Source organism: Phycodurus eques, chromosome 14, assembly GCF_024500275.1.
Source record: "Phycodurus eques isolate BA_2022a chromosome 14, UOR_Pequ_1.1, whole genome shotgun sequence".
Lineage (NCBI taxonomy): Eukaryota > Metazoa > Chordata > Actinopteri > Syngnathiformes > Syngnathidae > Phycodurus > Phycodurus eques.
Window position 1 is genome coordinate 1,457,363 of NC_084538.1, and position 71,056 is coordinate 1,528,418.

General features: G+C 44.8%; 3 protein-coding genes across 5 annotated transcripts; 2 read left to right on the forward strand and 1 right to left on the reverse strand.

The window, feature by feature from the left end:
* Positions 1-12,671: 12,671 nt before the first annotated feature.
* cfd (complement factor D (adipsin)) lies at positions 12,672-16,430 on the forward strand. The gene is made up of 5 exons (XM_061697001.1): positions 12,672-12,805; positions 12,884-13,040; positions 13,869-14,010; positions 14,073-14,363; positions 15,875-16,430. The coding sequence occupies exons 1-5, from the start codon at positions 12,745-12,747 to the stop codon at positions 16,034-16,036; spliced, it is 813 nt and encodes a 270-aa protein (XP_061552985.1). The 5' UTR covers positions 12,672-12,744; the 3' UTR covers positions 16,037-16,430.
* LOC133413084 (uncharacterized) lies at positions 15,969-20,537 on the reverse strand. 2 transcript variants are annotated; one of them, XM_061697000.1, is made up of 4 exons: positions 20,407-20,537; positions 20,096-20,314; positions 19,192-20,007; positions 15,969-18,263 (listed from the first exon to the last, which is right to left on the reverse strand). In XM_061697000.1, the coding sequence occupies exons 2-4, from the start codon at positions 20,262-20,264 to the stop codon at positions 17,548-17,550; spliced, it is 1,701 nt and encodes a 566-aa protein (XP_061552984.1). In that variant the 5' UTR covers positions 20,265-20,314; positions 20,407-20,537; the 3' UTR covers positions 15,969-17,547. The 2 variants fall into 2 exon arrangements, with proteins under 2 accessions (XP_061552984.1, XP_061552983.1); XM_061696999.1 differs by lacking the exon at positions 20,407-20,537 and having other exon boundaries at positions 20,096-20,403.
* A 1,896-nt stretch (positions 20,538-22,433) lies between these two features.
* On the forward strand, positions 22,434-47,238 carry dnaaf9 (dynein axonemal assembly factor 9). 2 transcript variants are annotated; one of them, XM_061696091.1, is made up of 37 exons: positions 22,434-22,615; positions 23,844-23,923; positions 24,008-24,133; positions 24,207-24,331; positions 26,609-26,705; positions 26,781-26,887; positions 26,968-27,045; positions 27,230-27,331; positions 27,419-27,474; positions 27,539-27,674; positions 27,903-27,987; positions 28,588-28,624; positions 28,694-28,778; positions 28,847-28,923; positions 28,996-29,040; positions 29,130-29,175; positions 29,241-29,352; positions 30,800-30,870; positions 30,951-30,998; positions 32,116-32,206; positions 32,288-32,391; positions 32,460-32,603; positions 32,675-32,760; positions 33,821-33,922; positions 34,013-34,130; positions 34,214-34,302; positions 35,611-35,751; positions 35,841-35,966; positions 39,645-39,682; positions 40,041-40,176; positions 40,532-40,618; positions 42,221-42,327; positions 43,140-43,214; positions 43,815-43,984; positions 44,738-44,803; positions 45,585-45,678; positions 46,537-47,238. In XM_061696091.1, exons 1-37 carry the CDS (start codon positions 22,560-22,562, stop codon positions 46,635-46,637), a joined length of 3,444 nt encoding a protein of 1,147 aa, XP_061552075.1. In that variant the 5' UTR covers positions 22,434-22,559; the 3' UTR covers positions 46,638-47,238. The 2 variants fall into 2 exon arrangements, with proteins under 2 accessions (XP_061552075.1, XP_061552076.1); XM_061696092.1 differs by having other exon boundaries at positions 29,002-29,040.
* Positions 47,239-71,056: the final 23,818 nt, after the last annotated feature.

A 71,056-nucleotide genomic window follows, 5' to 3' on the forward strand; every position in this document is an offset into this window, starting at 1 on the left:
GCGGGGGGGAAAACAACAACAACAACACTTACGACCAGTGATAACTCACGGTGTGCGAGCTCCCTGCAACTTCATATTTTGCATGAAGGCGGCAGCGTGAGCTTTGAAGTGCTTCGCAACGTCAAAATATAGAATATAGAAAAACAAATATTGAAATATAATTTTAAAAATATTTAAATACTAACATATTTTTATGAGAAAGAAATTTGTTAAAAAATATTTTTTAATTAAATACATTTCTAAAAAATAATCACGCAATGAAGGGGATTACATTTTAAAAAACAGAACTATAATTGTGGCGGCACGGTGTACGACTGGTTAGAGCGTCAGCCTCACAGTTCTGAGGACCCGGGTTCAATCCCCGGCCCCGCCTGTGTGGAGTTTGCGTGTTCTCCCCGTGCCTGCGTGGCTTTTCTCCGGGCACTCCGGTTTCCTCCCACATCCCAAAAACATGCATTCATTGGAGTCTCTAAATTGCCCCTAGGCGTGACTGTGAGTGCGAATGGTTGTTTGTTTGTATGTGCCCCGCGATTGGCTGGCAACCGGTTCAGGGTGTACCCCGCCTCCTGCCCGATGACAGCTGGGATAGGCTCCAGCACGCCCGCGACCCTAGTGAGGAGAAACGGCTCAGAAAATAGATGGATAGAAATATCAACAAATATTTAAATATAATTGTAATATTTAAATATTAAAAAATATATTTTATTGAGAAGAACAAATATTTTTAAATATTTTAAACATATGAATATAAATTACATACATTCAAAAAAGAAAAATTGGGATTACATTTTTAAAAACTGTAAAGAAAGAAAAGAATAACAAAAATATGAACATATTTTATATCACTTTAAAAGTACTGCAATATTTAAAAAATCAAATACATTTTTAAGAACACATTTTAAAATGTTTGAAATATATGAATATAAATTAAATAAATGAACAAATAAAGAAACAAATACAACAAACTACAAATAAAAAATACTTAAAAATACTATAATTACATAAAAACTAAATTTACTTCAAGAAATAAGATATTTAATAAAAATTTTATTTGTATTATTTAGTTATAAATTAAAAATAATACAGAAATGAAAAGAAAAGCATGGGTTCCGTTTCTCCGGGTACGCCTGTCGGGAAACATGCAAACCTTTTAATTTTGGCCGAACAAGCCTCCATAGTTGAAGTCCCAGACCTCGATATAATATTTATTAACGAACCAAAGGAGGGAGGAAGCTGGAAAAAGCCCCCCTCCCCATGGTAACGTTTAACCCCCCTCCAGAGTGCAGGTGCAATCCGAGGCCAACGGCGACGCTCCGTCAGCTTCGCGGCAGGCCCAGCGAGGGGGCATCAGATGAGGCGGCGGGGGTATATAGAGGGAGGGGGTGCGCTTCCTCTGCTGGTCATTTGGACAGAAAACTGGAAGGCTGCCGAGCGAGCCCGCCCGCCGGAGGCCGCGAGGGCGGCCAAGCGGGGCAAGGTCGGGGCACCGGCGGGGGAGGGGGGTGGGGGTGCGGCCCTGAACTCGAGATGACCAATACGCAACCACTCCCCCCACCACTCCGCCTGCTCACACCCCCTTCAATATCCCCAAGAGTTGCTGCGCACCCTCTTGGACCTTTTAAGCCAGCCTGTGTCAACATCACCACAGAGTTGGCACACCCCCGCTCACACCCTCCCCAAAAAGTACAAATGTTCCAAACTTTTTACGTGATGCACCCCCTTTCCCCGGCACCAACTCTTAAAGAAATGTGACTTCACTAACTTTTAAAGCCGCGCACCCCTTTCAACATCTCAAAATTCAGACAGAGTTGGCACACACTCTGCCCCTCTCACACACCCCCCAAAAAAGTGCCAATTTGCCAAGGTTTTGTAGCCACACCCCCTTCAATATCCTAGAAGTTGGCGCACCCCCTCTCCCGTGCACACACTTTCAAAAAGTCTTGTTTTTCTGATGCCTGCACCTCTTCAACATACTGACAGGGTTGGCGTGCCCCCTCCCTGCGAAAAATGCCCAAAACATTTAAGCCACAGACCCACCTTCAATGGTATGAATAATTTGGCGCGCGTGCGCCCACACACACACACACACACACACACACACACACACACACGAATTCAGAAACATTTTAAGTGACACACCCCCTGTCCCCCGTACACACTCTTAAAAAAGTCATTATTTCCCAACTGTTTTAAGCCACGTGCTCATTAAATATCACAACAGTTGGCGCATCAACTAGCCCATGCACACACCCACTCAAAAAAGTATAATTTTCCCAAATCCCTTCACCCATTTAACATCCGGACAAGTTGCCGCACTACCGCTCACAGCCTCTAAGAAGAGTCAAAATGTTTGCAAAATAAAAATGCTCAACTTTTTAAGTGACACATTCCTGGCACACACTCTTGAAAAACCTAATGATTTCCCAAAACCTTTAATATCCCAAATGTTGCCGCACCCCTCCTCCCATGCACACCCCCTCAAATGAAATTTTGCTGAACTTCATCTCGTCAACATCCTGTTAGTTAGCGCACCTCTCCCCCCCAAAAAAATTGACAAACATTTTAAGCCGCGCGCCGACCTTCAACATTGTAGCACATCTCGCCCCCCAGCACACACACTCCCAAAACAAATCCAAATTTCTCAAACTTTTCATGCCACAAACCCCCTGCACCAACCTGACACAATTGGCGCGCACCCCTTCCCACCGCAAAATGGCCCCAAATGTTGAATATTCTACTCGTATTGAGTGTCTTTTGCCACGGTGCTTCACCTGCTAGCGTGTTAGCTAGCCAGGATGCGGTGCGTCTGACACGCCAGGGAATCACGAAACCCGTAATAGAGCGACGGCCTGCTGCGTAATTACAGCGAGGGGGAGTCTTTGGGTGTCCTGTTTGCGGTGATTCATGCGGTAGCAGAGTATCATTTGCCTGTCAGCACGTCGCTAACACACGAAACAAGCGTCCTCCGTGTTCACGCTCTCTGCCAGTGCGACATACAGAGCGAGCCCATTTTCTCTCGGGGTGGGCTACATTTAGAACGTGTGGCCAATAAAATCTTGCACCTCATGCCCAGCCACAAGTGACACTGCTGCTACTAATTAGCCAGTGTAGTCTACTTTGTCATTACAATTTGCTTAAATACTAGTGCTGATGAGTGTCATGTGAAGGTGGTTTGTTTGTGTTGAATAATTTCACTACCGAATACAGTTGTTTATGTAACATGGGTTCATGATTGTGTACATGCTAGAAGCATGGTGTTGATGCTTTATGATCCTCTCCGTTTTAAGTGCTTTGCTGCCCTCTTCTGACCCTATTAAAAAAAATAAAAAAATAAAAATAAAACTTTAAGTGGGGAGCTTCAATTATTTGCCTACTATCTCCCGCCAAGAGGGCACAAGCATAACCAACTTGTTCAGTCAGCAAAACAGGTCAAAGCATTTCCTCCTCCTGAAACGGGCAAATGGCGGAATGGGACTGGGACAAAGCAGCCATAGGAAGTTTAAACATCCAAAATGTCTTTTGTTTAATTAAAAATGGCACCACCAAAAATGACAACAGCCAATGTTTTGGCTTCATTCATTTTTAACCCCAAAAACTCTTGAATAAGCAAGGTAATACCACCGATAAGTGTTTTCCACGAAAAATGGGGGGTGCTTCCAAAGTAAACAAATAAAAATTGCAAAACATCCGTGACGAGGGGAATCCACGAGTGCCAAACTGTAAATATGGGGGGCTCCATCGGACATGTATTTAACCTTTGTCCAAATATACAATTCATCAAGAAAACAAGGTTTTAGCAGGTAGTGTGTGTTACGTGTGTGTTAGCGCAGCAGACACAGGAAGTCCGCTAAATCAGTGGTCTCCATCCTTTTTCAAGCATAGAGATAAACTCCAACCACTAGCGGGAGCTCCGGCGGGATAAGCCGCATGCAGACCTAGCCGTCATCTTTAGCGGCGATTTCTTCCATTCACTTGTATTGAGCTACATTTGTTTGGTTCCAATAAATGAATTTGAACTGTTTGAATTCTTTATCGTTTTGTTAGAAACATCAGACATGCAGTTATGATACAAGACCTGCAGGAAATTTTACAACCGGGCCTTTCATAAGATATTACTTTGTTTACAGTCAAGCAGCACCTGAGGTAAAAGAAGATGCCAAGTGTTCCTCGTTGTCTCGTCAGTTAGTTTGTATTTAGTTCCCTGCTTTCTTGCAGTCTGTCGGGTCATAGTTGTTGTCGTCGTGTCGGGTTTCTTATCTTCCCCGTGTTTATTTCTTACTTTGAGTCTTTGGGGTTTTTGGGGGGGACTTTGTTAATTACTTGAATTACTCCATGTGCCTTGTTTGATTTTTTTGAAACTAAATCCTCTTTTTTGAGAGGACGCCTGCTCCCCTGCCTCGCTTGTGCTTTTACTGCGTTCGGGACGCCACGAAAACCCAAAACCCTTGACACTTGCTTTGCATCTCACGCAGACTCCAGCGACGAAACCCTCCGAGCGTGCACCTCCTCACCCCCTTCCCACCCCTTTTAATAAGTCGGCCGCGTAGCTCCGAGACGTCTTGCGTGGCGGGCTGGAAGTGACTGGCGGCATAGCGCACACACACGAAGCAGACATCAAAAGGCAGGTGGAGTGAAACCATGAAATTACAGTAAGGGTGTCAATTACGCTTTGAAAGTCAGGCAAGATGGGGCCCGTCGCTGGAATCAGAACAAAAATAAAAGAGGAACTGAAGGGGTGGCGACACTCCTAATTCCTCCTTTAAATCAGAGCCCCTGAACGCCTCGTGGGGCAGATTCCAGGACAGCGACACCACTTGTGAGGATTTTTTCTCCTCCAGGCTTCTTCGGAGGAGGAACACGTCCACTTTTCTTCTTCTCCTCCGCCTCCTCCCTCACTCACACGCCCTTTTTTTACGACTTCTGACTAATGTACGTGTGTAATGAAGTTTAAACGCTGCTCAACAACTTGTTTAGTGGAGCATCAAAGCGCCAACAAGTGCACTCAGTGCAATTTGGAATCCAATTTTTGCCCATATAGGAAATAAGGGATCTCAAAGTAATATGCTCCAGGGTTAAACTATGGCCATCGTAAACGTGTTATTAACTATACAGGCCATGGTTCATGTCACTTAACTCATTCACTGCCAGCCTTGCCTTCCCAGTTAATGTTATGGATATTTGACTTCTAAAGCCGTCAATGGCAGTGAATGTGTTAAATGCCGTACAAGTGTAAAATGAAGTGAAACAATGCTAAAATGTAGACTCAATAAAATACTGCCGTTGTAATTTCATGAAGGTAGATGATATTAATCAATGATAACAGCAAGGCGTAAAAACAATAAAACACTCATCTTAGCTTTATTTATTCATGCAGAATCAAATTTCACATTCCTAACTTTCAAACAAGTGGAAAAAGAAGCTAACCGCTGAAATAAAATAAAATAAAAATGAAATAGTAAAAGGAAAATATTTCAAAACGTGTATTTATATTTAGATGAACAGGATAAATATGAATGAGTAAAGTTGTTTTGAATGTTCATGAAGGTGATGATTGGTTGCACATGCGCCTTTTGTTTGTTTTATGTGTCATACAAGCGCAAAAAGAAAAGAATCACAGGTAGTAATAGAACATGCAAACAATAAAACAATTTAGATTGACAAATGCAAATGGCGCATTTTGAGTTAGTTTAACCATCTTACTGTAAAAATTGGTTTCCCCCTGTTAATATTTAAACGTGCCGGCCGAAAAGCAATATGCTGCTAGATCTTGCCTAATCTCAGAAGCTAAGCAGGGTCAGTCCTGGTTAGTACTTGGATGGGAGACCAACTTGGAACAGCTGGGGTTGGGCAGTAGGTCAATCACCTGCTCCTGTAAAAAATTACAGAAACCACAATTGCGGCCTAATGTGCCTCATGGCATTGAGAGCACTAACTAATATTTAAATATAAAACACTTCACCTTAACTTTAGTGATGGCTTCTGAAGTCGCTAATATTTTTTGAACTGTCATGCAAGTGTAAAAGTAATGTTACCACTGTTAATAGTGAACCCAATTTTTAAAAATCAACTTAAAACACTTAACTTTTTTGACAAATGATGACACAGATGGCAGGTTTTAACATTCATAGTTTAAATGCAAATTTAAAAAGCCAACCACTGTGTTAAATTAATTTTAATGGCAAAAAGTATTTTCTTTTTTGTCTCTTATTTTATTTTATTTTTGTTGTTGTTGAAGTGATGTAACGTCCAGACGGAGCAAGTCAAAGACGACGTCTGACATTTGTCAACAGGTGAGGTGGGGAAAAAAAAAAGCCCCATACTTTTTCTGTCGACGCTTATGTGTGTGTGAATTCCCACACACACACGAACGCAATGAGCTGAGTGTGTACGTGAGGTAATGTAATTGTCACACAAGTGTATAAAGACGTTAACTAAAGATTAGTCTGTGTGTGTGCGTGTGTGTGTATGCTGTCACTGTTCCATCAGAGAAGAAGGATTAAACGTGAACAAGTTTAATCTCAACTGTTTCCTCCTTCACGCCAAGAACATCTGATGGGAGCCAGTATGTGTGCGCGTCTGAGTATTTGTGTGTGTGTGTGTGTGTGCTGTTTTCCTCCAAGTGCTGTCCTTCTTATGATTACATGAAATGAAATTGCATTGATTGGAACTCAATTAAATGAACGTACGGTACATTCGAATGACCCCAAGGGTTATTGTCGGCCGAAGCGACCGAACTGCGGCGCAGTGTGGGGACTCTTGCAACTAGTTTTTAAGAGAGGCTGACCACTGGCGACTAGTTTTGTTGCGGTTCCAGATTTGAATCGCAGCTGAACGGCGCCGCAACTTGGCGGCTGTAACGGCCAAGTGCATTTGCCATGTCGTGTAACTTCAGCTTTTCACAACAAAAATGATTTTTCAGGCACAACAAGATCCATCTGACCGCCGACATGCTGTACCAATACAGTATATACGGTATATCCATCCATCCATCCATCCATTTTCTGAGCCGCTTCTCCTCACGCTGGTCGCGGGCATGCTGGAGCCTATCCCAGCTATCATCTGGCGGAAGGCGGGTTACACCCTGAACTGGTTGCCAGCCAATCGCAGGGCACATACAAACAAACAACCATTCGCACTCACATTCAAACCTACGGGCAATTTAGAGTTGTCAATTAACTTCGCATGCATGTTTTTGGGATGTGGGAGGAAACCGGAGTGCCCGGAGAAAAGCCACGCAGGCACGGGGAGAACATGCAAACTCCACAAAGGCAGGGTCGGGGATTAAACCCCGGTCCTCAGAACCAGTCTTCCACAGTGCCGCCTATATACAGTATATATAAAGTATATTTTGTTTTACAGTAATGCTTATATAGGACTACTTCATATGTACCTGTGGCTAAAAAGAGAAGTGTGACGCGTCTCTGTCGCCAAGATTTGTTTTTATTTTTCCCTGATAAGCACACCAAAGGTCGCAGTTTTTACATGGCAGTGAGTTGGTTACATGTGCAAAGGTCAGTCGTCAGGTGTGAGTTGTCAACTGTATTTAGTTTTTTCCACAACGTCGTGTTTTGGCAGGCCTTAAGCGCCGTTTGTGAGTTGTTCTTATCGTCATTATACAAAGAAATATACACATTTTTGTTAAAGTGTTTTGATTTCCAGTGCATTGTTGTATCATCGAATTTTATTTTCGATCTAGCTGCATCGTTTTGTGTTGTTTGTGTGTGTTTGCTCAACTGTTCTAATTCTCTATTGAATACGTATATAACACACTATATACAGGGTGGGTCAACGTAGATTTAGTCATACCGGTTCAGAATTATGGTTTGGATAATTATTGTACCTTGGCCTCCCAACATCCATCCATCCATTTTCTGAGCCGCTTCTCCTCACGCGGGTCGCGGGCGTGCCGGAGCCTATCCCAGCTGTCATCGGGCAGGAGGCGGGGTACACCCTGAACTGGTTGCCAGCCAATCACAGGGCACATACAAACAGACAACCATTCGCACTCACAGTCACACCTACGGGCAATTTAGAGTCTCCAATTTATGCATGTTTTTTTGGGATGTGGGAGGAAACCGGAGTGCCCGGAGAAAACCCACGCAGGCACGGGGAGAACATGCAAACTCCACACAGTCGGGGCCGGGGATTGAACCCGGGTCCTCAGAACTGTGAGGCTGACGCTCTAACCAGTCGTCCACCGTGCCGCCTGGTCTCCCAACAGCTGATTGTAATTTGATTTTTTTTTTTTTTTTTTTTTTTAAAACACGCTTAACGCATTTGCTGCCAACCCTCCCGGTTACGAGACATATTTGGCATTCGTAGCTGAAACAAAACACGCAGCTCTAAAATGGGAAACAACTATGTGTACTTTTTTTAGTTTGCCATTTTTCCCATCTTCTCTCCTTTTAATTTACAAAATGTCATGTAAACACGAGGCCTGTCCATTTTGAATTTGATGTAGAAATTTGGAAATGTATGCGATAACACCAAATGTAACACTCCCTAATCTGCTCCCCATTCACACTTGAGGCACACTGAGGAAGAACAATACCTAACTGGGACTTTTTCATTTAGGGCGTCTACTCACTTTTGTTGTCAGCTGTTTCGACATGAAAGCGTGTTGAGTTATTATGAGGGTACAGTAAATGTGCGTGCGTGTGACACACTTGTCGCGTCTTTTCCCATGGAGAAGGTTGAGTCCTGTAAAGCTGAGCTTCTTCCTGCCTCCTGACGGCGGTCCCACGAGCAACGCCACGCGGGGAGGTTCCCACGTTCGCACCACGTTCCCACACGTTCCTCCGTTCCCACTTACATCCCGACAAACCTTCGCTGCGTTTGGTGGGAATGTGGCAGAAATCCACGTTTCCTTCGAGAAATCCTCAGCAAGCTCCTGACTAAAATTGTCAGTCAACAATACAAATCTTATTTCTTTTTTATTATATTTTTGCAGTCGCACCCGACTGGACTCTCCCGCAGTGCGCGGAGCTCGGCAACTAGTTTTCACGAGTGGCCGAGGAACTATATTTATAATTTCATACGTACTTGCAGATAAAATACAGGTAGAGAAGCAGAGGCGGTGGAACCGGGTGTGCCCCCCCACCACCACTTTTTACCCCATGTGCTCCTATATGTGCGGCAAAAGTGCCCCTGAGAATCTTCGATCGCTATGTGTGCGTGTGTGATGGCGACGTGAACCCAGTGCAAACGAGACGACCACGATACGGGGCGTCACGTGACGCCTCTGACCCCTCAGACATTTTCAAACTGGTGGACTAACTCACACGAGTCCACAAACACAACAAGTCCAACTCACACACAAATACAACACACACCTACAGGAGAATGGAAAGTTCAGCAAAACCTTTAAGGACTTTTGAAGCAGTTATTTTTTGAGGCAGCACCAGACTAGATTAGATTAGATTAATAGATAGAGAGCTAGATACTGTAGATAGATAGATAGACTGACTCATTGTCTGAACATGAGAGGTAAGGTGAGACAGAGAGAGAGAGAGAGAGAGAGAGAGAGAGAGAGAGAGCAATAAAACAATCAGCCGTTAAGCACCTCTAATAGCTACTTCAAGTCAGACCACACACGTTGAACACGCACACACAAGCACGCAAGCGCACGCACACAGAGCAAAAAAAAAAAAAACAACATTGCTCAACGTTCTGGTGACTCAGTTTGACTGGATTCTGTTTTGCTTTGAGAAGGTTGACATGTTTCAGCCTGTAGAGGGCAGTGTGGTGTAAGATTTGCCTGACTTCCAAGAGCAACCTGCTCATTTGAAATTGGATTTTATCTCGGCAGTGGCGTCCGGCAAGAGTGCGGTCAATTTCGGGCCTTTGCTGGACTTCAGTGGGGGCTTAAGTGCTTAATACAACCACTATCACGTCGCAGAATAATGTACAAAAAACGCAAGATAACTACGTGTGGCATTACGCAAAAACAGAGAGGTGTTTAATCGTATTTGACAAATTATACCATAAAACAAAAAACAATTAATCCTTTATTTTCCAATAAATTACCCCCCCCCCCCCCCCCAAAAAAAAATGACAAAACCTCTACACTACAATATAGTAGTTCTAGTAACACGACAAAAGCATAAAAAACTGAAATAAAATGCATGGTACTCACCAGAGAAGCGAATTATTTATAGACAAACGCCATCATCCTCTGTGATGGCTAGTCAGATAGCTCGCCAGCTAGCTCGCAGGCACAACTAGCAAGTTGTTGCTGCTCTCGAAGTGACGCGAATAATCCCTTTTCCAGGTTCAAACAAGCCAGCTGCCCTGTCCTCACAATGTCCAGTTTTTTCTAGAAAAGCCCGCTTTGAAAATTACTTTTTCATTTTTAAATTTTTTTATGTCCGATATTCATCCGACTTTTGGCCACCTGTTCAATCGCAATGAATCCGATTGTTCTGATCAACCAATCAGAGGATGGGGAAATGCAACCAATCGGAGGACAGGAAAATGGAGCGTGAGTCTGCACCACAGCGAAAGTCGCGAATCTGACATCTGATTCGTTAATTATGAAAGACAGCCATTGTTGATAGCGAATAAAGACAATCAGCCTGTTTATCCTTTAAGATTGGGCTTTTAGGTCTGATGTGTGCTAAGAGTGGATTCCTCCTGATTTTAGGGCCCGAAAGATCAATCTTAAATAATGGACGTGTTCAATATTCACGAGCAAAACTCTTCATGCGTGTGGGGAAACCCAACTTCTGCCGAGTCGTGACACCGTGAATTGTGACTCGGAACCGAATATAGCCAATCGAGACGCGCCCCAACACAGCAAAAAGAAAAGACCGTAAATAAAAACAAACATGTCTTACCCGATGTCGTTTTTTTTTTTGTATATAAAGTAGGTTCCCCAGATGGCAAGACGTATTTTCCAAAGAAAGTTGTTTTTTAGGACATCGCCATTTGACAAGGCTCCCAGCTGCGGCAACTTTCAACTTTAACGTTCAGGAAACATCGGCGCATACTAAGAAGTGTTTTTTCTTCTTCAATTTTGTGAGATCACATATGATCGCGTGTGATTTCGAGATCAGCGGTGCAACAGAATCTTTGCACGTGTGGTGTTGTGTGTGGACATTATTGGAGCACAATACGAGCAAAACTGTTAAAGGCTTCATTTTTTATTTTTTTATTTTCATGTGTGGGCTCTGTCACAGATATATATATATATTAAAAAAACGTCATGATTTAAAGAATCCTTATGTGGTTAACAGGCCTAGCCAGCGATCAGGATTCTGAAGGCCCTGGGCAGATTACGTTGACATGGCAACACACAGAAACTGAAATCTGATTGGACAAAAATAAAATTTCATTCAACTGGAAGCTGGGCAGACACACGTTATGAAATGAAGACATAACTGTTGGGGTGGGGGGAAATCATATATGTTATTATACATATTATTACATATCTTGCATTATATTATACATATCTTATAAAAAAAATATGAATGAGGATTAATTCATAATTTCTTTAAATTGTAAATGTAGGTCAATGCTTCGGATAGTGTATAGGCTGAGAAGGACTATTTGTGTTTGCATGTACAGTATCTCCCAAAAGTGAGTACACAATTCACATTTTTTGTAAATGTTTTACTATATCTGTATAACACTTAGAGGTAAATTGAAGTCTCTAAATTACCCCTATGTGTGAATGTGAGTGCGAATGGTTGTTTGTTTCTATGTGCCCTGCGATTGGCTGGCGACCAGTTCAGGGTGTACCCCGCCTCCTCCCTGCTGATAGCTGGGATAGGCTCCAGCACGCCCGCGACCCTAGTGAGGAGAAGCGGCTCAGAAAATGGATGGATGGATGGATAACACTTACGTCACTGATGGTGTAGTGGTACACTCGGCTGACTCAGTGACGGTGTGAATCTGGTTGTCCGTGTCTATGCATGCACTGCGACTGACTGGTGACCAGTTCAGGGTGGAATCTGCCTTTCGCCCGAAGTCAGCTGGGACAGGCTCCAGCGCCCCGCGACCCCGACCAGGATAAGCGGTGTTGAGAATGGATGGATGTGTAACACTTTGCTGCAATGAGAAGTAGTCAATGTACAGCTTGTATACCAGACTGGTGCACATTTAATGTCCACTCCAAATAACTCAACTCACAGCCATGAATGTCTAAACTACTGGCAACAAAAGTGAGTACACCCCTAAGTTAACCTCTCCAAACTGGGACCAAACCAAAGCGTCCATATTTTATGTGGCCACCATTATTTTCCAGCACGGTCTGAAATCGTCCGTTTGAGGATGCCCCACGGATGCTCAATAGGGTTTAGGCCTGGAGACATGCTCGGCAGGTTTGTCAACTTTACCCTCAACAAGGCACTCTACTTCCTGGACACATCTTGTACCCTTCAGTGAGTGGAAATTTAGTTTTGCTGTGTTCCGTGACTTCCTGTCCAGGAAAACGGAAAAACAAAAGTCCCGTTTCTGAGCATTGGAATGTTTAAGTGGTTAATTGTTGCTTTATATGAACTTCAAATGTCTTTCTGGTTCAAGGGATGTGAAAGTTCTGCAGAAACTTGCTAGTAGACCCTCGGGAAATCATTTCTGATGATTCTTTTGTTTCCGTGCCTCTGGAGTTGAGTTATAGCTTGTGCTTTCCTGTTTTTCTCTTGGTATTCCCAGAAAGGGACAAGAGGAGGAGGATGAACTCCCACTTCCTCACTGGAACGCTTTATAATTTCCCAGCCGCATGACTTTTTAAGCTAAAGCTCCGCCATGCTGTCCGAGAAGACGCTCGTGTCTGTGGGGCTCTTTGTTGCGGGGTTCTTCTCGCTTGGTGAGTTGGCTAAAAATAAACGCAGACGTGTCTTTATTTCACCATTCAGTCCACATGTAACAGGTTTATTGTGTTCAGGGGAGGGCATCATCGGTGGCAGGGAGGCGGCGGCCCACTCTCGGCCCTACATGGCATCCATCCAGGTGGCCGAGGGAGACCGCGTGAAGCACGAGTGCGGAGGCTTCGTGGTCGCCGACCAGTGGGTGATGACGGCCGTGCACTGTCTGCCCACAGGGTAAAACAGCAACTCTACATCTTTTGAAAAAGAAAAAACATCCACAATATTCTCTGGATATTCTTCCTACCATATCAATGGTACTATAATAAAGAGATTGAGAGATAATAATTCAACATAAAAGAAGAAAAACATGTATGACATTCAAAATAGCAATAGGGAGACGATCAGAACATTGGCTAAAACGTCATACCCACTCACACCCATTTTTCGGCCAGGCCGTGGCTGGCTATTTGGCCATTGGCCGTGAACGGAACCCACGGTATCTACATGAAAGGCAGCGGCACGTACCACTAAGCTACTGATGATAATGATTGCATAGTGGTAATGATATATGGTTTTCTTCTAATAAGACAGTGATCACAATTGTTATAGCTGAAAAGAGTGTTGTTAAATCGTTGGAAAAATATCATGTGAACATTGCAAATGATTTTTTTCCAATATGATAATTATAATAATTATTATTACTAGTGTACTGCGATATGAGCAATATTGATGGAGAAGCCTCGTTGAATCACTGTATCTATCACTGTAAAAATATTATGACAATATTCCACATGATTTTCTTCCGTTATGTCAATTATGGCACAATCACTATATCACAAAACTATCGATATCACTGGAAAAATACTGTGAGAATATTGTACATGATTGACTTCCAATATGACAATGATCACACAATCATTGTATTGTGATTCTGGTGGTATTGCTGAAAAAAGATAGTGTTGAATCGCCGTATCTATCACTGGATTAATATCATGAGAACATTGCACATTCTTTAGGTTTTTGATTGTTGGGTGAAGTTCTCCCTCTGGCGCCGTCTAACAGGGCCAACGGCAGGAAGGTTGTCCTGGGCGTTCACTCTCTGAGTCTAGGTGAGGACACCAAGCAGACGTTTGACATCCTGGAGCTCCACAATCACCCTGAGTTCAACCCCGACAATTACGACAACGACATCGCTCTGATTAAAGTAAGCCCACGCTGTTTGAAAGTTCTTTTGACGAGCATCCAAACGACTTTTTGCGACCGTAGCTGGACCGCCCATTCAACGCCTCCGAGGCCGTCAAGGTGGTGGCGTTCCTGCGAGCCGGCGGCGTCAACCCAGACACTGACGCCGAGGTGGAGACGGCCGGCTGGGGCTCCCTGGACAACCTGGGCTCCAGGCCCGACACGCTGAAGGAGGCGGTCATCCAGGTGGTGAGGTCCACCCGGTGCCAACGTAGCGACTACTTTGGCAAGAAGTTCACCGACAACATGATCTGCGCCCACAAGCTGTGCCCTGACCCTTGTGACCGACCACACAAGATGGAGGACTCCTGTGATGTGAGTGGACAAACTAGACGGGACGCATACTTGGGATTCCTTAGCGGTAGCCACTTCAGGATTTGATACTGATGTTCCTCGCAACTTTCACGGTTTATAACTGTTATGTGGCAAGACTCACAGTCAATTTATTCATGATGTGACAGTGTCAAGTTTCACTGTATCTTGATATGTTTGATATTGTTGCAAAATATTGTACGTGGTTTCCTTCCGTTATCTCCATTATTGCTCAATCGCTGAATCGGAGTACGAGCTCAACCAACGGAAAAATCATCGAGAATGTCATACATGGATTTCTTCCAAGATGTCGATTACTACACACAATCTGAATCATGATACTAGCGATAATTTCGGAAAGGTATTGTGTTATTGTACACAATTCTCTTCAAATCTGTTGATTATAGTGCAGTAACTTTATCGTGTCATAATAGCGATACTGTTGGGATTCTGAGTATTCTGATATATTTTGTGATCTTCTGCCAATGTGTTGATTATTGGACACTCAGTGTATCATGATACAATTGATATCACTGGAAAACATTTAGTTTTTGTCATGATTACTTTGGGATACCGGCAATATCGTTGGAAAAATATCAAACTTGGTTTTCTTCCAATATGTCAATTGTTGCGAAATCCCTGTATCGTGATACTAGCTGGAAAGATATCGTACTTGAGTTTCTTCCAATACGGTGATTACAGCTAAGTAATTTATTATGATATGAGCGATATTGTTGTAAAAATATCTTACATGAGTTTCTACCAATAAGCAGACTGTTGTTGTTGTTAGTGTATTGTGATATTAGCGATATCGTTGGAATATTACGATATCCTACATGATTTTCTCCCAAAATGTTGATTAAGGCGCCATTACTGCATCGTGATACTAGCTGTATCGTAAAAATATCATACATGACCTTCTTCCAACATGTTGATTTTCTCATGATCACTGTATTGTGCTACTAGCTTTATCGATATAAAACTATTGTATACGATTTTCTTAACACTGTTGTTTATCGCTCAAACACCGTATTGGGATAATATCGATAGCGATTTCTGTTTTTCTTCCAATAAGTAAGACTAAAGATACTGTAGATTATTTTCTCTTAATATGTTCATGATTACTCAACTTCTGTATCTTGATACTAGTGATATTCCTGAACGTATCGGGAGCTAATACCACAAAAAAATACAGAATTTAATCTTTATTCTGAGAAGGAATACATGACTTTTCATCAAATATTAACTGCATTTTTTTTTCAAACAAAATAAGAAATTTAAACAGCAGGATGGAGGAAATAAAGAGTAAAGCTGCAGAAGGTGAGGCTCAGCGTTAATACATCTTCACACTCAAATACAAAATACATAGTTCACAGTTTCCAGTTGTTGTAGTGCTCGCATTCTACTTAACAAACAGCCATATTTTGTTCTCCAATGTTGCTGTTTGGATTGATGCATTCAAGACGACATCGTTCTCTCTGCCCTATTTTGACAAGTCTCTTTGTCATTTTTAGGGCGACTCGGGTGGCCCCCTGCTCTACAACGGCGTTGTGGTGGGTATCACGTCCAACGGTGGGAAAAAGTGCGGCCAGATCAAGAAGCCGGGCATCTACACCATCATCTCGCACTACACAGAGTGGCTTGACGGCATTATGGGCCTTCGACCCGACGCTTGAGATTCCACACCCACCACAAATGCGACACCAACAACACAATACAAAGCCTTATGTAGTTAGCATTACTTCCTATTTTCATGTTGTCTAGTCTTGGCTGTACAGCCAGAGAAGAAAGCACAGCAATTAATACAAATGTGAATTCCACAGATTATAGTGAGTCACGCAGATTACTAATTCGAGGATTTCCTCTTCCTCCCTGGCTGCTCGCTTGCTGCTTCGTTTGTTCGCCCGCAGGGGAAATCCAATGCAACGGCTTCCGTGACATAATAATCATGACAAATAAAAGAGGTTGGTTTTCCCAATTCAGTTGATACAATTTCCAGCAGCTGCTGGGGGTTCTCTCCTTCACAGAATACATTTGTATTGTCTGAGAAAAATAAAATATTTCAATATATTGGAAACTTTACGTGTCCCTTATGTACAATAAAAATAATTTTGGTCCTAAAAGTGACCCTTGCGGCACACCACAGGTGATATCTGAAAGTGAAGACCTCTATTACTCCATCTGCACAAACTGTTGTCTCTTCTCCATATAGCTTTTTAACCAATGCAACCCTACCCCTCTAATCGCATATCGTTCCAGTTTCTTCCCTGGTCATCAAGCTGTCCAATTACTTTTGTCAATTAGTGTGGCAATGCGTGGATGTGGACCATACACAAGCTTTTCTTCTTTAAACTATTCTGTAGTGTTTGGTGCTGTTGCAATTCAGAAGGGTTCGCTCACAGACACGTTTGGGGAAATAGGCAGCTCACAAAAAGCTCGGGCACCATCTTTGTTGCACATCTTCCAGATCCCCACTTCTTGCACCAAGATGGTCCGAGTAAATAGTCCATTTGAAATTCCTACTAAGTTAGGGGAAGTGTCTCAAATGTCTCCCAGAGGCCCCAACAAGGGGTCAGTGCCGAGCGACCAACTCGGGGCAAGAAGCGGGGAAGGTGTTCGTCAAGAGGTCGAGAAGGTTTTGTTGGATGACCGGAAGGAGTACATCTTGGGGCAAGAATTGGGGATGTGGGCGATATGCACAGAATTTCACAGTGTTAGAAGTTGGGAAACTGTACAAGAAGTGTGTACCATGTTGGTGCAAGATGTGGGAATCTAAGGTATGTGTGGACCATCTTAATACAAAAAGTGTATGTACCATCTTGGTTCAAAAAGCGGGGATGTGGAAGGTGTGCGTGAACAATTATGTTGCAGGAAGTATTGATGCCGCAGGTGCATGGGGACCATCGTGGTTTGAGAACCGGGGAAGCGGAAGGTTAGCACGCACCATATTGGTGCGAGAAGTGGGGATCCTGAAGGTGCGTGAAGGTGCAGGAATTTCAAATGGATTCTTTCCTGAGAGCGTCTCGGTGTAAGAAGTGGGGATTTGGAAGGTGTGCAACAAGAAAGTGCCCTGTTTCTTGTCGGACGACAGTTTTTACCACCTTGTACAAGTCTCGTTTCTCTGTTGTCACTCCAGCTGAGTAGTGAGGCGTGTTGAAGTCCACCAAACTGCTAAATGATGCAAATCCTAATTCTCTGCGAGCAGGAAATTGTCCTCCAAGGCTGCATCCTTGGAGTCCTCCATGGCCTTCTTCCTGTCTTGGAGCTCCCGCACAGAAAATCTCTTGACGGAGTGTCCTCGTCCCCCGTGGGACGCCGCCAGCTTGTAGATGCCCGCCAGAAGCTCTCTCACCTGGGGGTAAGTCAGGCCGTCGCGGGGGGCCGCGGCCAGGCTGAGCTCGTAGTAGCGGCTCCCGCAGCGTCGGACCAGCTGGCGGAGGGCGGCGTGGGCCCCCGCCACGTAGTCGTGGACCCTCTGTGGGCGCGCGGGGCCCGAGTCCATGCGGACGAACAGCAGCACGGCGCGCTCGGCCGCGTCCTTGCCGAACGCCTTCTGCAGGTGGGCCAGCATCTGGCTCTCGCCCCAGGTGAAGCGGCCCACCTGGAGGACCAGCAGGTAGACGTGAGGCCCCGGTAGTGCCAGAGCCAGGCAGTCCTTCACCTTCTCCGGATTCTCCACGCCGTCCTCGTCCCACAGCTCGGGGGTGTCCACCAGGACCAGCCTCCTGCCAGCCGCGCAGACCTCCCGCCGGGCGCACGCCAGGGTGGGCCGGGGAGTCTCGGCGTCAGACCCGGAGTCACGGTACCGGTTACCCGCTCGCGCCGAGATGAGGCCGAGGGCCGACGTCTTGCCGCTGCCCGACAGGCCCAGCAGCACCACGGACAGATTGTTGGCGTCGTCGTCTGCCAGACAAAATCAGGGTTGGTGGCGTTACTTCCTGTGGAACTCTACTACTTCCTGGGTGACTGACTGTATGACTTCCTTACTATCCCTGCATTTTTGTTAGTTCCTGTACGGGCGTTGTCGGCCGTGCGACCGCGGGAGTATAAAGGGGCCTTTAGTGTTCAGCAAAAACAGGCCAAAGGTTTTATTTGTAAAAAGTACATTTAATATTATTGAAAGTCGCTGTAACATTGTGCACAGTTTGAACATTAACACTGTGCTTAAATATAGGAAAATAAAAATAACTACTTTAGGGATTCAAATAGACTATAATAAGATGCCTCTTATGGTCACTGAACACATGTACAAATGTGATAAACAGTTCATACTGTACATACAATGTACATGTACATAGAAACTATACATCGAAGGTAAATAAAAATGGTGTAGTTTAAAAACAAACAGACAATTTTTAGGGAACATAGACATCGAATCGGAAATAAAGGTCAATCTTACGTGATGACGGTTTTTTTATTCAGGAAAAACAATCTCATGAGAAAAACAGCCATTGCAGATTTTTATATTATTTTACTTATTTTTTTTAGGAAAAAGTCATAATCTTATGAGAAGGAAGTCGGTTTTTTTTGGGAGGGGGTGGGGGGGCACAATTATATTTTCCAAGAAATAATGTCTTTTTATGACAAAAACAATCATGGCGCGAGCTAAAAGTTTTGTTTTTTTAGGTTGGAAATATTTTGGGGGGGTAAGTGAAATAATTTTTTAAAAAAAAAACGTAGTCCCAAAGGTTCTACTTTCACGTAGAACTCGAGAGAACCTAGCCTAGCACGACTGGTACTTGTCCCACACTTCACTGGGTTAGCGCAAGGGTATTATTAAATATCTTCTCGCAGTACTGTAGAGCAAAATAATTATTTTGGGGGGTCTTACCGTGGACATGTGGTTTGATGTGGAGGTGGCTGATGACGGCCTCCTCCAGGCTCTCCTTCTTGATTTCGTAGCGCTTCCTCTCAGCCGCCTCTTTTCGCCTCTCCTCGACGTGCTTGGCCCTCAGCTCCTCGGCCTCCTTGGCTCGCCTCTCCTCGCTCTGCGCCGCCATCCGCCCGAAGGCCTCCAGTCTCTCCTCGGCCTCGCGCACCTTCTGCCTCAGAATACTCATGGCCGTGTCCTCCGTGCTCTTGCGCTTGGCCTCGTCCGGCGCGGCCCGGCCGTAGCCGCCGCTCTCGGCCAGCGTGTAGTCCACCATGCTGACCAGGGCGTTCATTTTATCCCTGGCCGCCGACGCGGTCAGGCGGCAGTAGCGTCCGTCGCACGCGTCGATCAGCTCCAGCAGTGCGTCGTCCAGCGTGTCCGCCGTCTTACCGTCTTCCAGAGAGACCACCAGCAAGTACTTGAAGGCTTCGGCTCCAAAGTGAACCTGCAGAAGCTCCACCAGGCGCATTTGCCTGCTCGTGTAATTTCCACCCTGGATCAACAGCAGGAAGGCGCTTATCGCGTCTTCGCCAGCTTCGAAGCATCCGTTCACGGCCCGGCTGACTTCCTCCTCCGTGGCGTCTCCCGGGATGTCTGCACGGCTCAGGCAGACCAAGCGTTTCTCCGGAACCAAGTCAAAGTAGACTTGCTGGGATCCCCGAGAGGTTAACTCTTTGTCCACCACCGCGCTCTCCTTCAGCAGGGACACAAGGGAGGACCATTGATCGTCGGTGGATAGGACCACCATGGCCTGCTTGATGTCAACATCACCGTCTGCAAGAAGGCCCAAAAAACGTCCACAAAAAACAACAACAAACCCAACTCAGCACATTCTGCTTGTAGGTAACAAAAGGACACTTACTGTTGGACATGACTCTTGCAGTTGCAGCTTCCAGATGCTTGCCGTCTGTCCGAAACAACCCGAGCGAGTGAACAGGATCCGCAGGTTCTGCAACAAGGTGCAGAACGGCCTTCCTCACGACAACATGATTTTTTGTGTGTGTAGCCATCAAGGAAGTGCATTCCTGCATAAAGAGTGGACCGCAACAGATATGGATCAAATGTACCTTTCGCCTGCTTCCTACAAGCACAAACATCCACAGTGCAGTTGGCTCAGTTCCTTTTATTTGATGTAACAATCGTAATAACAATAGACACTCGTGTACAGCATACCGCATCATGCTTGGAGGCGATTCTATTTTTTTTCATGTCACTGATTAAGGTGATCGCAAATCTTCGCTTTTGCCTTGGAGCAGTGTTGTAAAATTGACTGCAGTTCAGCTCCAGTTTGAGAAGCTTGGCGGCCGTCAAGACTGCTCCAACGCCGAGTACAATTGGCTTTCACTTGTACACCGGTGCCTTGAGATACGGGTTGAATTTGTTCCGTGGCCATGCTCTTATTTCAGAACACTCGTATCTCAAAACCCTAACCCTAACCCCATTAAAATGAACGGCAATGCAATTAATCCGTTCTCGCCAGGCGTCGGGTTTGCAATGGTGCTGTCAATCGGCGAGCCGTGCGCGAGGGAGTGACATACTGAGAATTCAAGAGAATTCTAGCGGGTGAGAAGATGCCCGAGGAATGGAGGAAAAGTGTGCTGGTGCCCATTTTTAAGAACAAGGGTGATGTGCAGAGCTGTGGGAACTAGAGAGGAATAAAGTGGATGAGCCACACAATGAAGTTATGGGAAAGAGTCGTGGAGGCTAGACTCAGGACAGAAGTGAGGATTTGCGAGCAACAGTATGGTTTCATGCCTCGAATATGCCACAGATGCATTATTTGCCTTGATGGAAAAGTACAGAGAAGATCAGAAGGAGCTACATTGTGTCTTTGTAGATCTAGAGAAAGCCGATGACCGAGTACCCAGAGAGGAACTGCGGTACTGCGTGCGGAAGTCTGGAGTGGCAGAGAAGTATGTTAGAATAATACGGGACATGTACGAGGGCAGCTGAACAGCGGTGAGGTGTGCTGTAGGTGTGACAGACGAATGGAAGGTGGAGGTGGGACTGCATCAGGGATCGGCCCTGAGCCCCTTCCTTTTTGCAGTGGTGATGGATAGGCTGACAGATGAGGTTAGACTGGAATCCCCGTGGACCGTGATGTTTGCAGATGACATTGTGATCTGCAGTGAAAGCAGGAATCAGCTGGAGGAACAGTTAGAAAAATGGAGGCATGCACTGGAAAGAAGAGGAATGAAGATTAGCCGAAGTAAGACAGAATATAAATGCATGAATGAGAGGGGTAAGAGTGAGGCGACAGGGAGAAGAGATAGCGAGGGTGGAGGACTTGAAATACTTGGGGTCAACCGTCCAGAGCAATGGGGAGTGTGGTCAGGAAGTGAAGAAACGGGTCCGAGCAGGTTGGAACGGGTGGAGGAAGGTGTCGGGTGTGTTATGGGACAGAAGAGTCTCTGCTAGGATGAAGGGCAAAGTTTATAAAACAGTGGTGAGGTCAGCCAAGATGGACAGATGAGAGACAGTGGCACTGAAGAGACGACAGGAAGCAGAGCAAATGAAGATGTTGAGGTTCGCTCTCGGAGTGACCAGGTTGGAAATTAGAAATGAGCTCATCGGAGGGACGGCCGAGGTTCGATGTTTTGCAGACAAAGTTAGAGAGCGCAGACTTGGACGGTTTGGACACGTCCAGAGGAGAAATAGTGAGTATATTGGTAGAAGGATGATGAGGACGGAGCTGCCAGGCAAGAGAGCGAGAGGAAGACCAAAGAGAAGGTTGATGGGGAAGACATGAGGGCCGTTGGTGTTCCAGAGGAGGATGCAGGAGATAGGCTGACGTGGAAAAGGATGACGCGCTGTGGCGACCCCTAAAGGGACAACCCCAAAGGAAATGAAGAAGTAAATACTGCAATTTAAAGAACAGCACGCCTTGCCTTGCTCACTATGCTGTACTGTACTGTGTATAAAAATAGAATTTCCTCCATTAAAAAACCTGCGCACATTATGGTTCCTCAAAAGTCTGCGACTGCGCCGTATGTCAAAACGGCCCAAAACAAGACTCGACCACAGCGATAAAGCACGGGGGGGTGGGGGGGCAACTATCTGCCTAATTCAGATAGACTATCTTTTTGGACATATTTATGGTAGGAAAACATTCCAAAACCTATCAAATTTGCCACAATTACAATAAGGAACCGACTATACGGTAAAGGTTGCCCTAAATAACATGTCACCCATGTCGGTGTCCGATGGTTTGCTCCGTTGCTATGCTAGTGTGGACGTTCTCTCGGGTGATGGAGAAAAAGGCAGCTAGCTCGCCGGGTTTGACCTTATAAAACGTCTCATTTGGACTCCGCGACCGTTACAAAACCATGGCCGGGATAAGACGAGGTGCTGGCAAATATTCCGGAGTCAACCCGGCCGTCAGGTAGCGTTAACGTCCATCGTGAAGCACCTCGTTGTTAACACACATGCTAACGGCCACCGTCAACTATTTGATTTAGGACCGCAAAACGTCAAAATAGCCTTTGCAACGTCACTCACGCAATACTCAAGTATTCATGACAAAAGTGAAAAACACGATAGTCGGTGTTGCCTTAGTTTGCTATGGCGGTCAGAGAGCGAACACTCAAATGGCAACAAAATTCATCAGGTCACTCCATTCATGGCAATGGATAGATTTGCCCGTGCAAGAAGAGATGTAAACAAGACTGCTTTCTTAATTATGGAGTATTTTATTGTCTTATAAATATTAAAATGTTAAAAAAAACAAAAAAAGATAAAAGAAGGGGACTTTAGTATTTCTTGTCCAACTGTTATTTGCTGTGTAACTACAACTTTTTTTGCGCGATACTTCCTGTGTGACAGCATTACTTTCTGTACAACTATGTTACTTTCACTGTGTTACTTCCTGTGCGAACCCCCTTACTTCCTGTACGATAACAATTACTTCCTGTGTGCCTGTGTTACCTCCTGTGCGAACCCCCTTACTTCATGTACGATAACAATTACTTCCTGTGTGTCTGTGTTACTTCCTGTGCGAACCCCCTTACTTCCTGTACGATAACAATTACTTCCTGTGTGTCTGTGTTACTTCCTGTACGATAACAATTACTTCCTGTGTGTCTGTGTTACTTCCTGTGCGAACCCCCTTACTTCCTGTACGATAACAATTACTTCCTGTGTGTCTGTGTTACTTCCTGTGCGACCCCCCTTACTTCCTGTACGATAACAATTACTTCCTGTGTGTCTGTGTTACTTCCTGTGCGAACCCCCTTACGTCCTGTACGATGACTGTTACTTCCTGTGTGTGTTACTTCCTGCACAACGGTGTACAATCCCGCCTTACTTCCCATGTGACGGCTATGCTCCTTCCTGCGGGACACTGAATAACCAATGGCGATGACCGTGTTTTCTGTCATAAGAGTGGCCAAAAATGGCAAAATGATACAGAGTGTTCAAATAATTATGAGTATTTTAATGGCTTGTGTGTGTGAGTAGAATTCCTTGAAGAGTACCAGTCAGGAGTTTGGAAATGTCCGTAAAATTTTGACTGGTACCGTAAAGTATACAAAAGATCCTGTGTTTGCTCATTCTTTTCATTTCATTTCCTTCCATTCCATTTCAAAAGATGACTATTTATTCTTCTCATGCAGTTGCTGCCGCCTGCGTCAGGTCCAGTCTCTGCTTGATGTCGGTGATACTTTGAGTTCCGATGGGATCCTGTGCTCTCTCGGTAGGAAAAAGTCAAATCGTTATTCCTTAAGAAGACTTAATGAGGATCAACTCATATTTATGGTTTATGAATGTTTCTCTTCAGGAATCGACAGCAGGTATAACGAAGGCTGCACGGAGCTGGCTAAATATCTCTTCTACGGACTCTATGGAAGAAGTGCCATCAACGTGGAACATTCGCTGGAGGGATGTTCAGAGGAAATGCTGGATGGTGAGTTTGTCAGGTCACCCCCCCCCCCCCCAAAAGTCAGTATGTGAATGCGAGCTGTTGGTTTTCTCTCCAGACGTGATCCTTGTAATCAAGACCGAGTGCGTTCTCCTCTACTGCAACCCGCTCAACTTGGTTCACCTGCTGCCCTACGTGTCCCACTGGAGGAACCTGCACCTCTACTGCATGACCGAAGCCGAGGTTCGTACACTCTGGTGTTGAGAAAGGTTTTTGTGGTCGCAGGACTGCCATTTTGTGTCGATACATCCGTAAAGCCGCTTTAGATAAATTTGAATGTTTATGAATACAATGGAATGCCAAAATTCAATGACCTAAGAGCCATGCTAAATGTATGAACAAAACATTTTATTATCGTTTCAAGCCCATCTTAAAACATTACCCCTAAAAATGCCTTACAGATGATTTGGTTTGATCCCCCCCCCAAAAAGGGGCCCAAAGTGTACGTGGCGAAGCCGCTCCATAACTTCCCCAAAGATCTGCCGACTCAGATCAGATAATGAAGCGCAGAGTCCAAAGCAAACATGGCGAAGCAGTTTTTAGCTACTATGCTGCAGGCAAATAGAATAAGTTGCCAATAGAATTGAAGTCAGCCCAAGTGTCAATGTCTTTAAGTCCAGGTTAAAAACCCATTTCCACTTTTCCTGCACTCTTATGTTGATTATATCTTATATTTCTTTCTTTATTTTTAGATGTTTTTAAGCTGCTTGTTATTTCTCTCTCTCTCTCTCTCTCTCTCTCTCTCTCTCTCTCTCTCTCTCTATTTTTTAAATGCTTTTTGGTCTTGTATAGCACATTGAGTAACCGTCCATCCATCCAGCCATTATACATAAATACAAATACATTTCCTTTGCTTGCTTTGCTATGCTAACAACCAAGGTCAAACGTAGCGCCTCCTCAACATACAAAGGTTGTCTCTCAGTCATGATGTATCACTTCAACATACTTTCTTGACACCAAACTGTTCTATTTAGTAGGGATGGACCGATGCCACTTTTTTCCGATCAAGTACAAGTACTTACATTTGAGTATTCGCCCATACCGTGCAGTAGCCATATTTGATAATGCCATTGTCTCGCAGTTTTGATGAAAATCTGTTTTATTTAAAGCCAACATTGTTCAAAACGCTAACTTACATTAATCATGGAATCAATTTCACTCAAATATAACAATTTTATGTATTTATTAGTATTTTATCTGTTGTGTTTTATGTGCAATCTTTATTATGTAAAGTAGTTTGTTACAGTTGTTGTTTTTTATATTGCGCTCTAAAAAATGTTGAGTTTGAGTTGTGTTCCGTTTTTATACTGTATGCGCAGAATAATGTCGGAGAGGTATATTTGCTGCTTGGTTTGTGCTCGCTTTGGCCTCCAAGGGGCAGTGTGAAGCGCACATGCAGATAAAGCACATAGATTTGATGAAAAGACAAAGAAGAACGTTGCAGAAATGCGGCAGTAATATGACTCGTTTTTCACGAAGTAGAAATATATGCCTCTGAGTATCATTTTATCATCTTTCTCTATGCGTTCCTGCGCCGTTTGTCTTTGAATATTTGGTTTTTAAAGGTTTATACTGTGACATGAATGCTACTCATTAGCATTGACGCTATTGCGTTTTGTACGGTATTGTGTGGTAGAATTAAGCTCCAACAGCGGACCCTTGCAGGACAAAAGTGCGCGTTTGCTCACATACAAAACATGGAATTATCTTTATTTTATGTTGATTTAGTTCAACTGTAAACTTCCACTGGGAGTGCCAATAAACAACTTGACGCAAGCACACACTGACTCTTTTTCCGCTATCTGCAAAACTGCTCACCACAGACTCAGGGAGGACAGAAGAGTACAGGCTGGGAAAGAGTTTTGGGTGTCGTAGTAACGCAGCGTTTGTACACGTCCGAGGTACATCTCAATAAATTACAATAGTGTTAAAACTCAAAAGCTCAATTTAGTTTGGTAATTCAATACAAAAAGTGAAACTCATATAATAGAGATACACAGCACACACTCAGAGTAAAATATTTCATATTCATAATTTGGATGATTATAGTTTACAGCAAATGAAATCACCAAATTCTCAATCTCTAGAAACGAGAATATTACATAACAAACAATCAAGAAACAATGAAAATAATTTTTAATGTAGAGTATCTGCAGGAGTTTGCCCTCTGAAAAGTATTTTCCCAAATGTTTAATGTATATGTAATGCATGAGTACTGAAATGTTCGACCATATTCAAATTAATTGAGACGTGTCTGTACATACTCTATGGACAGTCTGGTGCAGTCGTACTATTTAGACAGGACTTTGGCAGCATCTCGTGGCACCTTTCGGCGTTACAGAAAGAGCACAACAACAACAACAAAACGCAAATAGGTGAATTTGCGAAGAGTGAACCGCAAATATTACTGTATTTGTTTTCTTTAGCGTCTCGCTCACTTGTGTGTTGTTGGTCACGCAGTATGAAGACGAAGAGGCGGCGGAGGAGTTCAAAATCTCGAGTTTTGTCAGCATGGTGCAGGACTGCCATCGTATCGGCGTGCCCTACAGCTCCCTGGGTATGTACCTTGTTACATTTCACCTCCGCTTGCATAAAGCTGAATGTACTCACCTGGTTTTTTTTGTACTTTCAGGCCACGTCCAAAAGTTTGACATTTTCACGGTGGAAAAGTGGCCCCTCATTCAGGCTTTCGCCCTTGAGGGCATCGGCGGAGGAAGCTTTTTCACCATGAAATACAAGGTAGGCTGTTTTTTAAAAGAAAGTACTTAACTGGCTCTCCCACACACCGCCCTCTAATGGTGGTTTCCTTCTTTTCCCAGTTGTCGGACATGAGTGAGCAACTGTGGCGCCTTTACAGCAGACTGGACTCTGTGTCGTTCCACCGGCTACTCGCTGAGGTAATGACATGTTTACTCCTGCTGTTGGCTTCTTTAAAAGAAATTTTTATTAGGAAAGTGATTATATTTACGTATTAATGTGGAATGCCACCGCCAGATAGTGTATGGTTCAAGACACTTGTCCCAACCACTGGGGGGCATTTTTTAATTGATTAAATTATTGATTTGGGAAACGTTCTTTCAGGACTTGAGCAGCTTTGAGAGGCAGTGGAGCAGCTTCTTCTCCCGCATGGAACTGGAGAGCCACCTGTCCATCGTGGAGCTGTCTGAGGCTCAGGCAGGAGAGGTACACCGACTAAGAAAAACAAGAGTTCTTGCTCAAGGTGGGGTGCTCTATACAAAAAACAAAAAAAACCCGCCATTGTCTTTCCAGGCCTTCCGCACATATTTCTCCCACGGTCTGATCTCGAGCAACCTCACAGACAAAAGGTAAATCATAAAATAATGTTTCAGGGTTTGGTGCACAAAAAACAAGTGGTTGTTTTGATTTCAGTAAAGATCGGCAACCCTTGGTGTTGTTCGGTGCACACTCGACCTCAGAGGACTTGGACAACTACTCCTTCAACTTTCCCTCTGAGAGTCACCAAGTTGGCAACACGGGACCTGGAGGCTCCCCGGCAAGACACATGGTAGGAGGCAACTGTTCCCAAGCATGTACAGTATGTGCACGAGCAAGTACGTGGTAAGGAGAACTGTCTTACAGCACCACCTAGTGACGCCCTCAGGAACAGCATGTAAACGTTGCACAAATTCCCTTGTTTAGTCTAATGACAATTCAACTGTGTTCCACTTATTTATTTAGTTTTTAAGGACTCTTGTTACCCGTTGTGAGTTTTGCTTATCATTTTCACGGTCAGATTTTGCGGTGCGCGGCTCCCCGAGGACCGTTAGCCTGCTCTCGGACCTATTTCTTTGGAACCACGCACACGTCACCCGACCTCGGTGAGACATTTATTCCTCTTTAAATATGTGCTGTACTACCTTAAATTTGCTTTAAGCTTAAAGTAAACGTATTGTGCTATTTTTTTCACCATGTAAAATCGTTCCCAGGTGTCTAAATAATGTCTTTGAGACTGGCGCACCCTTTGCACCTCCTGTTAGCCTGTTTTGAGGGGGCAGCCGTGTCCAATACAATTCAGCGACTGCACAACCTGCCCCTTACACTGCTGGGCCAATGCTGAATCCAGCTTGTTGTTACCATGACGACCCGAATTTGGAGTTAGGGGGCGTCGCGACTTGGTGAGGGAAGCGGAGACCAGAATGTGGGGTGAAAAAAGAGTGTGCACCCGTAAAGACAGTTCAAGCATTTTCACTCACGCTGTGCAGTCAAAGTGTCGCTTGAAAATAGATCATGAAACTCAGTGTGGGGTCGGGATTATGTAAATTAGCCCAATTTGGTTGACACAATTGGCAAAATTCCAAAGGGCTCGCTCATAGACACATTTTTGGAAATGGGCAGCTTGCAAGATATCGCAAGCACTCGTGTTAAAGTGTGCCAATGGTTTGAAATCCATTCTACTATGATGCATCTGTCATCCACAGAGAGTCAACATGCAAAGTCACAGAAGAGAGAAGTCTCGTGAGTCTTTTAAAGCACTTTTCTTTGTTTTTGAGCAAAATGAAGACTTGCGTTTTTCGTCTTTTCCAGGCTATTGTCGCGCGTGTATTCGGCGGCGGTTCAAGCTGTTCTTGGAGGAATTAAATGCTTCTCCAGCACCTCCAGTGCCACCAAGGTAAGCTAGCTCATCTCCGCCATGTTGTGGCATTCACAGTTACTTGTTTAATGCGCTGATCTTCTCAGGCGAAAGACGTAGCACAGCACACTTTTCTGGCGGAGTTGGACTCGTTGGATTTAAGCGCATACCGGAGTATTCTCAGGTTGTTTCTTATTTAAAAGACCATTCATATCTGGATTAGCCCACCTTTATTTGTTATTCTGCTTCTTCTCAGGTCCAGGTGTGAATTCAACATTCAGGCAGGCGATAACCAGGGAAGGTGAGTGTCCACCAGCCAATCAGCTTACAGATACTTTACATCTTAGAGCTGTAGTAAGTAAGTTGTTTTTTTCCCCCCCCTCTTTCTAGATTCCTTCCATTGGCTGATGCCGCAAGCCGCTTTGTCATAAAAACAGTAAGTCAATATTTTGTCCTTGCTCTTTTGTCCGGCATTGTTCACACCTGTCCCCCCCGTGTCAGGCTTCCATGACGGTCCGCGACGTGCCAGACCTGCAGGGGCACGGGGGCAACCTGGGCTCCGTGGTCTTCTCCGAAGCCTTCCTTGACTCAAGCATCAGCATTCAACACAGAGGTGCCTTATTCTTATTATCTTAGTCCGGTTTATTATTGGGTCAATGCTGAAGAGCATTCAACGTAGTCTATGTTAGTCTATGTAGTCCAATAAGGATCATTCTCCTTCTAAAACGGCCACACTTGGAAACCAATTCAAACGTAAAAAAAACTTTCCGCTCATCCGGGACATGTTGTGAACCATTTTTCACATTCCAAAAATGTAGACTTTTCCGACAAGTCAACATTTTACATTAAACAATTCCTTTGTAATGAATGGAAATATTTTCCAAATGTAACTCATCCTTCCATATTTTTTCGTTTTACTTATGTAAGCCATTACAGCTTTAAAATGTTCAGCTCATGTGTGAGATATTGGAAAAGGTTTTTTTTTTTTTACAGAATTCCACATTTTCCATGACAACATACCCAAATCAATGAAGATTTTCTCCTTCCACTTTTCTCACCCAATTCAAACCATTCTACGGAAGCGTATTGCATTCACTTGGATTACAAAAAAAAAATCCTGTTTTTCTGAGTAATTTTTTGGAGGGCTTTGTTTTTCTGACTATTTTTGCGGAATCCGTAGTAAGCAACATGACCGGCTTATTCAGTTTGATCAAGTTTTATTTTGATATGGGTTTAAGACACTGGGAGATACTCCTGTCTTTGAGTCACATAGATGGTATTGTTATTAGTTTGTCGACATTACGCAGGCACCTTAATTGAACCGGTAAGGTAAACGTGTATGGGCAGGTCGAAGGTGTGCGAGCAGTAATCCGCCATGAGTGAGTCCGCAAAGAGTCACTTGCAGTTCGCAGGTTCTCGCGTGAGTTTGATGTGTCCCGATAACTCCGAAAAAAATATTCAGAAAAACAGAAAAAAATAGTCTGAAAAACAAAGCCCTCCAAAAAATTACTCAGAAAAACAGGAGTTTTTTTTTTTTTATCCAAGTGAATGCAATACGCTTTCGTACCATTCAAAGGAGAATATTCCCATTATATTATACTCCACTATTTTAAAATATTCTCACATTCTAACTTTGAACATTTCAACTTGGGGTGTAATGATTCATTTTAACGATCCGATTTGTATCATGTTTCAAGGTTGTCCGTACGATTCAAGGAAGATATTGTTTCATTTAGAATGCTATAATCCTAAATGATTTAGTGACTTGAAATCGACGAATTAACTTTTTAGATGTAAATTCAACCAGCGTGACTGTGAAATAAATACCTGGATACTGGACAGTGCAAGTGACGTTTCCGAGATTCCTGTTTTCTTGGAAGGGAATCAGGTATACATAAATTATGGATATAATAAAATAGAAAAGGGATGGACGAATGAACAAACATCACAGTATAAATCCTGACATTAATGTGTGATTGAATTGTCAACATTCCCTCTAACTCTACAGAAATGTAATTTTCTAGTTCCAATTGATGTAGCTGTTTTTCTGTCTCCTGCAGGTGGCGCTGTGTCCGCAGACAGCTGTTACACGGTCCTGACCGCCACCGTGCCCCGCTACACCTGCTGGATGGTAGGTGTCATATTTGATTGTTCCGGGAGTTATTTTAAAGACCACAACGCTGAAATGTTTCGATGCTGTTTTTGGTGTAGATGGAATCTGACGTCCAGCAGTCCGAGCTGGCCCAGCAACTCGCAAAGGTGACCTCACTAAACCACAAAGACAATCCAATTAGGAGCCAATAATACAAGAAGCCAGTTTCACTTGGCAACATGAAAATTGGTAGGCACACATTTCTGTCACGAGTGGAACCTCAAAGTCTCAAGACTTCATGACTGAAAAGACACAGAAAGTCTGCTGCCATTTGGGGAAAAAGCAGCCATTTCGGCCAATTCCAAATTGGCCTGGTCGCACCTCTCAGATGTTTATAAGAATTCACCTCATTTAGCCACTTTTGACTTAGCAACATGAGATTTGATAGGCATTTTTATCACGATGAGACCAAAAATTCCTAAGAAACCGTGCCTGAAAATTGGGTTCAAAGCTGCTATTCTAGACTCAATTTGGCAATTTCCTGGGGTCTTCGTCCAAACTGGACTGGTAGCGCCTTTCAAACATTGTTAAAAATTCAGCACCCGAAGCCAGTTTCACTTAGCATCAGAAAAAATAGTGGACATGTCTAGCAAAAGTACACCCACCCAACAAGTTTCCAAAACCTGTGAGCGAAAAGACACAAGATGTCTGCCATTTTGTCTGAAAACAGGCCTTTTTGGTTCCATTTGGCCATTTCCAGGGGTTCTTGTCCAAATTGGCCTGGTAGCGCCTCTCTGACATTTGATCAAATGCAGCCTCAGAAGCCAGGTTGACTCGGCAACGGGAAATTTGGTAAGCATATCTACCAGGGCCAGAACCACAAAAAGACACACCTGAAAAGACACAGGAAGTGTGGCATTTTGGTCGGAAGGGACGTGTTAAAGGGGAACCTATCTGAGACATTTTGTACAATTACTGGCAGAACTGGGGCCCTTTGTCTCTGCTTGCAGCGTTAAGATAACAATATGTAAATATAATATTAAAAAAAAAAAATGATAGAAAAAAGTATACTGTATGACAATATGTGGCGGTTGCAGTTTGCAGCGGTGTACAGCTCCACTGAATCATACTGAGACATTTTGATCCTTACACATAAGCCAAATATTAGACAGTGTCTCAGCATGATGCAGTACAGTTGTACGTCACCACAACAATGACGTGTCATTGTGTGTGTGTACCTAATGAAGTGTCCAGTGTGTCTAACTCTCGGTGCTCTGTGAGCAGAAAGAGGAAAACGCATGTCTGGGAAGCGCTCTGACCGACGCCGACGCCGCTTACGTGTTGTCCGGCAGTCCACTCTCAGCGCCAGAAGACGGTAAGCGCGCGCAGCAAATGGCGTCCGTTTTACCATCCTAGCCGTTTTACAGTGAAGTTCTCACCCAAATGTTGATTTCAGGGAAGATGGTCTTCTTCTCCAGGGGGCTTCTGTTTGTCCACTCACAGTACGGAAGCGTCACTCTCTCGCAGGAACACATCAGCGCCGTCAGATTCTACGACCCAGTACGCTGCCTCACCATTTGACGTACTCGTAATTCAAGACCAGCTTCAAATATTGCATGTTCTCACAGGACCCCGATGCTGTAGCGTCACTCTTTGTGGACTACAAGAGCGCCCTGCTTCCCCACGTGCCCTTCTCCCTCCACAGCTCGGACCACTGCCTGGTCTTCGCCCTGCAGCCCAGGTCCGAAAGCTACAGAGGCTTCTATTCCAAGGTGAGACCCTCACCAGGGATCCTTAAGAGGAATCTGGACTGTTTGAAAATCAGAATTTTCCCCGCCTGCAGGTTTTGCCGGTGTGGCAAAGTGCTGAATGTGGACTCACTCTGCACTTGGTGGACCAGGATCAGCTGACATGGAGCCACAAAAACATGTAAGAGTTGAGCATGCAATTAGTGTTTTGTAGCATAACCATCTCATATCATCCGAGTTCATCATTCTCTTCAACACTATCTGTCAAAGTCCTCACTGTTCTCTGAATGGGGCACAATGTTGACAATTTTCCACCCTCAGAGGTATTTTCTGAGGCAGGACGCCACTTGTGTGTGTGCGTGTGTGTGTGTGCAAGGCCTGGACAATGGTGCGATGTTTTCATACTTCTCCCACCCTGTTACTTTGAAAATCTTTGGGGTTTATATCTTGGTGATATGATTACTTCTTCTGGAGATTTGTTTGTACAGAAATTTCAGCATTTTGCCAAATGTCATGATTTTGAGGCGATTGATGTACCGTAATTTCTCGTGTATAATGCGCACCCCCCCCCCCCCAAAAAAAAAACAGGTCAAACGTCAATAGTGCGCATTATACATAGGTATAGGAGAAAATAAAAAAGACTTTCACATTTTTTAAATGTATGGAGCCATCTTGAGGTTATGAAAAAGCTGTACACTTGCATTCCAATATGCCAACGCCCCGTCCCCTAGAGGTTATGAAAAAGTTGTACACTTTCATTCTTGTATGCCACCTAGAGGTTATGAAAAAGGTGTAGCCTACACTTTCATTCGAATATGACAGGGGTACATATGACTGCATATATGTATTGTGCTCATAGGTTTACATACCCAGGCAGAATTCGTGAAATATTGTTTTTGTTTTTTTTTTGTTTTTTTAATTTGACTGATGACTGAACAACAACCATCATTAATGTCTTTATATTGATGTTTTGTTTAATGATAATGCTTTTCTGAAATCCTTGACAGTTTAATTTGAATCCCATTAAAATAATATTAAATATGTTTTGCCTGGTCCTTCATGTTTTCTTTAAAGTATTGTACACATCTTACAAATTCTGCCTGGGTAATCGAACATATGAGCACAAATCTGTGCTTTCTCATTTACTCAATAAAAGTAGGGCTGTGAATTTCAAAAATATTTTCGTAACTCAGTTATTGGTTTCGAATGTGACTCCTTTATCTTTTGAATGACGGATTCAGGCACAGCAGGCTGCAGCAGCTGCACGATGGTCAAGAGCCTCCCGTGGCCAAACGCAGAGGCACCTTGAAAACGTTGCACTCGCACCTCCCAGAGCGAGAAATGTCAGTACTCACAACATTTTTGTTAAAATCATCGCTTATCATTTTTTGATTTAATATCCCATTTCTGATGCTCGTACTCTGCCTTGGCAGGTTTCTGCAGCACTTCTCCTTGAGCAGCATCGGCGAGGAGCCCATACTGTCCGACCACCTGGGGGCGCTCTTCCCCTCCGCAGAACTGAGTGCTGCCTCAGGGAACCATGGAGACAAGGTAGGCTAAAACAGGCCAACATTCTGCAGCTTGACACTGACATTTTTTTTTTTTTTTTTTTTTTTTGCGTGTGTGTGTGAAAGGTTGTCATCACCATCATTAGTGGGCTGCCAGGAAGCCACAAGGAGACACTTTGCCATTTCCTGGTGCAGCTGAACAAAGAATACGGAAGGTGGGGAAAAACCTTCAACTCGGATGCTTTGTGTTTTTTCTTCAAAATCTTTCCCAAAGTCAAAGGTTCAGGGGTGGGCAAAGTATGGCCCGCAGGCTTTGTTTTTTAATCCTGTAATATTTGTTGCATGCATTTAGCATATTTTTCCGTAAATTGGTTGATTAACATGTATCTCATTTTAAAATGCATTTATTTAATTCAGTAATTAGTCAATTGATTAAACGTAAAAAAAAATGAAACATGAATAGTAGTAAAAAAAATAAAATGAATAATCAGTTAATTATAATTAAATGAAATAAAAATGGCGGCACGGTGGCCGACTGGTTAGAGCGTCAGCCACACATTTCTGAGGATCGGGGTTCAATCCCCGCCCCTGCCTGTGTGGAGTTTGCATGTTCTTCCTTGTGCCTGCGTGGGTTTTTTCCTCCCACATCCCAAAAACATGCATGAATTGGAGACTCTAAATTGCCCGTAGGTGTGAATGTGAGTGCGAATGGTTGTTTGTTTGTATGTGCCCTGCGATGGGCTGGCAACCGGTTCAGGGCGTACCCCGCCTCCTGCCCGATGACGGCTGGGATAGGCTGCGGCACGCCCGCGACCCGCGTGAGGAGAAGCGGCTCAGAAAATGGATGGATGGATGAAATAAAAATAAAATATTGAATGATCTAACAGGTCGCTGACGCTGTAGTGTTACTAGTTGTTAAAATGAGCTGTTTTACATAAAATACTAAAGTTTTAGTAAAATACCCGCTTTAAAGTTTTATCGTAATAAATGATTGGTTAATTAGTTAGAGTCATTCAATAAATAATTTGTATTATGCAGTTAACAAATTTAAAGTGTGAATTTGTGTTATTACTAGAATAAAACCAATTTCCAAAATATGGATAAAGTATTTTACATTTTTTTTATATTGAATAATTAATTATAATTACATTAATTGTAAATAATAACATTACAAATTTGCATTAAATTATTTGATTATTAAAATAAACAATTTACATTTAATTAATTAAAAGGTAATTGTAAAAATTACAATTCAATAATGAGCATGCATTTTTATTTTGTTATCAAATTCAACTTTGACATAGTTGCATAAACATTTGAACCCATTTTTAGCTAGGCGTGAATGTCATTGGTCTGTATGTGCGCTGCCATTGACCGGTGATCAGTCCTGGGTGTAACCTGCTTCTCGCCCCAAGGTCAGCTGGGAGAGGCTCCAGCCCACCCTTGACCCTAAACAGGATGAGCAGTCGAAAATGGATGTACGGATGTTCACAATGGCAAAAACTCTTATCCTGGTGCCGCAGGTGGTTGGTGTATCCTCCCACGGCGGACGCCTGCGACGACGCCTTCTCGGCCTCCCGTCTGCAGGAATTTCTGTCCCACGTCGCCGTCAGCCAGAAGAAGAGGATGGGAGGGAAGGTGCGCCTGTTGGTGCTCTCACCTGGGTAAGAGAAATGCTTTCCACTGGTATCACAAAATAAATCATCTCGGCCAAGGAGTTTGAGTTGGACTAAATTGTTCTGACTCCACACAGATACACGGATGTTCTGGACCTTGTCCAGGCCGTGCTTATACACCCGGACCCCATCGTCCGCGCCCGTTTTACCATCGGTGCCGTCACCGCCTGTGTGGATCCACTCGCCTCCTGCATGGAGCACAGGTGACGCTTCTTGACTGCAAATTAGTTCACAGCAAAGCTAATTTATTTAAATAGCGCAAAAAATACAATTAAAACAGCGTACAGTGCAAGAAATATCATTTAAAAGTGGAAATGCTCTAAAAAGGTTGGGGAAAAAAGAATCGTTTTTAACCTGGACTTCAAAACATGCCCACTTGGGGCTGACGTCACTTCAGTTGGCAACTTATTCCATTTGTGTGCAGCGTAACAGCTAAATGCTGCTTCGCCAGGTTTGCTTCGGACTCTGTGCTCTGCTATTTGACCTGAGTCTGTCGATCTCAGAGCCCTTCTGGGTTTATATCCCATTAGCATTTCATTCATGTATTCAGGACCTAAACCATTTAGTGATTTGTAGAGCAGGAGCAGAACTTTAAAATCTATTCTAAAGCTGACTGGAAGCCGTCATTCATTTGATATGACTGTTGAAAGTCAAGTCGGAATCTATCAGAACACCAAGGTTTCGGACTTGGTCATTTTAGTTCAGTCACATATTGTCACACAAATCGAAACAGGAGCGACTCAGAAAGGTCGAAGTAGTTTTTCCGCTTTGCACTGTAACTTCAATGATCGTCGAAGCTACGCGCGCCCCCATTTTCATGGCGAATCCTAGAAACAATCATCAAACTTTGATGCACACAAATTTATATGGTGCCGTAAAAAAAGCTTCCTTTAAGCATTGACCATTTGGTTATATCCTATTCCGCTGCGCCCCCCCAGAAGCACCATTACACTTTTTACATCCGATATCAATTGTAGTGAATGAGGTTCAATAAAGCAACAAGAACTAGGTGTAACAGCCTGGAAAACACTATTCCCTGCGTGTGATTGACTGGCTGACTGACAGGGCCAAATGTTGGTTATAAGTTGTCGGAGGTTTCCACGAGGAGGTCACGTGGCGCTTTTATAGCTATTGAAAGTCAAGGCGGATCAGCCTTACATTTAATCTCACGCTCTTTGTGTCCCATGCATGCAGGCTTTAGATGTAGCTGGACTGAGCCGCTCCACACATGGCGCGCCACTCCAGTTAATAGACTCTTTTTTTTTTTTTTTTTATTTACAGCGCAGAGCCAGCGGTACATCATGGGAATTAGCGCATGATTTTCTTTCAAGGAGCTCGTGGATCACATGCGGTCCACAAGCTGACTATTTAAGGCGTCTTCCAACCCTCTGACGCCCTATTGATTGCGCCGTGGTCATTGGCATTGTTAATTGGGCGCGGTTAGCCCATCTTAGGCCTGACCCGCCTGTCACCTCTCTCAACATAGCACCCCTAATCCAGCATACCACACATGTGAGCGTACCCCCGACCCACCGCCATCCTCAGCCGAGCTTATCAGTCAGTCATGATCCACTCTTTGTGATGGATGCAGACAGTTCATTACATCAGGACAGCGAAGATAAAAGCCTATCAAATGACTGATCCGTAGGAGGCGGGTGGGTAATGGATGTGGGAGCTGCTAATGACTCGGTAACCATGAAGATTTACCCGCCCCCCCCCTCCCTCCGACTGGCATTCCAATTCCGCAGTTGAACACTTTGGACACGAAAATCCAGGGGCGGTGACATCATTCAATGGCGTCACAGGGAAAAAATGTCTGATTGTGAGCCAGCAAGTACCACATGAGCACGTCTTTTTATTCATGTCTTATTCATGATGGGAGCTAGTTTGCTTCAGCGAGTGCCACGGGTTTGTTTTGAAAATTCAGCCCCTGAAGACTGTTTAATATAGGAACATGAAATATGGTTGCTGTGGCTATCACGAGTAAACCCATCAAAAAAGTCTCAGGAAGCCCGAAAAGACACAGGATGTGTGATATTCTGTTTTGAAGAGGCAGTTTTGGCCATTTCCGGTCTGAGAAGTTTTGTCCCAGAGATTTTTGGACAATTCAGCCCCCGAAATCTGTTTCACTTTGGAACATATCTACAAAGGGTAGACCCACCAAAAAATCTGAAGACTCCATGCCCGAAAAGACACAGAAAGTCTGCCATTTTGGTTCAAAAGATTTCCAGATGTCCTTATCAGATTAACTCACCCCCCCCCCCAAATTTTAATATTCAGCCCCCAAAGCCAGAAAATACTAATCAAGTAAAGAGTAACTTGTGAGTAACTTCTGATGAAAATATGTATGAACAGCAAATAAAATCACTTAAATGACTGAATGAAAAAGCTGTTTGCTGAACAGACTTACTGATTGTGTGTGTGTGTGTGTGTGTGTGTGTGTGAGTGAGTGTGTGTGTTTGTCTGTGTGTGTGTGAAAGAGAGAGGGAGGGGGAGAGAGAGAGAGACAGACAGACAGACAGAGAGACCATAAAATAGGGCTAATGTTGCCCCCCCTTCCTCAGCTCACTGGCCTCTCCAGATTTTAATGCACAACACTACTCGGGAGGTTGGGGGGGGCACTGATACACGGGGTAGGGACCTGGCAGTCATAGTAACAGGGGGGAAGGTGGGTTCTCACTTACCTGCATGGGGGTGCTCCTGAGGGGGTGCTCCTTCTTCTCCTGTCCTTGTCCTGTCCTTCCCTCACAGGGTGTAGCACTACAGCCCCATGCAACACTCATATTTAATGTTCCATTGTTGTAGATAATGTAATGACTTACTTTTCTCATCCTGTTTACAATTAGTGCTTTGTCTTTTGTCTTTGTTTCTCTCTCCCCTCTCGAAACATTGTTCTGTTCGACTCTGATTCTCAATAAACTTCAATTAGAATACTAAGAAACCACAGCGGAAGCTTAGAAACTCCACTGTGACACAGTAAAACTGTTCCGGCACAAAAGGGATACAGATCCTCCATTCTGCTTGACCTAACAGCCGAACAGGACAAACAACAAAAAACGTAGACATGGCCATGATAAGCGGCATGGTGGGCGACTGGTTAGAGTGTCTGCCTCACAGTTCTGAGGACCGGGGTTCAAATCCCGGCCCCTCTTGTGTGGAGTTTGCATGTTCTCCCCGTGCCTGCGGGGGTTTTCTCCGGGCTCTCCGGTTTCCTCACCCCCCCCCCCCCCCCAAAAAAAAACATGCACGTTAGGTTAATTGAAGACTCTAATAGGTGTGAATGTGAGTGCAGATGGTTGTTTGTTTGTATGTGCCCTGCGATTGGCTGCCAAGCAGCTCAGGGTGTACCCCGCCTCCTGCCCGGAGATAGCTGGGTTAGGCTCCAGCACCCCCACAATCCTTGTGAGGATAAGCGGCTCAGAAAATGGACGGAGGGATGGATGTCCATGATAAGTAGACCCACACAAAAGTCTCAAGAAGCAATGACTGAAAAGACTCAGGAGGTCTGCCATTTGTTTTCCCAAAATTGACATTTAGGGTCAATCTGGCCATTTCCAGGGGTCCTTCTCCAAATTTTCTTTCAAGTGCCTCTCTTGACATTTAATAAAATTCTTATCAGACAAATTGTCAGCAGATTTGAATTTGGATGTGCACAAGAGCGATTGGTGATGCTGCAATGAGAGGAATTTAACTTTCATTATGTGTGGATGGAGTACGACGAAAAGGTTTGATGACTCATCATAACACAGAAAACTCTTAATAATGCAGCTCCACAAGGTCAGAGTTGGACCAATTTAATGATCATTTTTCATTACTTCCAGGCAAGTCAGTTTTATTTTCGCCTGAAACTGTCCTCAGTGCTTCTTTGTCTCCTCCTCCAGGTTTGCTTTTCCCAAGCTGCTGGAGCAGTGCAGCCAAGGTAAGTCCTTGTCTGCTTCACGTCACCCAAGCCTCCCAACAACGATGATATGTTTCTATGCTTGCAACATATGCATGACCACTTCCGGAAGGGTCACAAAGGGCTCCGGCGTGTCTTTCAAACTGAGGCAGGCAAACAGTAGGCAATTGATATGCTAATTCTACGCAATTTGCCATTTGAAGTTTGCCACAAAAAGCCGGCCAGGTAAAATGATCCAAGTAGCCTGCAGTAATTAGGTTCCTTGATGCTAGCATGAGCAAAAAAATGGAAAAATAAAAGACTTTTGCTTGAGGAATAAATGCAAAAGTGGATGTTGATTAGTGGAGTGACATATGGCCACATTTCCTTGTGTTTGTAGGTATCGTGAATGCTGTGGTGTTCACTGGGGCTGCGGCAGACCAGAAGCACCCCCTCGTGCGGCACGTTCAGCAGGTGGTACGTGCCGCCAACCCAACCGCCGCCTTCGTCCTGGCGGCGAGGGGAGCCGTCACAAGGTCAGATGCCCGAATGCGATTTTAGAACTAGACTGAAGCAGAAGGAGTGAAAAAAGGCTGTCATGTCTGTCAAGGGTGTTTGAATCATTTCTAAGCTGTGGACTCCTGTCCATGAAAGATAAAGAAGCTGCTGAAAATATGTTGAAAAAGGCAAAAAACACTGAAGTAGATTAGGTTTAGTGAAAGTGAAGTGGAAAAAAAATGTGTTTTTGGGGTGCATTTCGAAGGAAACTCGTAAATGATGGTACCACTGTACTTACTTATATCACAGATTTTCACCTGTTGTGAGTAGCTATGTAATGTACAGTATCCCCTGCGATAAACGGGGGTTCATTGAATTGTCGTCTTCTAATAGGAATGAAGATGTCCAAGTGATTTTGTCGGAGAGCAGCTTCAGTGCACCTCAGATGCTGAGAGCACGCTACGTCCTCTACCCTGGCTGGTGAGAACATGTAGCGCTGTGTTCTCTTTCGCAACCTCCCGCACGTCCACTTCTAAAATGTCCTCTTGTCTGTCTTCCAATATGTTCTCCGTTAGCATCATCGGCACAACCTCCCAACTATCCTCCTTTATGGCGTCCTGTAAATCCTACTTTATGGATCCCTGTATGTCCTTCTGCACGGTGTCCTTTGCATCCTAATTTGGCTTCTCTCGTCTGTCTACTTGTACAATATATCCTCATGTGTATTTGTCTTCCTCTCTTACCCCCCAATCCCTAACGTAAACATAAACACCTAACCCGTTGGCCCTAGCCCTTAAATGGGCATTCGTTCAGGAGTGCGGCTCAGTTCCCTCAAGCTCATCTCTAACTCCTGATGAAGAACCACTTACAAACTACAAAGTATCGACTATGATGACATGTTGCTGACTGTACAAAAGTCCTAGAGTGTGTGCCAAATGTGGACCGTGTGTTCCTATTTCAGCGTCCTTAAAGGTTTAGACACGCCAAAGTTCCATTTTCTATGTTAAATATTACATCGCCACCTTGAGGCGTGTCCATAATTAAACTCTCCATTTTGTGTTCCCCGGTCCGTACCGTGTAATTGTCACAGCGGCCACCGATTGCCGGAAAGCCCGCCGGGCGTCTTGCGTTCCGTCGGCAGCTGCCCGCTCGCAGCCCGGAAACAAACTGTCGGCCACGCAGCCCAGTTGCCGTGCACACACGGGGATCTCCCTCCCGGCTGGACCTGTTCCATCCGGTCTTCATGCCTCCTTCTCCTTCCCCTCTTCCTCATCCTCTTCCCTTCTCCCGAGATTATACTCTGGCACGAGTTTGGACTTTTTAGTAGTTCATCTCCACATTTGAGCATTCTCCAATGTGTTCGCTGGCCTCGTTCCCGAGGAAATAAGGCTGCTTCCAGAGACAAACCGGAGCCCAACATGAGCCGTTTCATTTAGCAACATGAAATTTGGTAGGCATGTCTATCATGAAAAGACCCACAAAAAGTCTCAAAACGCCATGCCCAAAAAGGCACACATAGTTTGAAGGAGCCATTTTGGCTTGGTAGCTAAGTACACGCCACAGAAAATAGTCTCAAGAAGTCGTGCCTGAAAGGACAGACGACGTCTGTAATAATTAGTCTCAAGTAGCTTTTTTGGCTTTCCCGTCCTCGAGAATTTAACCCAAAAATTCTGCCCCCTAAGCCAGTTTCATTTAGCAACTTGAAATTTGGTAGACATGTATATCGTGAGTAGTCCTACAAAAAAAGTCTCCAAAACCCAGGCCTGAAAAGACACTGGAAGTCTGCCATTTTGCTTTGACGTGACCTTTAAGGCTCAGTTGTGCCCCCAAAGCCAGTTTGCCTTATGAACATGCAGTTTGGTAGACATGTCTACTGTGAGTAGACCCACCAAAAGGTCTCAAAGACCCATTCCCAAAAAGAGAAAAAAGTCAACCTTTATGATTGAAGATGGACTCATTGTGTCCCACAACCTTTGTCCAATTGCTACCAAATATACTCTTGTATACCACAGGCGGACAAAGGCTAACTAGAGAACAATTTGAGTTTTGGTCCACATAAGAAGAGCGCGGCCTTTGTTTCAGGTGCAACGGCCGGTTCCTCTCTGGTTCCGGATCCTCGGTCCTCTCCCAGCATCGCGTTGCTTTCAGCCGGCCCCTGGAGAGGTCTCTATTTGTGGCCCGCTCTAAAGGTAAGATGGAAACAAAGACCCCGTCCCACTCGCGCTTTGCCTCCCCCCTCGCTTCTCTCCCTTTTTATTTCCCTCATACGCGTGACAGAAGCTTCAGATACGAGCTGGCAGCGTGCACTGTGATTACATAAGCCGCCTTGCCCTCCAAATATGAGCACAGCGGCGGTGCCAAAGAGCCGTAATTGTTAGCGCACCCTGCCAAGCTTCTGCCTCGGCGCTAGCAACTGAACAATTGTGTTTTTGAGCACCACGTGTTATAGACTTTTGCACCATGGCCGTCACACCTGCTTCCGGATGGCAAAAGCTCAAGTATTCTCATAGTAAACAAACCACTACTTGTCATTTGACCAAGGCAGAGTGATTGAGAAAACAGGCTAAATGACTTCAATGATGATTATAGACGAATGTGCGAAGTGTCAGTCGAAAAGAAGTACGTCGTGTCCTTTTTTTCTTGCTCACGTCCGCTCTTTAGCAACCCGCTTTTTCTCTTTCATGGTTCAATAAACGTGATAAAATACAATATACTGTTTGAGCTGGCTGTTCAGAGCGCCGACACATCCAATAGGTCGGCAACTGTGATTTTTGTTGTTGTTTTTTGCGATGATCCTGGTCGAGCCGGGTTCGCCCGCATCGCGCAGTGTGCGGCAGGCCTTACTGTGCAAGTTTTGTTCATAGTTTTCAGTTTATGTCAACGGTAGCCAATCCCTTTCTGCCACCTGGAAGTACCCTACCGCCTATAGCTTGTAAAAAATGTATACAAAAGTCTCTTGCAACTAAAATACGCTTTATATGCTTTACTGTTTCCTCTGTAGCGTTCAAGACGTCGCTGAGGCCAAGCCCCTTCAAAGGAAATGTCTACAATGTGTGGGGAAAAGTCAGATTCTCTGGTAGGAGAACTTTTGCTTTGTGGTGTTCTTTGCAGGTCTAATTAGGAATCGTTGTTTTGAAATCATGATTCTTCTGGCTACGTAAGGCCTTTTTGGAGGCTTCAATGTGCCCAAAAAGTCACCAATTTTTGCAAGGATGTGTCTGTCCCCTGGCGAAAATGTACAGTATGCACCTTTGGGGTCTTCAACATGAATCCCCTCCAACACTCACTTCGTAGCTCCCCTGGAAAGTTAGAAAAATCAGCCCCAGACACCAGCTGCCCCCATCGACCCGAAATTGGGTGGACATGTTTATCTTAACATTACGCACAAAAACGTCTGAAGCATTTCTGCCCGAAATTAAACAGAAAGTCGGCCATTTTGGGGCGAATTCCAGGGCTCATACGTTGATGAATTCTTTTTCTTACATCTTCTTTGCTATGACTATGAATACACATTCGTCCTTCACTGGTCACATGTGTTGTGAGAATGTTTGCTTTCGCACCTCACATGAGCTCTGTGAGGCATTTCGGGATCACAGGTGTCGCTCGAGCGTCGGGACATTAACGCCTCGGTGTCGCTCCGGGTGAGAACTTTTCCGTGCTCCGCGGGGCCCTCTAGACTCGCCGCAGGTGACGGAGGTGAGCTACAGCGCGGCGAGCGGCGACCTCCGCATTGTCCCAGAGCAGAGCGCCGAGCCCAAGAGTGAAACCTCCTGCTTCCTGGTCTTTGATGGCGTCGGCCTGACTGAGGATGCGCTCAAGGACTGGCTCAGACTGTGCGCCAAGCAGGTAGTCAGTCATGTATCGTTTACATTGCAGCAGTGATTCTCGACTGTTGTCACGGCGGGAGCCGCGTTTTCCCATTGTTGCAAAGTTGCGAAACATTGAGTATATTATATTTTTAAATGCCATTTCAAATGAGTTTGCTGTACCTTTCCTACTTTGTTCCGTGTGGGAACTTAGTATGCCAATGTACTATATGGAAAAAGTCAGAATAGGAACGCATGTCATTTTTTACAAGCTGTCTACGACCCACCCAAAAGTGGTCCAATACCCACCAGTCGAGAATCACTGCATAATCACTGTGTAATAGTTACTTCATTAAAACGGATTCAATGTCAAAACTAGCACCAGGCAAATCAGATACAGTGCTACTATGACTTAAGCGTGCCCACGCTTAGGTGTTCGGGTTCATTTTTTATTTGGATTATTTTTTCTGTTTGTGTTGCGAGCAAAAATGTAACTTGTAACGACTTGTAATGTAACGACTGAACACACATTCCAGCGAACTTCACAGCATCCGGCCTCCGTCGGTTCACATGGTTAGGTTCATGCAAAGGAATGTGAATGTACAGCTACGTGTTGCGTTTTGTGCTCGCATTTTCCATTTTTCACATTTCAAGAAAATGTCCATGTTTTTTGGCCGGTTGAAACAGTTGATTTGAGAGACGACTGATTCTTCCCGTAAGTCAAGGTACCACTGTATATAGAAAAATATCTCGATGAAATTTGACGTTATTGAATTGTTTTTGTTTCACACAGACGCCGACCAAGAAGACTAAAAAGACCGAAATGACGCTTTCACCTCAAGAAATGAAGAACATTCATGTTAGTATTTTGTGATTGTAAGCATCTTACGTGTTACATGCCAATTCATACGTAAAACAACATTCAGGAAGTCTTCGTAGACGATAGATGTTCTTCTCCTGTCTGCAAGGTCGCATATAGTGCTCCTAAAGGGACAAAAGACAACAACAAAAAATTGGATTATTCAGTGCCTTGTCATGAATTAGATTGTCACATGCGAGTCAGCAGCAAAAATACGTCACGCTTTTAATTTTTGTTGGGAAGACAAAAGACGGGGTGCTTGCATTTTAAAACTGTGACATGTCAGTGAGTTGTCCTAAATTAGATTATGACTTGGTTGGTAAAGTCAGTTGGCAATAATTTGTCATTCTCGACAGTTTTTAGAATAAAAGTTGTGAAAAGTCCGTGAGCTGTCATAAATTAGATTGTGACTTGGTCAGAAGCGTTAATCGAGAATAACAAGGTGTCACGCTTTGATCTTCTCGTGTCCATAAAGGGTAAAATAGTGGCCCTAAGGACAGTGTTTGCATTGTAAAAGATGTAATCATTCAGTCAGTTGTCAGGAATGACAACCCCGTGGCGAAGCTGACCAAAGACAAGTTTGCATTGTAAAAGTTGCAACGAGTCCAGAAGTTGTCCGGATTTGGAGTGTCGCATGGTCAGTGGCGGTAGTCATCAGTAAAAATGTCTCACGTTGACCACTTATAATGTTATATCATTTTGGTGTCTCAGACGACTTGGAAGTTTACGTTTTTTTTGTTGTTTCTGAGCAAACCACCATCTTCCTTTTTTTGTGGCGCAGATGAGCCGACGCTCGGACCCGCTGCCGCCAGGATTCTTCTACAACGGCTGTCAGTACGTAGATGTGTTTGGAGAGAAGCGAGACTGCCATCCCAGTATCCTTCACCAAGGACACTATGCGCTAAAAGTCATCAGAAAAATAATAGTATGGCTGTAGAACAGGTTCCCCCGCTCCATGGCGGTTCACCCATATGTATTATATATCCCAACATTTTTGGTGGAACATGTCTTCTTGTCTGTCACGGAAATCTCCGCTATAGTGTGTGAGTCTGCGGTTTATAGTGATTGTTTTTTTATGGGCTTTTACAGGTTTTTACATGAATATAAATACCGTAGAACAGTGATTCTCAAGTTTTTACACCAAGCACCACCTAAAAGATTTCGTCACTCCAAGTATCCCCTAACGACAACGTTCATCAAAAACAAGGCAGAGGTTTTATTTGTAAAAAGTATATTTCATATTATTGTAGCCACTGGTACAGTAAGCACAGTTTGAACATTAACAGTGTTTAAAACATGTACTTCAATAATGATTCGGTTAAACTGAATTTCACAACATTTTGATATTGTCAATTTAAGTCCAGTTTAGTTGTATTTAACTTAAGTGCAATACACTTGCATTAATTTTGTTAGAAGTTTGTTTTCAAAATATTACTTTGGTACAACATTTATTCCACTTTTGTGTGCAATAGAGTTGAATTAAATCATTATGTAAGTCCGTTTTTATAATTGATCTATATTAACGGGCCGCGTTAATGTTCACACAGTGCACAATGTTACAGTGGCTTACAATAGTTTTAAATGTTCTTTTTAGGAATAAGACCTCGGCCTCGTTTTTGATGTATTTAAATGTCGGTCATCATGATGGTACTTAAAACGTTTGCGAATGACTGCTGTAGAATAACACCGTCGTACCTATGTGTCCATGCTCCTTCACCCTCCTGACCCCGCAGACATGTATCAGTTTGTTCAAGAGTACGTGGCCGAGGCCAACAAACGCATCGAGACGTTCAACCGCCAGCTGGAGTTGCGAGCGGACTTGTTTGATCCCTGAAAATAAATCGTCGACTGGTTGGTGGGGGGGTGGGGCACGGGGGTCACTGAAAACTCCACTTCTTTCTTTCAAGTGAAGGTGAGCTATTGGATAAGTTGTTTGTCTTTGGAAGAAGTCCGTTTCGCCGTCCAGGACCCGCCAGCTTCGGGGCCTGGCACAAACCGAAGGGAATTTCTCCGGCCACTCTCCCGTGGCGTTTATGTCACTTGGCGAATTAATGCCTCTATTTGCGGCGACTGTGCCGGCCGGGCGACTGTGCCGGGCTCCCCCGCTGGTGGGCTTTCTCAAGAATTGTCGTCACCCAATCCGCCCCAGCACCTGCTTGTTCCGTCCTGATGTAAACAACAAACGTCGAGGCCACCGCCACGACAACGGAGCGAGCTGCGTTATTTTAAGATACCCGCTGCAAAACTAATGAAAGTGCAATTAAGTGAGCAGGGGTCCCCACAATGGCGGAACAGCTGAGGGCGGTGTTACGTGTCCTCCAGAATCTTCTCTGTATATCACCGTGCTCTTTTTTTCCACTCGTGGTTACCAGGAAGAAAGTCAGCGACAGATGCGAGCTCATACACGTGATCATTCATTTATTTGTTTTTTTTTTAGGGGGAGTGGTGGTGGTTGTTTTTTTTTTTAACCTTGTCGGGTTAGAACTGGGGTCTCCAAACATTTTTCATCGGCAGCCACATACAGAAAAGACAAAGGCTGCAAGGGCCACTGTGACATTCTTCACCTTTCATTTATTAAGCACGCTAAAACCACAGTGGTTACATAATTTCCCCAAACTTTTTCTCAAAGGTCTGAGAGCCATGAGTGATGCATTTAATCAAACGATGAGTTGACTAAGCAGTTTAATAGGCGTAAATGAATCTGGATGCCCTTACCTTCGTGGCTGACCAGTTCCTTCTGCACAGAAACATGACAGCAATCTATTGGTGAATAATGCGGAAGAATAACAGAAAATATGGGAAACGGCCCCTAGGCTGTAGTTTGCTCACCCCAGCCAGCGTTAGTACCAAGTCTGAAAGCCACATTTTGTGAATATCCTAACATACTAGCTAGCATGTTACTGTACTGTTTGATATATGTCTTCCTACACGGCACTGGAAGCACGAGCGAAAAGAGGCTTAAACGATGAGCAGGGTGCGAGCTTTCTTTCCAAATGGGGTGCAGCAGTTTGGACAAACAAACCATCATTTGGACAGTTGCATTTGTGTTTGCGCTAAAACACGAAAATACGGCAAGAAACCACAACAAAGTAGCGTGACATCTTGGCGAGCCTTTAAAGCCAATAGTCTTCTTGCCAGGACCAGTAGAGTGCCGAAAAGTTGTCTCGCTGGAGACATACATTTTCTTTACTCATGCTGCATTCACGAATGCTGGGAAATTGGGAATAACCGACATACACTGTAGGGTTACGGTGACGCTTTACCTAATGTACATCAAATGAAATAGTTTATTGAAAGAATGATTCATTCTTTCATTCATTTTCTTTACCGCTTACCCTCACGCGCTGAACCCTATCCCAGCTATCTGCACCCTGAACCGGTTGCCAGCCAATCACAGGGCACATAGCAACAAACAACCATTCGCACTCACATTCACTCCTACGGGCAATTTAGAGTCTTCAATTAACCTCCCATGCATGTTTTCGGGATGTGGGAAGAAACCGGAGTGCCCGGAGAAAACCCACGCAGGCACGGGGGGAACATGCAGACGCCACACAGATAAGGCCGGGATTTGAACCCGCAATCTCACAACTGTGAGGCGGATGTGCTAACCAGTCGGTCACCGTGCCGCCTAAAGAATAATTCTCAACTGAAACTTGTGGAGGCATCAGAATGCGAGTTATAGTATAGATAAAAACACATAAAAAAACATTGACTTTCCAACAGTTTCATCTTTATAATTTATCATTTTTTGGTGGAACATTAATGCCATCACTTAGCTGGGTTGTCATATGAAGCGCTGTTGTCAATATTGGGCACATTTGTCATGAGGTCAACATGGTATCATGTTTCCACTTGCTGTACACGTAATGCAACAAACACATTTTTCATTCATTCATTTTACTTTCATTGTGTTTTGTGATCACATTATTATTTGTGGAAAGAACAAATATGTGGTTAAATCCCAAATAATGATCTGTGGTTTTAGTTTGACTTTTTTCGAGGAAATATTCGAGGCTGCTGTCGTTGCATTCATTCAAAAACAATGTAATTGGTGAGATGACTTTGAGAAAGTAATTGAAATAGTTACACTACTATGACATTCTCAACAGGATAACTTGTAATTGTAACCAATGACATTTCCGACGTCATCTTCCCAACACTGCTCGTAAATCAAGGTACCATCATATACCTTCTTCAAGACAAATGATCCCTCTTTGTGAAAAAGGCTACACAGTGAGTTTCCCTCAGTCTGATTGGCCAAATGATTTGTTTCCGGGTTGTCAGCGTCGTGCCAGTCAGGGAGAGGAAAAGAAAAGAATAAAAGCGCTTCCTCCAGGTCGACAGGGCAAAAGTAATAAAAGCTATTCCCCCCCCCCCCCCCCCCCCCCCTGTGTGTGTGCGGATTTCTATAATCCACACTGCTGCCCCCCATGGGGCCCAGCGAGCCACCGCCGTCCCACCGTCCACACTCTCGAGCCCTGCCATCCGATGCTCGTGCGTTTGTGCCGCCACTGTCTTTTCCAATAACGGAATGCTTAGAATAGCACATAACATAGCGACCCACTAAACCCGTAATGTATTCCACTTAGCCGGCGTAAGAGGGTCAACGCCCCCCCCCCCGCTGTGCGCTCGCTCCTTTTCTGTAACTTAAGGCGTTATATAAATCTTAAGACATTAGAACTATTATTATAATAGAAGTGCAATTGTACACGCTGTTTTTGTATAGTGCACACATTCTTCTTATCATATTGCTCCCACCAGCTCTTCAAGGACCTTTAAAAGTATTGGAAAACGTTATTGGGGCGGGATTACAACTGCGTGGGACTACGTGTAACCGACAGCCTTTTGTATGCAAACGGGCTCCCAAAACTGCTCGCAGGCTCTCTCTAAGCCCCGCAACCGTTGTCGTCTATCTCTCGGTGTAAATGACGTAACCGTCGCGGGGATTTACCTCGACGGATTGGCAAAAACACCAAAACCCTAATTGGCCGAAAGAGGTCCTTAAAGAGGCCGGGTAGGGTTCTGCGGGATGTTTTCAATGCACGCGAGGTGAGACAATAAAGAAATGAGACTGCGCCGCACGCAAAAGCCGTTCTTTAATCCGGCACACAGAGCGTTACATTTTTTTTCTAAAATTGCTTTTAAAAAATGTAGTGAAAGAAGCCGTTTTTTTGTCATGCATTATGTGAAATTGTTTATCTTACTATTGTTTTTGGTTATAGTATTTTTGGTTTTTGTATTTGCATGTATTATTTTTATTGATAAATATTTAGTGATATACATTAATTTAAAAAATGAGAATTATGTTTCTTTAACCCATTTTATGGTATTCTCCTAATGTACTTTTTAAAATTTGATTCGATGTATTATAATGACTAACACATGAAATAAAATTAATAAATTGGCCAGTTAAAAAAGCAATTCATTTAACTCACACAAAACAAATCTGAATTTTATTTTATTGTAATGAGTATACTAAATCAAATTTGAAAGATTACATTGGTTAGTTAAAATTAACATTTTGAAATCTAGTTTATAATACGTATAATTTATTGAAAATGATATTTTTAAATTCAGTTTTCTCATGAAATACTTGGTTTAATTTATGAATGTAAATAGAAATGAAAGAATATTAGTTTAAAAAAATCACATATACAGGTAGATCACTTAATTATAAATAATACAGTTAAAAATGTGTATTATTATTCAAATAAACTATTTCACATACACATTTGACCGTTTTTATGAGTAAGCTGGCTCATCTTTCCATTTTGAAATCTCAAATCCAGCGCAAAGGTTTATACATTGCGGAATGGTGACCAGATGTTGCACAACACGATTGCCTGAGCAGTCTCGTTTCTTTATTGTCACATCTTGTACACAACTGAGATTATACTTATTATATGTTATTTATGATCTAAAATGACGACTACAAGTATGCCTGCACTGTTTCGTAAGTGTTATGATGTCATGGGAAGAGGATGCCACGCGAATTACCCAGAATGCCTTTCACCAAGCAACTAGTACAACAAAGATTTTACATATCTGCGTAGGAACAAAACGAGCAAATTGTATTTTTGTACAACTGTCAATTGAAAATTGGCGGGGAGAAAAAAGAGGTTTGTCGGATCTAGCGGTGCCTTGGCCGACGACGGGCGAGGGTCCGTCTTTATGCGCTCGACAGTGCTGGTGAAAGGAATCCGCGGAATCATCCTTGTTTGTTTTTACTTAGCCAGAGGGCAAAGTCGGCTCGGTCACACGAGGGAGGGACGCTGCCGGAGGGCCCGAAACCATTCCGAAGCAAAAAAAATGGTTTTCGACCAGAGTCGGAGCGTTGTGATCGATGCAAATACAACTTCAAATGCACGCTGATAATCACCTGGTCAAACGGCGTTCAGGCTCATCCTGCTTCAAAGGTACAATTACCTGTGCCTCCTCAAATCAGCTTGTGGCACGTTGCGGTCAATAGGGGGCAGCATTCTAGCAGGAAGACGAGTCCCGGACCTGATCGTAATGGGGACGAAGACCTTTGGCGGTAATAGAAAATGAGCGCGTGGATGAAAGTTTCATCCATCATACGTAAGTGTAAAATGAAGAAAAACGACCACACAGTCTGTTTAATCTAGGAACGCGCGATAGCTACCTACCCAGTACAAGTATTCACACTTCTTCGAGTTTTCACCGATACTGAGTACTGATACCGCCAATGCTTTTGATCCATAACATTTCAATGAACACGATGACATAACACTTCCTTTCATTGTGACACATCATTCGCCAGTGTGTCCAACCAGCCAGTACTTGGCTCAGTGTAGCGCCAACTACTGGCGAGGAGGACTGACTCGATGTCAGATTTTAACCTTTTTTTTTTTTTTTTTTTTTTTGCATAAAGTATTAGCGGCTGTTGTCGACAGCCTGCACAAGTTCCCGATACATTGAAATAAGGCCGGTATCAGTACCTGGTATCCGTACTCAGCCACCCTTCTTTTAAACGTCGACAACAAATATTTTGAAGAATTGGAATTTTAAGTTCTTCTCCTGCATGTGTTAAAAAAAAAAAGTAACTGCTGTCACTTGAAAAAACTGAAAATGAATAAAACACTCAGTTTTAGCGTTAAAGAGAAATGACCGAGATGCCGTGTTGCAGTTTTGGCCTTTTTTAAGCAATTGTAAAAGTTAACCACAGTTAAATTCTGTGGGCAATGTCTTCACCGTTATTATTCAAATGATATGAAAATGACCCATATCTATGCTTACAGATATTGCATTTTAATGAGCATTTGATGAGATGGAGAAGGATATAATTCACACTGCATGTCATTTACTTCCCGCCCACCCTTACTGAACAGCATTGACCGTTTCATGAGAAAGTCGGAGTGCAATTATTTTGAGAAGGGCTGATATGCGCCAATAGAATGGTCCAGCCGATTCCTGGGTCAGGCCCGAGTAATAATGCCACTAACAACACAGACGACGACCTTTCAAAGGAATGGTTGGGATTTAAAGCCAAAAGCTCTCTGAAATGCAGCGTCGGACCAAATTTGGGACCCCCCTTGTTAGATTGCACTTTGGGGGTCCCCGCCGGGCACTCCACATGCCTCTCTAGCGCGCTAGCTCTCTGGCTAATGTTTTTTAGCTGATGTTATAGGACGAAAACCAAGTTTGGTGTGTCTGTCAAGGGAAAGAGCTCCTACAATCCAATGTGGAATGTGTTATTACGTGACTTCAGAATGGAAAAATCCACTTTTGAAGCGTCCAAATGTATTTTCTCAGGCCTCGGGGGGGACGGCGTGAAATAATTGTGTCCGGCGAGAGCTTCGCATACGTGACCCGTCCGTCCGTCCGAGCTGCGTGACTAATATCCATGTGCGACAAGAAGAGGAACCTTTTATTATTGCTGTCCCCAATCGAGTTGTGTTGGATTTTTGATGTCACGCCAGCACAATTAGCTGAGGGGAATGAAAAAAAAACAAAGGGCTCATTTATATCTAAAGGTGCCAAATATTTGTGTCTGAAGGGGCACGTCTAATTGTATTTTGCACAAACAATTGCTGTAACTTGTGTTTTTTTTCCCTCTGACTGATGCTTTGTTTTGTTGTTTTTAATCGTACAGTAATAATCACCCTTGTGTGTGTATTTACCAAATTAAATAAGTATTACGCTGGGCCCATGATAACTTTGTGTGCAAACCAGTAGCAGGCTGTACATTTGGTACCTGAACCTTCAGCGGGGACTTCAGCGCCTTAATCCAACTCTCGCTAATACCCTCATCACATCACAATGATAAAAACCGTCAATACACCACACAACTGTGCCATATAAACCACGTGGAGCAATTCACTATCTATATATATATAATAGAATGGGATGACAAACATTTCAAACAAATAATAATACGATGCATACTCACCAGAGATGCTGATTATTAACGCTTTCAGTTCCCCGCAGTGCTTTGTTAACTACGCTTTCGCCATCCACTCCATGAACTCCGTTGTCTTTTCTCACAATCGCAACACACATTTTCTACGACCGACTGCGACACGTACTCGGTTTATACCATACATGTACTGTACATACTCCCGAGTTTCAGGTGACTAACCCTCGCGTGTTGGCATTTCTCTCCCTCACCAACTACTCTTTATCCTCAACTCAAAAGCTGTGCTGATCTCAAATCTAAAGTGATTAGGCGCCGCCATCTACAGGCATCTGCTAGTCATTACAATGGGTTACAAACTTGAATTTCACAGACAAGCTGGCCGAGACCCTCTTCCACACGTGCATGTGTGCAAATTGCTACTGGCGTGTTTTGCTTGTCCAAGTTTTGCTCTGACCAACCAATCAGAGGACAGCAAAATGCTGACCAGTTGGATTCGTTCCGTGACCATGGTCCTATCTCAAAACATCTTTCTAAATTGAAATGAATGGAAATGCAATGAATCTGTTCCCCCCACCCGCCCCAAAACACCAAAATTCATTTTATTTAGCTTGTTTCGTTATAAGGAAACTTGCACTGAACACACACGAATAACATTTGCTCTCAACATAAGCTGCCACACGGAAAATAGAAGCACCAAAAATGACTACACTGAATGTATTTTCCTTTTTGTCGTCGTCTTCTTCTTCTCCGTCTTCTTCTATGGTCTCTTGGCAGAATCAGCTTAATGGTGCATGAGCACCGCCAACTGATATTATTCTTCCGCCGCAAGGAAACCAACGTGAATCGATGGTGGCCGAATGTTGTGAAGTTGGCAGGCGCCATCTAGCGGAAAAGGAAACTCTGGCCAAACGACGGCTCGAATCTGGAAACGATTTCAAGGCACCGCTGTACAGTCGAAGTTGCATGGGACAGCACTACTGCGACTAAAGACCAGGGGGAGATTAGACTGCCATGGCAACACATTGAGGATGCTCATGCTGTGTGCGCGTGTGTGTTTGTGAGCCAGGGAAATTCTGTGTGTGCGCGTGTGTTTTGTTTATGAGGGCGAGTGAGTGTGCGTGTGTGTCCTTGTATTGTTGCCAGGCAGATCGGCGGTCCACGTTGCTAACCCCTGACATCAGCCTTGCCTGTTGCCACCGCCGAGCGACTCACGGCAAGGGCCACACACACACACACACGCACACACACAGACACGCACGCACACCTTGAAACATTCGCTGGCTGCCTCACTTCAAATATCAACCAAGTGTTTTTTGCGGACCCCCCGGCCCCTCATTGTGTGTTTGTCTATTTGCGGACCACCGTGACAGCCGCGTGTAAACACTCGTCACTCTCACTGGGCTGAGTGGACATCAGAATGGACACAGGCCTCAGAGGACATAAGCCACAGTTGATATAGACTTCATTGGATGTACCGTAGCTAATGAAAAGTCTACACACCCCTGTTCAAATGCCAGTTTCTGGGGGGAGGGGGGTGTAAAAAAATGAGACCAATATAAACCATTTCAAAACTTTTTTTCACCGTTAATGTGACCTGTGGGGAAAAAAATGTTTTCAAGAGAAGAAGTAAACATAAACAACTGAGATAATGTGGTTGCAACGGTGTGCACACCCTCTTTTAACAGGCAGTAGTAGTAGTAGTACATCACATACATCTCAATAAATTAGAAGTGTCAAAAGCTTGAAAAAGCTCCAAAAAGTCAAACTCATAAAAATGCACTGCACACACTCAGAGTGAAATATTTCAGGATTTCTTTTGTGTACATAGCAAAGGAAAACCCCAACATCACCATCTCTAGAAACTACAATATTACATAACTAGCAAGCAAGAACCAATGAAAATGATTTGAATGAATTGATATAATGTGTGAGTACTGAGACAAATGAATGTTTCCACCAAATTCTAATTTATTGAGAGAACCCCATTAAACCCATTTTAAATGGGAGTCCGCACACACCTGGCAACCATTCAAAGTGCCTCTGATGAACCCCAAATAAAGTTCAGCTGTTCGAGTGGGTTCTTCTTCCGAACACAGTCACATCCCCGTTTATAGGACGATGTGCATACTTGTGCAACCCCATTGAAAAGATTCTTTTTGCAAATACGTTATACAGGGAAAAAGTTTTCAAATGACTTATATTGGTGTCTTTTTGAATGCATCTCAAAATCCTGACCTTTTAACACGGTGTGTAGACTTTTGGATCCCTTTTTGCCGTCTGCCATTACAGCGCAAAGAAAGTAAAGATGAAAATTGTGTTTATGAGACGAGACGTCAGCAATTCTTTGTTTTAAGCGGCTAAATGTGGGTTTTTTTGTGTGCTCATTCTTAGTTACTGGTAGGACAGACGACGACTTAACAGACTGCTTTTGTATTTCTGAAAGAATCCGAAAGGAAGCGAAAGGACAAAAAGAAAAAAAAAATCAGTATGAAAGGTTGGTCAGAAGGAACCAATGGAAAAATCACTTTCAAAAAGAATCAATGATGGAAAGCGTTTGAGGTGTTGGCAATTAATCGACAACTAATCGATCATCAAATTAATGGTCAACTATTTTGTTTCAGGTCAAATTGGTCAAATCCTCTGATTTCATCCTCTTAACCACAGGTGTCAAACTCAAGGCCTGGGGGCCAAATCTGGCCCGCCGAGTCATTCCATGTGGCCCGCGAAAGCAAATCATCTGTGTCAACTTCCATGATTCTAGCTGAAATTCTCATAAAATAATAACAATAAATAGTATCGTTGAGACATTGCAAGCATTTTCTGTTTGCAGTAACTTGAACAATAGTTGAACAAACGATTATCATTGACTTCTGATTTCCAAACTCAGTATCCATCAATTTGTTGTGTGTATGTAATAATATTAGGAGGTGACTAAACATTTCTATGGTTTCACAGTCAACGGCCCTCTGAGGGAAACCGTGACTACCATGTGGCCCGCGACAAAAATGAGTTTGACACACCTGCTCGAAACAGTAAATATTCTCTGACTTCTGTAGTCCTCCATATAAAAGCAGACTGCGTGTTGTCTTTTGTGTTGAATCCAAATCAGACATTTGCCAACATCTGCTGTTACTTTGGAAAACAAAGCGACCCGGTTCCAAATGGGCGCCGCGGCCCGGCGGTCGGGGACCTCTGCATTAATGGCCATCCGCCAAAGTGGACGTCGGACTTGGTGGCCCATATGACATTGCAGCACAAACTCAATCAGGTTTCCTTCAATATTTATTAAAAATGAGATCATTAATGGGGAAAAAAAAGTGTTGTATTACAAAGCACCAGGTTTTTTTTTTGCGTACAAATGCAATCGTGACAGCTGAGCACCAGTGAAAAAGATGAAAAGTCCTGAAATCTGCTTCCAAAAAGCTTTTGAATTCGAACCTGAACCGCACACGTCCCCAATGATGACAATCGCTCGCATCTTTAGCAGCTACGCGCAGAAAGTCGTTCGAGCGTTTAGTCCACATCCTTAATTCATGCACTACTACGCTCTTTGTCGTCACTGGTAAGACAGTTCCGAGCACTAGCAGAACTTCTGTATGACATTTCTGCAAACCGGTTGGACAACTGCATGTTACTAGTGAAGCAAAACTGCACTAGTTGACATGGGCACGCTAGTAGCACTGCTTAGTGAAGCGCTAGATGTTAAATAGTGGAAGTTTATACGGTTGGTAATTAGTGCATGGTTTTGCCTCACTAGCAACATGTAGTTACTCGTATACCCAGAGGCGGCTTGGCCATTATGGCCACCAGGGGGCGACACAAAATGGGTATAAATTCACCTTTGATACAGTTTTATTAAAATCAGTAATTGCTGTTTTTTAGTTTTAGTCTAATTTTACTTTCAGAAGATTGTATTGGACGAAAACTGCAGTAGAGTTAGTCACCTAAAATAAAAAAGTGTGCAAAGGGTAATATGTAAAATTTCCCCTCACTTTCTGGAAGTCATTATGTTCATCGAGCTTCACGGTTCTCAAAAGTGGAGTACAAGTACCACCGGTGATACAGGGGCTCCCTCTAGTGGTACATGAAGGAATCACTGAATTCAATGTGCAAAATGTCGCAGTGGCTGCAATTGTTTTTTTTTAATACAGTACCCATTGGTTTCTGAGTAAGAAACTACGGCTACTATGCTAAGCTTGTAGAAATGTGTGACGTACTAGTGGGACAAAGAGCGCACTAGTTTACGGACCTTAAGATGAGGATATGAAATAAATGCTCAAACGGCTGTCAGCTTTCCAGGTTGACGTCCATGTACTAGTGACAAAAAGGTTACTCGTAAGATATAGTCATTCTACTAGCGTGTGGAATTGTCTTACGAGTGAGGACAACGGGCATACTAGTACACAGACCTTAAGCTGGATTTTCACTGGATATCAAATCAATTCTCAATTGGCTTTCAAGCCAGCACATTGTCTTCAGCCTGAATTGTCTTACTAGTGAGAAGAAAAGGCATACTAGTAGCGCACGGACCTTAATGTGGCTATCCATATTGAGTCAATTGGCAACTGGCTTTATGATGGCTTTTTGACATCGAAAGTCATCAAAATCGCCATGTCTCCAGAATCCCCAGAGTTGGCCGCCAGCTTGAGCTCCGCCACCCCCTCCCCGCTAAACACCTCGCCTTCCCACACCCGGCTCTTGTTGAGTTTCAGGTCGCTCCGCCCTTGGCCCACCACGCACACCCGCCGCGCCCCTGGGATCCTCACCCGGAAGCGGACCCAGGAGGCGGCGTCCAGCACGCCCTCGCGGGGCTCGAACAGCACGCAGCCTTTCTTCCAGGCGGCGTAGATGCGAGGGAAAGGGAGTCGCGAGTGGTCGCAGCTGTTCCTCAGCACAAAGTCGCACATGGGGTTGAACTCTCCGCCGGGGGCGGTCCTGGCGTACACCCCCAACCGGTACGTCCCGGCCTCGGGCAGGCCGACGCTCACCGTCACCTTGCTGTCGGTGTGCGTGCAGAAAAGATGTCGCGCCAGCGGGAAGGCGGCGGCTTTTTTCTCGACCGCCCGGCTGAGCGTGGTGTGCAGCTCCAGGTCTCGCTGGTTTTGGAAGGTAATGTTGCACTTGCCCTGGGGCGTGCTCACCAGCGCCGCCGTGTGGCTGAATTTGGACAGCCCCGCCTCCGCCGTGCGGGTGCCCGGCCCGCACGCCGAGCTCAGATCGGGCGGGAACAGCTCGTCCTGGCCGGCCGCCTCCCCCTTGCAGCGCAGCAGGAAGTTTGCGGCGTTCTGGAACTTGACATCCGTTTTCTCGTAGTCCCGCACAAAGACGGAGAGGCGGTAGAAGCCGCGTGACGGGCAGAGGACGTGGCAAGTCAGGAGATCCGGTTGAATCTGAGACGCCAGGCAACGTTTGGTCACGGAAGCCTCCAGTTCCGGGTGGACCAGTTCACAGAGCATCATAAGCGACCGGGACGTCTTCAACGCCAACTCGAAGCGGCCTTCTTCCGCTTCGGCCACCTCGCTGCCCCGATCGCTACCCGCCACTCCCAGGGATCCCGCCGCCGGCTGCAGCCCCCACGACAGGTAGGGGTTCTCCGGGATCTCCTCGGTGGCCCGGGGTTCCGGGCACTCCACTGTGAAGGAGCAAACCCAACTCAGGAGAGTGCTGGCGCTCTCGGGCCTGGCGTACAGCCTCAGGTTGTAGATACCGCGGGCGGGCGGGAGCAGCTGCAGGTTCATGCTGCGCTGGGACACCGTCAGGAGGCCGAAGGAGGAATGGCAGCTCTCTTTCTGTTCTGGGGTGCCGCAGTGGAGGAAGTCCCGGTGCGGCGTGATCTCGTAGGTAAAGGTCACAGGCCGGGAGAAGCCCAGGGAAATGTTTGTCTCGCCTTCATCTGAGGAGAATAGATTGAAAGGAGACATTCTTACACTTTCATTCAAAAAGAGTTCCCGGGCGTCGCCGCAAAAGGTCTCTGACGTCAGAATCACCAAAAGGTTCACTTCGATTTGTCGTGCTCTGGGTGAAAGCACTTTGGGTTTGGGTTTTGGTCTCATGCAAACGCAGAGAGCGGCTTTTGTTACCGAGACCATTTGAGAAGGCTCTCGGGTGTCTTGGTGTTGCCAACTTAGCCATATTGTTGCAATATTTTGCAACTTTTCCAGCCACTTTAGTGACTGTTCCCAACAAAAGTATATCCACTTTTTGTGGTGTCTGAGTCTCCCCCCAGAATAGAACATTCACTCATCCGGGGACAATTTAACCGCGGGTATAAAGTGAGCCCCCAAAAGATATTTTGAAGAAGTATTTTCACTGGTGGAGGCAGCACTTCATCACACACGCGGATCAATACGTGACATAACCCGAACCCAGAGTTAGGCCATTGCGATGAATCAAGGGTTACTCGGTGTCGCCAGATTAACGACTCTTATATCATCGCCCGTATTGAATCTAATTTTCCAAGCCCTCGAGCGGTTATCGTTTTAAAAAGAGACTCGCCAATATTGGTGGTGTCATTGGAGACTTGCGGAAACTCCGAGCGGGAGACATTCACCCATTGGCGTCTGCAAATGACTCGATTAGTGAATGAAGCAAGTTCCCATCGAGATTCAAGTGTATTTTGACTCATGAAGGCAGCAGTTAGCACTCGAGGCACGTGCAGCGGACTCGCCCGCATGTGGGCAAGTTAGCAAAATATCGGAGTAGGTAAGTCAACTTAACTCTGCTTAGCTTCTGGCTTTGACGCTATAGTGTTTCCGAGTAGGCTGGCCGCTGCTTGAAAATCGCCTCATCTTCAGCCAGCCTAGTTGCCAAGTCGCACACCGAGTGAGCGGAATGATGTAAATTAGCCAAACGCCTCGCTGACAGACACGTCGGTTTTCTCTAACATGTCCCCGTGAAGGTTCGACGGCAACAAAGCTTTGGGCGATTTGAGGGGTTTCGTGATTTGTTCGTCTGACTGACCGGTGACGAGGTGGCAGTGTTGAGGCTGGATGAGCCTGAGTCCCATGGCGAAGAAGGCCGAGGTCTTGAAGACTCGCCTCTCGAACTCCTCCAGGGCGACGGGCGCCTCCAGAAGCTGCCACGTCTCGTCGTCGGGGAAGTGCGACTCGATGAACTCCTCCGGGTCCGTCAGGAAATAGAAGTCGTCGAACCTTGCGGGCGCGACAGACGGAGACAGCTGCTTTTTCAGACTCCAGGGTGACATTTTACTCGCGCTTCGCTGCTAATCGCCACTAAAGCAAGCGAGGCGGGAGAATAATTCTCGGGTTCCCGCGCCGGACCTTTTGACGAAGCTCTCGTGTTCCATGTCCACTCGTCCGGCTCCCCAGCAGGCGTCCATTAGGAACCACTGTCCCCCCAAGAGCACGGCGTTCCACAGATGATCGGATTTCACGTTCCTGAGGCTCCGGCCCTGGCGGTAGCCTATGCCCTTACTGTGACCCGGCACCTCTTGGCACTCGATGCCCACCAGCCTGTCAAAACAAGCAGAGCGCGCGCGCCGACCCCCTCGTCTTAAATGACGTCCGTTTTCCGAGCACGTCGCTCGGGACGGAAAATGTCTATCCTGAAAATCCCGATAGATTAGGGGCAGAATGCTGCTCTGGCGAGCCAATGAAAAAGTCAAATGTATTGCGGTGTGGATTGAAATCTCAAAAGGTTTCCTCCGAAGGCCACCGACTGCTGTCCGAATAATTCGATTTCCTCGCGCGACGTACGAAATACGAACAAGCAAAGGTGGGAGTAAGTCACAAATGTGCGAGTCATACATAAGTCTCAAGTCTTAACCTTCAGGTTTCAAGCGAGTCCTGAGTTAGCGCGGATCATCTCAAGCGGTCGTAGTCAAGTCATTACTTGGGTCAAAGCCAGCGTTTCCCAACCTCGATTGACCCGAGGACTTTCGCGATGATGCTCTCGTCTCGGATTTGGTCGCGCCTTCGCTTACTCGTGAAATCTGGGTCCGTTTGGTTTCAACTCAAAGCTGTTGTTCTGTTGTACGAATGCCACAAATGTCGGACACGAACCTGTTTTGCCGAGCAAAACTGCGCCTGCCGCAAATGCGAGTTCAGCGGACGAGTGAAGGTAGCCCGGCGAGTACGACAAGTAACCCTGAAATTGCTCATTTAGGTCAGCGGTCGGACTTGTCAAGTAACGGAGTTCCAGTCAAAGCCAAGTCTTGTCAGAGTCGAGCCTTTAATTCTGTAACTTTGTCCTCAAATTGGCGACTTAAGTCTGACTAGAGTCGGGTCGTGTGACTGGAATCCCTAAACTCTGCTAACCGAGGTTGTTTCAAGGCCGCAGGAAGTCGTCACCTGCACATTTCCATACAGAGGTTGGAGTAGCCGCAGCAAACGCCGCGACCGGCGGCGATCACTTCCTCCGGCGAGCACAGCTTCTCCGAGCGTCCCAGGAAGCCGCCGATGTCGTACTCTGCGGTCGGGGACAACAGCGCTTCACGAGTCGGCACGGGGACACGGAAGCGAGCCGACGCCGGTCGGGCCGATCCTCACCGATGTTGCGACAGAGCCAAACCCAGATGGCGCGGACTTTCTCCAGCTCGCTCTCGGCAACGCCGGCGATGCTCTGGACGATGGCGGCCACCTCATAAACGCGCTTTTCCTTAAGCTGCAACGCAAACACCAACAAAAGCGGATGGCGATTCGGAACAGTTCCCAGGTGTCCTCAGAACAGTTTTGTCCAGAATACGCTAGGATCAGGAATTATACCATGCATTCTTGTCGCGCTGCAATTAGCCTGTTTGGAGAGGGTTGCCCTGTCTCATGCAAGTAAGCCCCCCCCGCCCTCTACTGCAGCATGCTTTCTGACCTCAGCCCCCGCCCTGATGACATGCGAATCCAGCCGGTGGAACAATTCAGAATTGGCAAAGAGATCTTTCCTCCTCCTCCTCCTCCTCCTCCCCGCTGCCGTCGTCGCCGGGCACCTCGGTCCGAACTCGGTCTTGGCTTTGAGGCTCCTCTGCGGCTCCTCCGCCCGCACGGCGCTCTTCTTCACCACCGCGATGCTCCCGGAGGCGCTCTCAGACGACAGCTGCCTCTTGGCCACCGGACGCTGGTCCTCGGCCTCGGCCGCCAGCTTCTCGAACACGCTGCGGCGGGAAAGCACGGCCCTCTGCGGGGCTTCGGCACCGTCCGCCGCCGCGTTGTCGTGGCCTGCCAAAACCCCTCGAAATGCAACAGCGCTTGGCGGGCTTAAGACGGGATTTTCCGGAAGCCCGCGGTGCTCCAGGGCCTTCACCTGGACGCTTCCCGTCTGGCTCGCCTCATCCTGACGGACGGTGCGGGAGAAAGGGAAGGAGAACTTCTGGATTCCTACTTCTGCCGACATTACGCGGAAATCATCGTGCCCTGGACGGAGAAAGCGGAAATAGTTACAAAGAAACACCACGGGGTCGCCCAAGACGGACAATCTCTTGGTATATTCCGTACGACGCGTTCTCTGGATGACAGTGATGAATCGGCAATTAATTCATTTCTATTTGTGATTGTTAATGAGGGCAAAGGTTGGAGTCATCAGTCTTTGTCAAAGCTCACAGCAGATTATTTCCACCTTAAAACGTCTCGCTGGACTTGTTGCGTTTTAGAACGAGATCAAAATTATTAAAAAAATATATAATAAGGTCTTGTACAGTCAAAGCAGTTACTTGAGGATTTCGCAAGCTTTTTCCATCAGAAAGTAGGCCGACAGTCGGATAATGTCAGGCTACAAAGGGACTTGCGTTTCGACGTGTGCAAGATTCTCTTTCATGCAGTTTTTCTGACACACAGATTAGACGAGCAAAAATGCGCGCCAAATATTTCAGAATCTCACGTTCCAACTTTGATTTGTTTTGACGGTCTGCAACCTTTCGAAAGCACACCACCCGCATCCGCGGGATGCAAGTGGAACAGCAACAACTCAAACGAGTGCATTTGTTTTCTGTCACGTCGGCGACTCGAGACTGAAATCGGGCTACGGAGGGAGTTGTGTGCCAACTGTATAAATGCACCTTTTGTCTCTTTCGTTGAGTTGAGGTGTTTCTGTTGGATTACCAATAGCTGAGATAGTTTGCCATCTCAAAGTAGGCGAAGCGCTGGCTACAACGGGTGTCTATATGTCGCCGTTGTCTCTTCTTTTGGGTTTTTGTCACAGATGAAGGCGTTAGCATTCTTGGTTTGTTTCAACATTCTGCAACAATTTGAAAACACAATACTTAGGGGATGTAAGTGGGACGGCAACGACTCAAACGTGCGAGGATTTCGGGTTTTCTGTCACAAAGTGGGCAAACAGCTGGAGAAAATCAGGCTACAGAGGGAGTTGTGTGGATACTCCATGCGCCTGTCTCCTTTTTGTAACAGAGGAAGGCATGGTTTTTAAAAGCGTTTTGTCAGGATGCAACAAAATATTTTTCCATCACAAGTAGGTAAAAGGTGGGCTAAAATCAGGCTACAAAGGGAGTTGTGTCTACTCGCGACACATGGGGACAGGGCCAGACCGCGAATAGTGAAAAGCTGCGGATAATTGATTGATTGATTGATTGATTGATTGATTCATTCATTCATTCATTCATCCATAATAATTGCATCCCAAAAAATATATACATCTTTTTTTTTTTTTTTTTTTAAACCTTCAAAATTCTTGATTAAGCATTTTCGAGATCAGTTCTCCACCAAAAAAGAAAGAAATGGGGCGGAAAAACCTGCGAAAAGCTGAATCCGCGGGTGCCGAACCGCGAGTACGCGCAGGTGCACAGTAGTGTATCTATATTTCTTTGACTTTTGGTTATTTAGCATTCCACGTCTACGAGAGATGTGTTCTTCGGGATTTGTTTTGGCAGTCTGCCACAGTTTGAAAACACTACTGACACCTACAGGATGTACGTGGAACTCAAACGTACATGAAAGGTTTTTGTGTCACAATGTACGCAAACAGCCAGCTAAAATCATATGTCGTGTCTATATACAGTACGGCAACAATGATATCTTCTTGATTTGTTTCGAGCGTCCCCAACAGTTTGTCGATCTGGATCGTTAGCGCTTGCCTCACTGTCGTCTTGTAAAATTGCACAGCATATGCCTGGCTTTAATGCGCATCGTTTTCAAACTCCGGGATTCTGACAAAACAACCTCACTGAAACGGATTCGAAAAAACTCAATGGTCGATGACCAGGGCGTAAAACGAATCTAGTTGCGATCCGTCCCGTAAAGCGGCCGAAACGAACCTCATCGTCGCGGCGATTGTACTCACCTCACCCCGGAGCGGATTTCAAACGCTTGCTGTGAGTACGCCCGAGAGTGCGGCACGGACTTGTCTCCCCGTGTAGTCGGTGGGCGGGGGGCACAGCTTATATAGCCTGCCAGGACTGGGCCCCAGAATAACAGTCCTAAAAATACAACAAAGAAGCAGCCAATAGGGCTTTAGAGCCCACCACGTGCACGTGTGTGTGTGTGTGTGTGTGCGTGTACGTTTAGGATATATGTTGGCTTTCGCCGACAGCCCGTCATCTGATAATGTGCCCGTCGGTGTTAAACACATCAACAAGTCGCGATCAGGATAACGACACCAAAAAGAAACTTGAAGCTTTAAAATGTCTTGACGGACAGTCAAAATGCTAACAGACGCGTCCGCTAAGTGTCTCGCGGCTTAGTCGCCGTTGGCTAAGTGGCCACCCAAAAAAGAACTCAAAACTCTTTGGGGAGGTTACTTGCACCCCTCTGTTTTTCACCAAGGAGACTGTTTTATATATATATATATATATATATATATATACAGTAAATACATTACTCACAAAACGTTTGTGATGTTGAGGTTTAGGGTGGAATTTCAGGATGAACCTAAAGTGCACTATAACCTTTACAAGTGAACTTCATTTGACCTTGTGTAACCTTTTGAATACATGTCCAACTGTGCAATGTTTCAGTACTTTTGCACAGCTTGCTGTTCGTGAAAATGTCCAAGGATGTCCACTTCTAATGTTTAAGGATGTCCACTTCTAATGTTTAAGGATGTCCACTTCTAATGTCCAAGGATGTCCACTTCTAATGTCCAAGGATGTCCACTTCTAATGTCCAAGGATGTCCACTTCTACGCATTTCTGTGATTCTTCCAGTCTCTCTAGGCTGACTTCTCTTTAATTGTTTTTCTATTCCATTTTCTTTACGGCTTATCTTCACGCGGGTCGCGGGCGTGCCGGAGCCCATCCCAGCCGTCTTCGGGCGAGAGGCGGGGTACAACCCGAACCGGTCGCCAGCCAATCACAGGGCACATAGAAACAAACAACCGTTCGCACCTACGGGCAATTTAGAGTCTTCAGTCGACCTCGCACGCATGTTTTCGGGATGCGGGAGGAAACCGGAGGACCCGGAGAAAAGCCACGCAGGCACGGGGAGAACATGCAAACTCCACGCGGGCGGGGCCGGGATTCGAACCCCGGTCCCCAGAACCGTGAGGCAGATGTGCCAACCAGTCTTCCGCCGTGCCGCCATTTTTCTATTCATATATTTTAAACGTTTTACATTCCTACTTTTACAGTGCTATTGTTCTATTTTTTACAACGTCACAATACCTGTTGGGTTTCAATTCATTTCAATGTCAAGAAAGTATGTCGAGGTAATACGTCGCAACTGTTCTGCGCATCTTTGGAGGAGCAGCTAAGTTTAGCCTGGGTCGTAAACTATTACTAAAGGCAACAACAAATATTTGTTGCGGGGTGTCGATTAATTGCGAGTTTTCATTAAACTGGGATTTTCGAAATAGTTGGAAATCAAATGATTAGGCTCCAAACGCTTAGACAAGGCTTGGCTATAAATAGCGAAGGCTGTAAATCCTTTGCGATTACTAATAAAAGAAACGTCACCGCCAGCCGCCATCAAATTTTATCGGGCGGGCGGACACAGCGTGACGCAGATTGACGGGATTGCGCGGGTTCCTCGGGTCGCTAGGCGGGATTTGCGCAGCGCAAACATCTGCTCCTCCAGCCCCAATAAAAAAAGCGGTAGACAAACTACTAGCGGCTGGACAGAAAGCCGTGGGTATTTAGAGATCGTCATTTTACACTTTGATACACTGCCCTGTATTCAATTAAAAAACACAAATCTGGTGGGCCGGTCGCCGTATTAACCTGCTCGATCTCACCAGAATTTAGCAGGATTTTGCACAAAAAAGACTGCAATTATATATATATATATATATATATATATATATGTGTGTGTGTGTGTGTATTACTCTTGTTGTTATGCATCTTTAATCTCATGGTCCAGTAAAAAAATCAAAATAAAATAAAAAAAATGATAATAATGCCAGCATATGCAGAAGTCAGGAACAGAAGCGACAATTACTCGTCCGTATTAAATATGTAAATCTGTTAGAAAGACACAAATCTAGTGGGATATAGACCAAGGAACCCAGGTGGATTTTGCACAAAACTAATAACTGGAACAACATATTTTCTACACTGTCGCTGGGCAGATTATGTGGAGCATTACATACAGTAAATAAAGTACTAGCTACTACAATGGCCAAATAACACACTTATTCTCATGAGAATTTTGTTGGATTTTACGCCAAAGACAAGGTCGTAAGGAGAAAGGTTTTTTGTTCATTGACCAAATGATTATAGTTTTTGGAGCTACTGTCGGCTTCTCACGCCCCAATAAAAAAAAAGTGGACCAAGAAATCAAGAACAGGAACCAACAATTATTGTTTTGTATTCAAAATGCAAATGTCACACTGATTTTGACACTTGCTGCTAGGCAGATTTTGTGTCTCACTAACATCTGCATCTCATAGCCCAATAAAAATTTTAAAAAGGCTAGCCACGCCCACCGGGCTTTTTGAGTCTGCAACAAGAACAGAAAGGAATGTATGACTCATCGTTCCTGCTCTGTATTAATTATAGTATAATTATGCCGTGAACTATCCATTCGAACTGAACAAAAACAGCGCCATCTGGTGGGAGTGCAGTCTTTTTAGTTTTGTAGGCACAATAGCCACTATTCCTGCGCAACTTCAGTAGGAGTCAGTATAAAAATGATTAAGGAGTTTCAGGCAGGAATTATTTGAACACACTTCACTACTCTGTATTGTATATAAATTACATTTGAAAAAGAAACAAAACAGAAAACTATCCCAAATGTTCTTTTTCTTCACTTTTACCACTGACCCTGCAAGAATTTGCACACGAACGAATGCACAGATTTTATATATACATTAAAATATATATATATATGTGTGTGTGTGTGTGTGTGTATTTATTGTATATGTGTGTGTTTGTGTATTTAGTAGCATTTATCATGAAAATGAATTCCCGAATTCTCTCTAATTGACATAAATGCGTACACCTGTGTCACATGTTGCTAGGCGGAATTTGTGAGTGATTCAGAGCTATGTGTTCCATATAAAATACATAAACGGGTAGAAAAACAGTGTGGCACTGCCTCAAATGTCCTGGATTTGGCAATTTTCTCAACTGAATTCAGGAGAAAACAAAAACGAATGCTCTCTTGTTGACGTAAATGTTCAGATTCTTTTCCGTGTCATTTGTTGCTAGGCGGAATTTGTGAGTGAGTGAGTGAGTGAGTGAGTCAGTGCTCTGCATTACATATAAAATACACAAACTACTACAAAAAGAGTGGGGCACGATGTCAAATTTCTTCTCCTTGCTATTTGGTAGGATTTCGGCGGAAAAAAACAAATATACTGTTGAAATCGTGGCTTATTATGTTTTTGTGGCTTATTTATTTGAAGGCCCAACCTCAGGCGGTGCCGACGGGCGGGCAGGGCGGGCGACCCGACGTCAGCCGTTGTTGATGCAAGCGCGACGTCTGGGCGGAGGCCGGCGGCCATCGAGGCTCGCCGGGACCTGTTCGGTGGAGCGGGGCTCTCCGACTGAAAGGAAAAAGCGGAAATACACAAAAAGGGAAAGGGAGAGTGACGCCAGATCCGGAAATACCGAGTCGCCGAGAGCCTTCTGCGGGCGGCTCGACGTTTTGAACACAAAGTGTCCGGCAAAGTCGATCCGCTTTCGCCTATTGGCCTCCGTTCCGTTTTCGAATCCGCCTCCAGACGGCGAAAGGTCGTCAGGCAGAAGCCGCGCTCGCCGGTGGACGCCACATTAGGCACACCAAAATCAGGGCGAACTCCCTTTTTGGACCTTTTTAAGGGTTAGCGCAGATGAACTTTGGTCTAAATCAAGGCTAAGTTGCAATTTTGACATATAGGAGGGGGCAGTCCTTCTCCCTTCACTTGGGGACCAGAGTGCATCCGCACGTTGCCCCATGTCCATATTTGATTGCATGAAAATTTCCCTTCTCTGCGCAAATGTAGCCTTAAACTTGATCATATGACCGCAAACTTCAAATTTTGCCTCAACGCTGAATTTGGAAGAAACAAACCTTCGTATTACAAACACGAGAAATCCAAAAAGACATTTGTTGTTCGCTATTTAACTAGAGAACATGAATTCTTCTGCCTCCTCCCCGTCTTCTATTTATCTTTCTCCAACGACCTTCTTTTTGATGTAAAGATGTAAACTACCCCAAAAAGGGTTAACCCTTGTACATCTTCATGTACGTTGGTCACCCATGATTAAAATATAGCAAACGGACTTCATTTTCCTCAAATATCATCAAAGATGTCATTTGTACCACATTTTAGTCATGCAAGCAAAGCGCATGTTCAAATGAAGTCAACGTTTTGTTGAGTGTCGTACATTTGACGGGTGTTTGGAGTTAGAGCGCCGTTGCACAAAACCTTCATAACGTTTGAAATCGCTGTCCTAGTTTGGGGTATATTTACAGTTTAGATCGTTCGATCTAAACTGCAAAATGGTGTCGCGGAACACTTTTAGTTGGTGGCTTGTCAAAAATGTCGGACCGGGTGGAAAAGCTCCGGTCTCCCGTGCGGCCTCCGCCTCGCTCGCCACAAAATCCGCAGTCGCGGTTACGCAGAGACGCTGAGGATTTCACCACGGCAAAATCAGCCACGAAGAACTCCAGTGGGCTAACTCCATTTTTGTCCAGATCACAAATGCTGCGTACGGAGGGAAAAAAAGCTTAACGTTCAGATGAATACGAGACTAAATCAAGCTTTCGCTCCGGTTCGCGCACATTATCGTGTGCGGTCGTGGTTCGTCAGCGCAACACTGGGCCAACATCCCACAAAGCGACTCGCGCACGGTAGCGTCAACGAGTGTTAGCGATCGTCTTTGGTGCAATTCGAACGGGTTTGACGGAGGTGTGGACTTGGCGCACAATCGCAATAGCGTGCCGCTTTGCTCGTTTCCGTTCAGGGTGGCACTGAAGACGATCGCGGTACCTCATTCGTGGGTCAAGGTGTCATTATATCTCATCGAAATCTGGATATTTGGTCGAATGCCCAAAATCTGAGGAAAGTCCCAATGGCTGTCAAAACAAGTGCGGTTTTTCGGTCACTTTGCATACTTTTACGTTGACTTGTTTTGGATTTTTTCATTTTTCATTTTTACATTTTATATTATGAGTGGAGACTGGATATGCTGTATCTTCTGTCCAAAGTTGAGGATTTGAAAGAGGTCAAGCCAGCCAACAAACCCATTTGTATTATTTCATTCCCTCACCCAATGACAATCGGTCAAAGAATCGTTCAGGAATCGCATCGTTGGAATCGGAACGGCAAGATTCTTCTCAATTCCCGCTTGCGCGTAAAGTGCGAAGGCCTTCAAAGAGGTTTAAGCAGCCGTCGGGGGGGGGGGGGGGGGGGGGGGGGGGGCGTTGAAGGAAGGGCCGTCTGAGATTTCCAATGTGGAGACGCTTCCGGCTGCGAGCTTCTCCTGTGATCTCACGCGCACCCGCCGGCCTCATCTCCTTCAAACGCGCCGCCGACCGTGAGGGTGGCGCCGAGGATGCCGCGTCGCCTTCGGGCGACGGGAGCCTCCGTAGGAAAAAGAGAAACAAAGGAAAAGAGCCAGCCGGCCCTTGACATCAACAATTCGAGGACATCGAAAATGAAGCGTGGCGTCGCATGCCGCCGTCCGAATCGCGTGACCGGCCGGACAAGTTCAAGCCAACGCAGTCGGGCGACTCCGCTCAAAACGCTTTTTCGCTTTTTTTCAATCGTGTTCGTTCAGGGTCGCCCGACTTGTTTGACTTCTTAATTTAGTTCTTCATTCCGGTTTGCATTGACCCCAATTTGATCCCAAGCGGGCCGGAAGAGTTTATTCGTGGCTGAATGAACTATAAATAACAACTCTGGCCAATTAGTTTTGCTGCAAATAATTACCAAAAAAAAGCACATTTGGAAAATATCCATATTAATTGGAAGAGCATCTCGTTGAAAACGTTGTTGCAAATCATTTCGGCAATCTGAAATTTCTTAACAAAAACAATTACAATTCCGACAGAATTAGGAATGCGTCTTTTCATTTACGCATATCGCCGGCGTCGGGCGGGAAACGAAAACAAAAACCAAAAAAAAGCCGATAACATTGCATCGGCAAAGAGAACAAGCCGTTTTCAACACTTTATATTGGTCAATAATTTGAAATATATACATATATATAAAAATCAATAAATAACACGCCCACGTGGGGACTGACCAAAAGTATCGATTTGTGAAAAAAATATGAAATTGACCACATTTGGACGTCGAACTTTTGAGGTCCGTCAATGTTAATGATGAGGAGCAGCCAATTTCGGAATGTTTTTTTCATGCAAGTGGTCAGTGTTCGCCGATGCGCCCTCCGGTGGACGACATTAGCAACGACGGCGAATGTGTTGCGATCGGATCCGCCACGAGCCGCATTGAAAGCGAGGTGTCCAATAAACCACGGAAATCGGTGTTATTGTCAAGTGATCGGGGAAATTATGAAGTTAATTGGAGAAATGTCATTCTGATTATTTCAC

What these genes read in the sequence shown, in the direction of transcription:
- dnaaf9 (XM_061696091.1), top strand. Translation starts at nt 22,560, where the DNA reads ATGGCCGGGATAAGACGAGGTGCTGGCAAATATTCCGGAGTCAACCCG. An exon ending in GCACACGTCACCCGACCTCG is followed by an intron (nt 27,988 to 28,587) that starts GTGAGACATTTA and finishes TGTCATCCACAG; the next exon opens with AGAGTCAACATGCAAAGTCA. An exon ending in GCTGGAGCAGTGCAGCCAAG is followed by an intron (nt 39,683 to 40,040) that starts GTAAGTCCTTGT and finishes TTGTGTTTGTAG; the next exon opens with GTATCGTGAATGCTGTGGTG.
- LOC133413084 (XM_061696999.1), bottom strand. Translation starts at nt 20,330, where the DNA reads ATGTTTGTGCTTGTAGGAAGCAGGCGAAAGGTACATTTGATCCATATC. An exon ending in TGCAAGAGTCATGTCCAACA is followed by an intron (nt 20,008 to 20,095) that starts GTAAGTGTCCTT and finishes GCCTTCTTGCAG; the next exon opens with ACGGTGATGTTGACATCAAG. An exon ending in CATCAAACCACATGTCCACG is followed by an intron (nt 18,264 to 19,191) that starts GTAAGACCCCCC and finishes TTTGTCTGGCAG; the next exon opens with ACGACGACGCCAACAATCTG.
- cfd (XM_061697001.1), top strand. Translation starts at nt 12,745, where the DNA reads ATGCTGTCCGAGAAGACGCTCGTGTCTGTGGGGCTCTTTGTTGCGGGG. An exon ending in TGCGGGGTTCTTCTCGCTTG is followed by an intron (nt 12,806 to 12,883) that starts GTGAGTTGGCTA and finishes TATTGTGTTCAG; the next exon opens with GGGAGGGCATCATCGGTGGC. An exon ending in AGATGGAGGACTCCTGTGAT is followed by an intron (nt 14,364 to 15,874) that starts GTGAGTGGACAA and finishes TGTCATTTTTAG; the next exon opens with GGCGACTCGGGTGGCCCCCT.